General features: G+C 37.2%; 1 long non-coding RNA gene across 3 annotated transcripts; it reads right to left on the reverse strand.

Annotated features, from left to right (window-relative positions):
• Positions 1–6,015: 6,015 nt before the first annotated feature.
• LOC116567486 lies at positions 6,016–35,649 on the reverse strand. Of its 3 annotated transcripts, XR_004276231.1 has the most exons (6): positions 35,613–35,649; positions 26,851–26,980; positions 25,871–25,998; positions 10,673–10,725; positions 8,175–8,221; positions 6,016–6,170 (listed from the first exon to the last, which is right to left on the reverse strand). It is a non-coding gene; the product is annotated as an uncharacterized LOC116567486 (long non-coding RNA). The 3 variants fall into 3 exon arrangements; XR_004276232.1 differs by lacking the exon at positions 8,175–8,221; XR_004276230.1 differs by lacking the exons at positions 6,016–6,170; positions 8,175–8,221; positions 10,673–10,725 and adding an exon at positions 16,967–17,613.
• Positions 35,650–72,089: the final 36,440 nt, after the last annotated feature.

Below are 72,089 nucleotides of genomic sequence, written 5' to 3' on the forward strand. Positions count from 1 at the left end.
GTCATTTGCAAATACAAATAAGTTAGATTATAAATAGCAGTGGAACATAATTAGAGTCTTCAGCACTACTATCTTGGTAACTGAAAGAACTTTTACATATTGCTTGTGGGTATATACTGGTACTACTTTTTTTGGAAAACAGTTTGGCATTTTCTTATAAAGTTAAAAGAGTACTTACATATGATCTAGTAATTCTACCCTTAGTTATTTACCCAAGAGAAATGAAAACATATGCACACAAAGACTTGTGCATGAATATTTATAGGAGTTTTATTCACAATCAGTATAAACATTGGAAACAACTCCTGTGCCCAACAATTGGAGAATGGCTAAACACATTGTGGTACATCCATACAGTGGAATGCTACGTAGCATTGAAAGGAAGGAAGTGCAATAAACACAAAAATATGTATGAATCTCAAAGCATTATGGAGAGCAAAAGAATCTAGGCACACAAAAAGGAACAAACCATGATTCTTTTTATAAGAAACCCAAGAAAGACAAATTGCAATTGTTATATGGAAGGCAGATTGCCTGGGTCAGGATGTGGAGAAAAGGGGTTGACTGGGTAGAGGCATAAATGAATTTGGTGGAGTGATGAAAATGATCTTTATCTTGAGTGTGTGCTAGATATAGGAGGGTACGTATTTGCCGAACTCCTCAAACTATACAATTAAAATGGATGCATTTTATTGTTTTAAAATTATACCTCAATAAAGCCGATTACAAGGACCCGCAATGTAAGCAGACCAAATGGGCCTCTTCCTTAGTTGCTGGAAGCAATTTCTCACTGGCAGAATGGACAAGAATGCTCCTGTGGTTTAAGAGTCTTCTGCTTAATGCTGACTGTTTCTCTTTGATTACTTGGAAAATAGCCAATTTCCCAGTACTCTCTTTTTCATCCGAGAACTACTGGAAAATGACAGTATTCGACAACCCATACCTTTCTACATTTGAAGGATATAGGCCACCACCCTCCACAAGTCTAAGCCCTCTGGATTTGTGAAGTTTCATCATGAAAGAAAGTAAATATCCGAATACAACAAAATGCACATGACAGTGATGTAAAATGAAGGGTGATGTAAATTTAAAGAGCAGCGTCATATTCATGGAAAGAGCTAATGAAATTTGTACTTAATTGAATTGAATGTTAGTCATAAGATGCATGTTTGGATTAATCACAAAATTGAAATTAATCATATTCCCTGGAAAGCAGTTAGTATTTGGTCCAAAGTCCAACCCTCTGCCTCTTTGAAGAAAGATTCGGCAGCAGGAGAAAAATCTGGCAAAAGAAATTTGGGGGTTGTCAACATTTGATACATGATACTTAGGAAAATATTATAGGATCCAGAGGTTAAGTGGATATGAGTGGTGGCAAATTAAATGATAGAAAAGCTGGTTGAGATGATTTCGCTGCATTTTTAGGTATAGCAAAATGGGTAATACTCTTAGAGCTATGTTTGTTTATTTATTTATTTATTTAGATTTTATTTATTTATTTGACAGACAGACGTCCCAAGTAGGCAGAGAGGCAGGCAGAGGGAGAGGAGGAAGCAAGCTCCCTGCTGAGCAGAGAGCCCGATGCGGGGCTCAATCCCAGGACCCTGAGATCCTGACCTGAGCCCAAGGCAGAGGCTTTAACCCACTGAGCCAGCCAGGCTCCCCTAGGCCATGTTATTTTAAAATTTAAAACAGTATTTAGGAATTGCTGACCCACTTCCCTTAGATGATAAAATGAAGAAGGAAGCATGCTAAATAACTTGCTTTTGAATTTTTGAACGAGCTGAAGAGTCTAGAATAGAAACTAGGTTTTCTGATGCTTTGTTCAATGATTTTTCTATACTGCTATGCTGTCTCTTAAACATATTCTTAAAAGAAAGCGATAAAGGTCACTATCTAACCCAGAGGAAGGGCATAAGTGGTTATTTTAAAAGTCAAGTAACGTGGGGATGGTAACACAAATTTCAGGGTATAAGTGTTTCATTGCCTGTGATGAAATTCTATTTTATTATTATAATGTGAAAAATCACTAAAGAAATTTCTCCATTTAAGCCAATATTTAAAAACAGTATGAATCCTCCATGTACGATAGAAAATATTTTGTCACAATATGATACATAGAAATACAGTTTGAAGCATCAAAAATTAATACTTTATACCTGAACTGAAATCCCCTAAAAGCAGGTAATGTGAATTATTTAAGGGTAATTTCGATCTGAAAAAAATTCTCCAACATCATTAGCCTTTGGGAATGCAGAAAGCTTACCTTGTAATTCACTTTATAGATCTATAGGTTTGTTTTCTGTCTTACAGTATAGTATTCTTTTTATCAGTTTGTTTTTACAGTTGCACAATTTAGAGGTGTAAGATCCAAACTAATTGCAAGAGGAATGTTCTTTTAATATTTAAAAATTATTTTTATTCAGTACATGCTAAAAATTAATAAATAAAAAGAAAGTGTTCAACTAATACTCAAATAAGATGAATTTGAAACACAGAATATGGAATAAACCATATATGAATTGAAGTGATTTCCTGTTATTTTAAACCAATATATCAGACAAATTTTGTGTCATTTTCTTTTCCTTTTAAAAATAATAATACTGTAACCAGTGTCTAGAGGAGTCAAACACAAGTGCTCCTCTGCTGTGTTTTATTCTATAAAGGAAAAGAGAAGCTTATGATAAACTGAAAAAGATTTTGATGAAATGCAGTGGGAAAAGATTAAGATTTGAATCCTCCTCAATGCTAGTACTTCTCTGAGGCAGAGAAAAATTCCTTTTTAGATAAGAGGACATTTAGGGAGGAAGCAGGAGAAAAGTTTGTGCAAGAAGAGAATAAATAGTAACAAGGTTTGAAGGGTTTGAAGATGAAACTCACAAGTATAGGTTTACAAGAGGCTGTAAGGCCTCAAACAGCAGGGCACCAAATAAGGAAATGAGACTTGGGGTTTTTAAGAGGAGTGTTCAGTACATAATGTTTAGCTTTTTGGAAAACAACTTCTGCACTTTTGCCTGCTTGAAATTTTTTAGAATCCCAGTTCCCTTTCCAAATGTTAACGAAGCCCTCAATTCTAGTAGCTGTCTCTAAATAGTAATGTTTTTGCTCAACTTTTGTATTTTTCTCTTCAAAAATAAATAAAAATACTTAATTGAGATATAAGTGTACAGTGTTTATTTATTTATTTTTCTAGTCTTATGAATATTCTGGTTCCTTACACGTAGAATTTGATAGGACCCGAGTCACTGAGAGAAGCTTCACGAGACAAATCTGTGTGGGAATCATGGAGCTCGAGCATGACTCACCGGAGGTTTGCCAAAACAAACGGGGCCTGTGTGCTCAGCCCTGATAATCTATAGCAAGATTTTAATAAATTGACCTCAACTGCTGAAAGGCCTAGCCAGTCATGTAAAGTTTAGAGACATTTCCACCTGTGTCTTAAGATTCTTCCGTGGCGTCTGGAAGTAGTTAATGCAGATGTTCAACATCTGGGGAGAAGAGAAACTGGTTACAGTGGCTTTTATGTGTGTTCTTCAGGTGGACTGTGCTCTTTAGAGAAGTTAAAGCCCTTGTGCATTACTTTGATATTTGAACAACCTCTTTTTCTAGCTACTGTTGGAAAATATTGTCAGAACTTTTGGTGATATTTGCAAAATAATTTTCTCTTTTGCACAAAGCTGTGTCAACAAATAGGAATGATAGTTACGAAGCACGTTTTATTTATAAGTTACTTTTCTGGGGGTGATAGAAGAAGTAGAAAATGTCATAATTCAAGATCTTCGGGGAACTCAGGCAAGACCTACGCAAAGCAATCGCTGACTTCAAACGCCATATCCTCCCAGAGGATAATTTCAGTACCACATATAGCCTTTGGCATGACTGGAATTTTTCTTCTCTATATGAGGAAAACAAAATAGAGGCCAAAGAAAATAACAATCCCAATATCTCATTCAGTGACACTAACATGATACCACAGTCAGACCCTGAGGTTTAAAGTTTACCTTAAATGAGTCTCATTCCCTCCTCTTTTGGTGTGGGCAAACCCTACCGGAGGGAACAACATCTAATTGAATTGGATAGGATTTTCAAGGGAGAATTGAAAGCATACTTAGGGAGAGAAACAAGTTTCAGAGAAAAAGTCAATGTCTTAAAAGGTAAATTTAATCACAAGGTTAGAAGCTGGAGGAACAGAGAAGTGTCATACAATGACTTTAGAGAAGGGGTTCAGAACCAAGGTCAAGACCAATGAATGAACCAGTATTGAAGGTCCACTTGATCTATATGGAACAACAGAAAGTGTAATGACTTGAAACATCTCCTGCTAATTAGACATCTCCTGCTAATACTAGTTCTATATCCTGATTTTCAAATAAACCGCAAAGACATTAAAACTGAATGTATACATGAAATCTGAGAAAAAAACTGAAATAATTAAGTGAAATGGATATTAGCCTAGTAACTAATTCATATAGAAATATTTCTGGAATGATTTAAATGAAGTTCTGAGTCTGAAAGACATTACATGAAAAAAAATACTTATGGAATATTCCAATGAACAATAAAATGGAATCACCAAATCTTATGTGTTTATGGGTATGTTTATAGTTTAGGTATTATACAATAATGTGGTATAGGACTGAGCATGAAAGGCTTTATAAGGAGGATCATTCAATGTGTTTTAACAAAGCAGACAATAATAAATCCAAATATATATTTACCGTGCTAAACAAATCCCGATCTCTTATGATTTAAAGTAAATGAATCAAAGTGTTAATTTAGAACTCTGACAGAGAGAGGGTAAAGAACATGTAGTAGAAAGTATTTGTATTTAAAGGTGGGGGGCCCCTGGGTGGCTCAGTGGGTTAAAGCCTCTGCCTTCAGCTCAGGTCATGATCCCAGGGTCCTGGGATCGAGCCCCGCATCGGGCTCTCGGCTCAGCAGGGAACCTGCTTCTCCCTCTCTCTTCGCCTGCCTCTCTGCCTACTTCTGCCTACTTGTGATTTCTCTCTCTGTCAAATAAATGAATTTTTAAAAAAATCTTTCAAGGTGGTTGTTAAATTAAACATGTAATAATTCAAAAGACAGCATTTTACATGAAAATAATTTTAGAATTATACTCCCATATGAAATTTTAAAACCAAGCATTAGAAATTGCAAGACTTTTATCAGAGAAATATCTGATCACTCTGAAGTTGAATAGGCCCCATAGAAATGAAAGGACAAAATAACCAAAGGAGAACAAATTTCCTTAGAACATAGATAACTGGTATGAAAGATCATTTTTCCAAAAGTTGAGAGAAACAGAAACGCAGAGATAAATTTATAAGATGATAAGTGAAAGCACTGTAAAGCAACAGAAGTGCTTTCTCACTCATTTTCATATAAATTCAGGTGAAAAACTGCAAGTGCATTAAGACATCAATTATGAACACAGCATATATGATAAATGCATTAGTTGTCAATAGCTTGCATCATGCAGTTATCAAAATTTGGAAAGCATTCATGAATAAAATACCATTTCCAGTTTCAAGTATTCAATACAAGTATTTGATTTCAGCTTTCAGCTCCTTTTATGTCTATTTCCAGCTAACCCAGACAACACCTACATTTTCTTTCTTAGCATTTTAGTGATAAGTACTGTACAGTGGGTTAAAAATTGATAGGTTCTAGTTCCATGCTCACCCCCCCAATAAGATGTGACTGCGGGGATGTCATATCACCTCATGGAACTTTAGTTTCTTCTTCCCCAATTCAAGGGGGGAGGTAGTAGAAAACTGTTAAACTCTAGAAAATCTATGATTTTTGTGTCACTCACTGACTACTTGGGTAGGTACCACTTTGAATTATTCAGTAGCCTTCTTAGTTAGATTTTAAGTGCTTTAGATGTATTTCCTGTTACCTAGCACAGTGCAGGGTGATAACTAGATATTTTAAAAAACACTTTTTGATGGACTAAGTATTCGCTGGAAAAATACTAGAGGCCAAAAAAAAAAGCTTATTCACTTAGTTGAATATTCTCTAGACTCGTCCTCCATCAGGGGTGTGAAACTGGATGGCCGAAGAGTTTGTTTGAAAAGAAAGACTTTCATTATCAGTTGAAAATCTCCCAATTGTTATGTTGCGTTATCTATACCCTAGAAGACTTGTTCATGCATAATTTTCTTACACATCTGAAAGTAAAATGAGTTAACGTGTGACCTACCTACGGAAATAGAAGAAAGTCATTTTAAGACAGCTTGGAAAAGGTGGAGAACTTTCAAGCCACATTCCTGTGTAGCTGGCATACATATAAACTTACCCTTTTTCTTGCCTTTTTGTCTTTTCTTGTTAATTCTAACGATATATGTGTATACTGGGAGAAAAAGTGTACTCCAAAATTAGCTTCTTTCCTATCTCTGATAAACTGATTCCGTCAATGAGATTTTGTTTGTTTGTAAGGTTCTTCATTGAGGTTGAGCTATGATATTGTTGTTGTGATGCAGACAGTGGAGGCATCGGCTAAATAGCACACCAATGAACTTCAAATGTTGCCGTGATAGTTACAAGGAAAATATGCTAAAAGTACTAAGAAGTTTAGTAGGGTTATCAGAAGCATATGGCATTTTTAAAAAGTTTTCCTGACTGCAGCAGGGGTTCTGTGGATTCATTAAGGGTTGAAAAATGATGAAGGAAAATAGGAGTGAGAAGTAACCTTTTATCTTGTGAGCATTTTCCCTCTCAGCCCATCTGCCTCAACCAAATCACACTTGGATGTGTTGAAACCATCTACAGAGTTCACATTTATTTTTGAAGTTCAGTAAACAAGGTTATATCTCTTGAAAAAAAAAATGCAATAGACTCTATTAACCACTGAAGAGTCAAATAGCAGATTCACCTATTAATACAGATTTTTTTGGTAAGATAAAATATATGAGAAGTATGGGTTGTAAACAGAATTGTTTTGCTGTCAAATTAGAAGTTCTTTAAAGTCTTAAGAGAATATGCAAGACAAAGGAATGAGTACCTTTCATATATTATGAAGTCACAGTATTTTCAAGGGGTAAGGGAGAGTTTTCATTTGGGAAAAGGAAGAGGCGTGTCTTTCTTCTTCTGAGAAGAGGAAATAGCCCATTTTCTCTTCTCAGAAGAAAACATACCTCTCCTTTTCTGCAAGGCATCATGTAAATCTAAGTTCTTTCCAGTTTCGGAGTTCTTTTGCTGCTGTATTCATATTCTTCTCCAGTGTCTCCCCATTGTTTTCCATCTGCTTCTGAGATGTGCATCACCAGTCTTGAGAAAACTAATATGTAACTTTGTGACTCTGAAAGTTTTCTTGGTCATTCGTTTACTGTCCAATGATCTTGGGCGAGTTATCAACCCTTACAAGACTCATGACTGTACTGGCTTCTTTCTCCCAGCCTCTACTAATGTAGAGTGTTCACATCTTTCACATACTCATAGTTTGTGTCCCCATCTTGTATGTATAAGCTTTGTAGAAAGAAACTATATCATGTACTTATTTTGGTTTTCTTACCACTGTACATTGAAAAATAAAAGAATAAATGAATGAGTTCTATTTACCAGTGCCCTTTGAATGCCCAGTTGAATCCACACAACTATTAGAATAAGGAAATCACCCTTTATTCTAGTGAAATCCTCTGTGACCTGGGAGGTTCCCCCCCTACCCAACTCCCCTCTGTACTTCCTCAGGTAGAAAAAGACTGATTATTCTTTCTTCTTTACACATTTACTGTCAGTTACTAGGAGTCTCAGCCTGGAAATTATAGAGTACTGAGTAAAAAGTGTAGGGTCATGAGTTTCTAATATCATGGGAAAATAGGATGGCACCAGGAGAGAAATTCAGTCTTCCTAGGCTTCTATCAAACAGTATTTATTAAGTGCCTAGTACCTTCTCTCTAGCTCTGAACAGGCATGGAAATTAAATTTGGATATGAACCTTGATGTGAAGGAGCTCATACTTTCATAAGGCAAACAAGCATATGGGAAGTAATTTAAAAATTATTTTAAGATAGAATATCAAAATCCTCTCCTAAAAATGGGAATACTGTGAGCTACCCTACCTAACTTATGATATTGCTCTGAAGAGCAAATAAACATGAAATTAATTGAAAATGTAAAGTTATAAACTACACATATGCAAATATTTGGGGCATCATGTCACTTATAAAACTTACTGAATTCTTGTTCCTTCAGATAGATATAGACTTTTGTATATGGTGTTCTAGAAATGAAAGAATAAGGTCTTAAAGACATAAAGTTCAACAAAGACCAAATCAGAGTTTAACAATTTGATGTTTCTACTAAAAACTCTAGAAAATATTTTCAGTGAAAACATATTTTTAGGAGTGCCTCGGTGGGTCAGTGGATTGTGTCTGACTCTTGATTTTGTCTCGGGTCATGATCTCAGAATTGTGAGATCAACCCCCATGTGGGGCCCCCCACTGGGCATAGAGCCTGCTTACGATTCTCTCTCTCTCTCTGCCCTTCCTCCCTCTGCTCTCTCTCTGAAAACAAAATAAAGCAAAAACAAAAATCAATCAAACAAACAAAACATACTTTAAACGATACAGAATCTCAAAAACATTTAACTTTTTTTCTTATTCAATAGAGGGTAGGGGCACGGCCTCAGTCATCGTGACTAAGGAGATGGAGCTAAGTGCTTTGAGATTTGGCCACTTTTCAATTATGCGGTAGTGATCAATCACTCGAGTCCCTTTTGATTCCAGTTACAATTGGATTACAAGGTACAAAACTTATTTTTGAGAGTCTTCCTTTTGTTAAAGCTACCTTTATTTTTATTTTTTTAATAATCATTAGATGTTAAGGACTTGACCTTTTAACACTGGAAAGAATTTGAAATGTAAAATGAAGTACAGGATCACAAATCCTAAACTCAGAAGAGAATTTAGAGGTGCTCTAGTCTAATTTCTAAGATATAAAGCAATGAATCTCCTTGATCATGTCCCGAATAAGTAATGACCTAGGGCTGTCTTGCTTACAAATGTAGTGGCATAGTGATGTCCTAATTAATCTACTGCTCCACAGTTTCCTACACAACAGGCAGGATGATTCTTTTAAAAGTTAAGGTAAATCAAGTCATTCCTCTGCCCCAACTCCTTCCCTTCTTACTCACGTAATCCTAAAGCCTAATCTAGAAGGTCCTACGTAATCTACCTTGCCTCCTCCCAGCAACTGTCCAGTTTTATCTGCTACTACTTTCCCTCTTGATCACTCCAACCCAGCTACTGGCTCCTTCATATTCTTCAAGTCCAAGAAGTGCATGGAGTTCAAGGCCTTTGGACTTGCTGTTTGTTTTGCCTGTAGTACTGCCCTCCCTAATAACACAGGATTCTGTTTCTCACTTTAACAGAGATTCCACTCAAATGTCACCTTTACAAGAAGTTTTATTAAATTCTCCATAAATTAGCACTCACCCTAAACCACTCTCTATCACCTTATGTTTCTTTGCTTTCCTTCATGGCCTTTAGCACAGAGTAGCAGTATTATTTATTGATTTATATTCTTTATATATAATTGTATATATCATACTTACATATTATATATTTACATTACATACTCATTTATAATAGATACATTTATAATTCATACATAAATATATATATTTCATAAGATAAGTCATAATAAATATTTATTATTATATATTTTATGTAAATATATGACACATTTATTTATAATTATGTTATATATTTATTTATATATATTATACACACACATCTACCTAATTATATTTATGATCTGTCTTACTCCACTAGAATGGAAATGCATGAGAACATAGGATTTGCTGGCTCTGTTCACTCATGGCTCTATCCTAGAAAAGTGACTTATATCTGGTTTGATGTTCAGTAATTACTGATTAAATGAAAGGAGAACTCATAACCTCATAAGTGACCCCATTGTCCTTTAAGACAGGTCTAATGATTAGAAAATTCTGTAATACTGAGTCAAAACTTGTTGCCTTCTATGGACCTTTCCTCCCTGCAGAACTGATCCTACCTTCTACGTCACAAAGAACAATTCTAAACTTCTCTTCTCACTCCCAGACAAGTCTTCAAACATACGAAGTAAGCTGTAAATCACTCATGAGTTAATGCTTCCCGTTCCTTTAGTCATTATCCAATGATGTGGATTGTAATCATCTCATTCATCAACTTCACCTTCCCCTGAGTATATTCTAGTTCATTATTTTTCAAACTGTGGGTCACAACCCTAGAGTGATTCATTAAATAAATACATGGTTCAATTTGAGGAGATAGTTCAGAGTACAGTCACTGGAGCCAGAAATTCTGGATCATGCAAATTCAGTCACTTGGGTAACTTTACCTCTTCTTATCTCAGGTTCCTCATCTTTAAAATAAGGATGGTGATGGGGCACCTAGGTGGCTCAATCAGTTAAGCGTCTGCATTTGGCTCAGATCATGATCCCAGGGTCCTGGGATCCAGCCCCTCCTCTGGCTTCCTACTCAGGCGGGAACCTGCCTCTCCCTTTTCCTCTGCCCCTCCCTCTGCTCGTGCTCCCCGACCCTTGCTTGTGCTCTCTGGCTCTCATGGTGTGTCAAATAAATAAATAAAATCTTTAGAAAAAATAAGGATGATGATAATACTAAGTATAACTCGTAAGTTTATGATGAAGATTGAGGATTAGTACACAAACCTTGAGCAATGGGTCCTCCAGAGCCAGCTGCTAGGTGGAAGAAGAGGGTGTCTCTAAAGAAGAGAGAGAGGGAGAAAAGAAGAAAGAATGGGCCTTCTTTCACAAGGAGCAGGTTCAAGGCAATGCCTTCTCCAGGCTCAAGGCAGGAAGGAAAGGGAGAAAAAAGGGGGCAAATAGGCTGGTGTCCTCTCTCCTCAAAAGGGAGAGGTCAGCCCTTCTTATCACTGAGTCTGTGGAAGCGGGAGAAGCCAAGCTATCCAAAACCCAAAGCACTTAGCATTGAAAATGAAACCATTTGAAACATTTAGCCATCAAGCCTGGTTGAAAACACCATGCACATTCTTGAGCATTTAGTTCCATTATTACCCATGTTACAAATGATATGTCTAGGTCACAAGTCCAGACTTATAAACGGAAAAATATCAAGTAAATGCAATAATGTTGTCCCTAATGGGTTTTAAAGCAATGGACTCCAGTTTCCAGAGTTCAGTGCCGTGAAGTTGCATGTTAAATCATTTTTCTTCTTTAAGATGGGTTTTAAAGAAGCCACACTATCTCAGTCCATCATTAAACTCTTCCATAATCTGAAATGTACTGAACAACAAGTGTTGCGCTCTTTATAAATGAAGTTAAAACGCTCAGAGAGCTATGTGATAGGTTCGCATAGGCACTAGTTTTCTTCTTGGAGTTGATCATTGTAGAGTAATTCTGTTCTATTCCCTGGAGATAGAACCCCTTTCATGGCTACCAATCTGGTTTTGGATGAAACTCTGTAAACTGAATTAAGACACAGCTGTTTTGAGACCAGCACTCCTGGGAAAAGAAACAAGGAAAGTCTCCCTTTTGCTAAGAGATTTACACCCACTGATGAGAAGATATGCCACAGTGCTCTCTGAGGGCATAAACCCTATTCACCCCAATGCTGATATTTCACTCTTTCAAGAACGACCCTCACAGAAATTCCAGAACTACTGCCTTTAGTATTATTTTCTTGGAGTCCTGGTTGACCTTGCTCTTACTCACATTTTCATTACAAAATAGTGAAGTATTTTTTTTTTACTGCTCTGCTCTTGGCATAATTGCAGTTAACTCTTCTAGTAGATCATTGCTATTTGAGCTTTTTGGGTTTCTTACCTGTATTATTTTGCAGACTTCCTAACTGGTTAACCCATCTCAAGTCTCTCCTTTATTTTCTGTAAGCTACACAACACCATCACATCAATCATTTGCTAATCACACTCCAGTGGACAAAATCCTTCAATAATTCCCTTTTGCTGACTGGAAATATACCAAATCTTTGCTGTTCTATCATCTGGCGTCAAATAATTATATCTCCCACTATCTTCTACCTTCTTATCCATTTAGATGAATTTCTGAAATATGAATTTCATGTTTCTATTCATGCTGTTTCCTTCACCTAAATGCCTTTGGTTTAAATCCTATAGATACTTAGTGCCTCCTTTTTCCCATAGTCCTATCCTTGTCACTAATTCCTCAGGCTTGGAGTTATTCTCATCTCCTCTGAATCTCCTAGTGTTTTACTTGTACCTCTCTTTATAACACTTTTTACGCTTAACCTCAACTAAGACTATAGAGGTACACAAGCGCCTCTTTTATCAACTGGAAATGCCTTGGGAGGGGAAATCAGGTCTTGCTTCACTCCGTGTCCTTCACTGTGTCTAACACAATTCCTGCCACATGGTAGATTTCTTGTCCACTAAATGAATGAATGTAGCTTTTAGCCATTAGAGTCTAGACTATGAGCTGCCTAAGTGCAGGAGAAACATGTCTGGATTGATCATCTTTGTAACCAGCTGCCTAACAGTGTGCCTGGAACAGAATAATGTATAATAAATGTTTACCTACATACACACACACCAACCCCAAAACCACAACCCTACTCAGGGGCTTTTTATGGAATTACTAAAAATAGTATGTTCAACAGACAGAAGTTCAGATCTCATCCCTTATGTCATTTAAATAGAAGGAACAACATCTACAAAAGAAGAAGCCTCTACAAACAACTTTCTTCATTTTCTTCATACAGAAAACTTGTGAACTTTCCTTTGAAGGCTCCAGGAAATGTCAGGGGCATTTTTTTATTTAGCCCTTTTCAAAATAGCTTGGATGCATACACTTTTTATAAGCTTCTCAACTTACTCATAAACATTTTTAGTGGATATACAAGGACTGCTAGCACAAAGGGAGAGGGGTAAACAAATGGGGGGAGAAATGTAGAGTTTAGAAAGTTAAGTGTTTCATGCGAGTTGTTGAGGATGCTTAACTTCACTCAAAACAATCGAAGGCTTTTGCCACTCGGCTACCAAGTTGTTTTCCTCTGACCTTCTGTTCCTTGTTATTTGCTACTGAATTTTGCTAGGCTGTATTATTTATGCTCAGAAAAAATCAATTCTTTCCTTTTATTGAAAAATTATGTCCAACAAATTGTAACTATAACCTAATCTACAAGGTTTAATGTAGGCGGCTTTGATTTACTGGCCCATTCATAATCTGCGGACGATTAGCCTCCCTGGAAACAATCCACTCCTTGTCTAAGTGATATCAAGGTGTTTGTTTTTAATCTATCCAAAATCATCCTATGGACAAATGCATTATTGAAGAATTATATTTTAATTTATCTTCATGCAGTGCTTTTGAAGGGCATTTGCATTAACACAATATGATTACGCTTCTTTCCACCAGTATCTTTTCAAATCAGAAATTACCTGCACATACAGTCTCAGATGGTGGTCAAAAATTGTACAAAGAGGTAAGAATAGGACTTCTTAATATCACACAGCCCTGCTGCTCATCTGTGAGGCTTTTTCTGTTCTAATGCTTTTGTCATGTATATGAAAGTCATTATGTAGTTTAGAAAACAGAAGATGAAGTGAAAGAGGAAGATCAGGGACCTCGGATGCATTAATATTCCACCAGCATCAAAGATATTTCCCTCGAGGGGCTCCTACAGGCCACGCTGTTATTACAGTGCCTATCCATTATCTTGTGCTGTTCTTGGTATTAAGACAATAATGGAGAGAATAGGATTATGTGCAGATGATAGGAAATGTGAAGGCAATTCAGCAAGATAGGAAATGAATGGAGACATGATTCTTTCATCGAAGCCAGGGATGGTTTAGCATAGGGTAAGAGAGAAGATAAATGAAGCAAAATGGAATCTTTACAGGTTAGCAGAGGTAAAATGAGAGTTTTCATCCAATCCTGTGAGTTTAACCTTCTTGATGGAAAAATGCCATGGCATCTTTCTTTACAATCCAAGTGTATGTGCCTGAAGAGATGATCTGTTTTTGTTCTCAAAATACACTTGTTGTTGGAAAAGCTGTCCGGTACTTACATGGTCAGAAGGTGGCCTGAAGGAGTGGCAGAACCTTTGAATTCACTCCCATCACTGAGAACTTCGGGCTGTTTTATAAAATTCCCCAGTGGAAATGACAAGCCCAGCAACTCTTTCAGCCCATCCCTTACCAGACAATGCCCAGTAATCAAGACAGTAATAAAGTGAACAGCAAACAGGAGTGCTACATTATGAAAATGCTTACTCTAGTTGCTTAGAGCCCCATGTTTTGGACAAGAACCCTCCCCGTTCTACGCACACACAGAGCGCACAGAGGCAATCACCCAGACAGACTTTGAAAACAGGAAAGAAAGGCCCTGGCTTTTTGAAAAGATCACCTATATCGGATGCCCAAGGCTAATGTGACTCAAAGGTTGGCATTTTATGATGATGGCAGGGAAGCAAGAGCAGCAGATTGTGTCATTTGCAGGGCACTGGCATAAATAAGTGTTTCTGTTTCTATATATAAAAAAAGGACATTTAATTAAATGAAGGCACACTCATCTACGGACAATATGACCAGGCCAGAGAGACTGCTTTCTGTGTTCACATACGCTGCTTGCTCTCCAAACACTGCATTTGATCCAGACTTAAATTGGATAGAAATTTAACCAAACTGAGATCAACAATATAATAACATCCTCTAACTCAAAGAGTTACCAAGGGGAATTGAAGAGAAAACATTAGAGGAAATCAGCATGTAGATACACTGTATCTATAAGCTTATCTAAGAATGAGAAAGCTGTGGATATCCAGGCTGCATATGAAATATAGATTAATATATCTTGTGTGGAATTGCACCGCAGCCAACACAACTTAGTTCAATATTCATTCTTCCTAAACAGGGCTGAAGACTAGTTAGAAAAATCATCACACACACACACACACGTGTGTATATATATGTATCCTCAAAAAAAATAAGTGAAGAAAAAACAAGCAATAAGAGCAGAAGGGGGGAAATACATACATATATATATATATATATATATATATATATATATGTAAATACACACACACATATATACATATATATATTTTTCTAATGTATATTTCATATACATATATGTGTGTGTGTGTGTGTGTGTGTGTGTGTGTGTGTGTGTGTTTTCACCGAAAACATGAACCTGCTATTTGAATAGGAAAAGAACGCATATAAAAAGAAAAACGTAATCAAGACCTTGGACAGCTTTTGAACCTTTTCTCCCCCCTCCCCCAGCCCTTTCTGGGCTCTTTGGTGCTGCGTCCTGGTTCTCTGGTTTTAAAAATGGCTCCATACTGCTCTCTGCTGTTGGTTTATAATTTTCTCCTTGGAAAGCTCAGAGCAATTTCCGCTGCTCTGGCTGTATGTCAGGTCCTGGTTGGAACTCATACCTAACAGAACTGTCTCCTAATTTAAAACAAGGCACATGAATATTTTGTAGATTTGGACTGTGAAATCTAGCTTCCTGGCTACATTTTTTCCTCCAAATTATCTGTACTCTCTGACCTTAAGAAAATCTCATTCTAGCCACAAGAATCATTTGAATTTAAAAGATTGTCCTCCTAAGGAAATTATGTGTTATTGAGAAATCCCACTACAGATTTGTATCTCTAAGAAAGTGAGGTGGAAAGGAGAGGACATTTTGGAGATGGATGTGAAGACTAATTAATATCACTCCTTAATATCCACATCACATTGAATTCAATTTCAAACAAGGAAATTAATAAAATAACACATGTGTGATAGAGCACAGCACAAGGTGCGTACTCAATAAATGTAAATGAGATTTGAATCAAATCCAAGAAATTGAAATAGAGAATTGTAATTTGGGGGAAAAATTAACCTCAGGAAAAACACATTTTACATAGTACATAAAGTATTCAAAGTGTTTTTTCCTCTCCTTTGAAAACATAAGAGTGGGGGAAAGAGTGATTTGCTTAATATAAAATACCAGAATGTTATGATTTTACCAAAAATTATATTATTTCATAGAGACTAATCAACTCAAGCATAAAAATATTTACTGGGGCTTATTCAGTGATAATATATTTTTCCCTTTGGAAATAAGGATGATTATGAGAGACAGTTAACAGCTGTAATTGGACGTTTTAATGTGTTGCAACATGACCACATGACTTAATCCAAGAGCATATGGTCAATTGTGTGACCCTGCTTGACAGACAGGAAGTTGTTATATTCCATGTCATTGTTTTGAACTGCATCTAAAGCATACAACCCTATTACCCTGCTCAAGAGAAACATGAAGAAAATGAAAAGGCTGATGGGAAGTAAGATGTAAAATTGGCAAGTCTCACTTACCAGGGCCTTTGTCCCTGAAATTTATTGTTACTGTAGAGGGATTCTGTTGTGTAGATGCCCCACAGAATCAGGATGGATTCGCACCCCAAATTCGGTTTGAATGTCGAGACGGATAACACCACACAGATATCAAAAGATATGAAAAACATCATTACTCTCATAATGAGGCTCTTTGGAGAAAGCAGGGTGATTCATAAGCAAGTCTAAGCAAGTCCCTGGCTTTATAGGGCAGGAAAAAGAGACAGAACTGGGGTTTTTATGATGTTTAGGACGCATGGCCAGGCTGGGGGGTTCCAGGCGTGGTTTGAACTTTTCACAGTGCCAAAGGAATGACACTTGGCCTCTAACCCATTTGCCCAGAGGTGGGGCAGAAAGGCAAAGAAGGGAGAAGTGAGCCTCAAAAAAAGCTTTCAGCAGTCAAACGTTTAAAAAAAAAAAATCAACAACAACAACAACAAAAAACGGAATCAAACACTTTATTACAAAGGCCTCCAATTTACATTAGCAGCAGTTCTGATTTAGTTATTTAGATGATGGTGAAAGGTCTCTAAACATCCTCAACGATACCTCTGTGAACTCAACCTAGTAATCTCTAAATGTAGATCATCTCTCAAAGGTAATAAAAAGCAGCCGATTCTACATAGAGACACTGCGGGCTTCAGATTCTAGTTTTTGAAATGAAGAAACAAAGAGACAAAAAGAAAGAGATTTTGTTTTATAAACACCTTTATCCAAGCGATTCTATTCAGTAAGCACAGATTGAAGTGTCCGGCTGTTTCAGGTGATGGTGACACCGGCCCTGCCCTCAAGGAGTTTTCAGTCTACAGGCGACCAGTGCCTCCGTAGAGAAATAATTTCAGATGGGCAGTGTTAGGAGGACAGTTTTAGAAGGAGAGAAGGAAGAGAAAAAAGTTACGGACTCTGTCCTGAGGGCTCAAGAAATAAGAGAAATGTTGAGAAAGCATTATTTTTAATAATGAATGCAAAATTACCAGGCAAAAAAGAAAACAAAGGGGATTTGAGGCAAAGAAAAACACCATGGGAAAGCAATGGAGGTATAAACCTCATTGACATTTTCAGGTCACCACAGGTAGTTCAGTCTCCTGGATACATAGATTATTAAGAGATGTAGTGAGCACAGATGAGACTGAAGAGGCCAGAGCGAAGGCCAGAGCCTGGAGGGCTGGCCTGTCATGGCAAAATGCTTGGACTTCATTCAGCAGGGCAACAGCTTTCAACTTCTTTGTTTTTTGTGGGTATTGTTTCAACTTCTCTGATCACACATTCCTAGCAGTACAAAAAATTCGATTATTAGCCCCCAGTGTAGACACATGAATTTCCCGTATTATTTGCAGGTATTGCCATTTGCAGATATTAAGGTACAGTAAACATCTAGTACAAATTCATCATTAATTAAATTTCTAAATTGACTCAACTCAAGCATGTGGCTGTCACTAAGGCATAAACAAAACCGACTTCCATTAAGTCAAAAATCATCGCTTAGAAACAGAAAATAAGAAATGGAACTAAAAGTTAAAAACAGAAAACCCAGCAAACCATTAAAATGACAATTCCAGAAGCTTGAAAATTCTTCTGGAAGCAACCTGCATGTTTTTGAAAGTTTATTAAGCCGTGATATGAATTTTTTTTGTTTGTTTCCCTTAGAATTATTGTGATGGTTAATTTTCTGTGTCCACTTGACAGGGCCATGAGGTGTCCAGATTAAACATTACTTCTGCATGGGTCTGGGAGGATGTTTCATGGTCACTCAGTACATTGTCCTCCCCATTGTGAATGGGCTTCGTGCAGTTTATGGAGGGCCTGATTAGAACAACAACCCGAGGGAGGGCAGATTCCTTCCCTTCCTGCCTGCCTGCTGACGCTAGAACATCAGTCTTCCTCTACCGTCAGGCTGGGATTTACTCCCTCAGCTGTCCTGGTTCTTAGGCCTTTGGACTCAGACTGGATATATACCAACAGCTTTGTTAGGTTTCTAGATCATGGAACTCCTCAGCCTCTATAATCATGTGAGCCAGCTCCTCATAACAAGTAACCTTTGGGCGCCTAGATGGCTCAGCTGGTTAAGGGGCTGCCTTCAGCTCAGGTCATGATCCCAGAGTCTTGGGATCGAGCCCCGTATTGAGCTCCCTGCTCTCCCTCTGTCACTCGCCTGCTTGTGCTCTCTCTCTCTCAAATAAACAAAATCTTTTTAAAAATAACCTTTTATATGTTATCAATTTTGTTTCTCTGAAGAACTCTGACTAATACAAGCCTATATAAGCAAACGAACATTCCTGGGCACAGGGAGAACAACTGCCTTCTGCCTAGAGGTAAATACAGGTCTTTCGAGGCTTGGAGTTTATACAACTTGGGTAAATCTTCTTAATGAAAAAGGATACAAAAAACCCTCACTTTTGCAACTTTGTAATACATGACCATGTAACACATTGCTGGGACCATACCCCCAATCTTTGTAAATGGTCCATGTACCTGAAGGCGATGGCAATTTAGGATTTAGTGAATGTGAATAATTCCTTCTCTGCTGCTGCCTGTATCCTGGAGTGGTGGCCACCTTCCTGCTGGGTTACTCCATTGAAATTCTCAGGAAGCTGAGTTCCTTGAAGATCTAGGTCAACTTTATGTTGAAAATTTTTCTGTTACCAAAGACTGAAATAAAATGCTTAAAAAATAACTAACTAACAACAACAAAAATCCCTGGGCTGTTTACTTTGGGGGCTATTTTACTAGCATTCCCAAAGGATTAAAAATGAAAAACACTGGTGTTGAAAAAGGTATAAGGATACTGGATATGAATCCCATAAAATTACTGCAGCATTGCATAATACTGTTGGGATCTAAAGTTGTACTAGAAAACTGCTTAGGAGCCATTTCTCCTCCAACACTTCCCAAGTTTAAAAAAAAAAAAATGGTATACACAAAGCATTATTAAATTTTCAAATAAATATTTGCTACCAGCTCTAGGCACTGGCTCCATGCAATACATTCAGCAGCATTTGAGTCTAAGTCCCACAGCAGGAGACTTTGGCAATTGGCTTTCTCTATCTAAAGTAATTCTAGAGCAGAGGAATTTCCAGTTTAGAACGATTATAAATTGCCACTTAAGAACAAAGTATGTAGCATTTGAGCACACATATATAAGATACTTTTTTTTTTTAAGATTTTATTTATTTATTTGACAGACAGAGATCACAAATAGGCAGAGAGAGAGGGAGAAGCAGGCTCCCTGCTGAGCAGAGAGCCTGATGTGGGGCTCCATCCCAGGACCCTGGGATCATGACCTGAGCTGAAGGCAGAGGCTTTAACCCACTGAGCCACCCAGAGGCCCCATAGAAGATACTTGTAATCTCCTTTTTGTTCCACATTTCTAGATGACCGATGCCCTAAGGAAAACTTTGCAGGACTGTGCATTGTGTTTGAATAAATGGTAAATGCCATGTATGTGGTATCACCCTTTTTTCTACAAAAAATCATTATAATTGTTATTTTACCAAATGTCCATGTCATTGATTGTCCTTCTCCGCCCCCCACGCCCTGCTATGTAGTATCAGTTACCAAGAGGCATAGCCAAGAACAAGCACAAACTTACTATGTGAAAGATCATTTGAATAGTGAGCCCAGTCATGGCATCCAGTGAGTTATTGTAAAATTGTTCACACCTTCTGGATTAAAACCCAGACACAAAAGGTAGGGATTATTGTTATACCTAAGTGTGAATTACCCTGGAGCAAATTGGAAACAAGGTTTATTCTATACTGCAATTACTAATGTGTACTTTTAAGCACTAACAAGAGTCTGGGGCTTTTCTGGACAACTATCTTCCTCTGGGACTCACTGAAGCAAATGGGAAGGTATTTCATTGTCCATTTTTTACCCACAGGCTGAGAGTGTCCACGACAAAACATAAACTAGTGTGAGTGCATGTTGATGCACATTGAGTAAATACCCTGCTTATTTATTAATGAGAATGATGTCACCAGTCAATAGAAAACCGGTTTTTCATAAAACCGGTTTTCTATTGATCAAAGAGGTTACAACCTTTTGGTGCTATTTTGACTTAACAAAGTATTCCAATGACTTTATCTCAATGTAGAAAAATATCAACCCTCGTGAATCCTAGTACCCCCCCCCCAGCAAAAATCCCTAAAGACCCCCCACATTCCACATTATAGTATTGTCATTGGATTCTTTCCTGTTTTTTTGTTCCTTTCATTATCCTATTTTTTTCTATGTTGTTTTCCTCCTTTTCAACAATTATTCCTCAACTCTTAACTTTCCTTGTCTTCAGACTGCAGATTTTGTCATTCCAAGACTCAGTTCAAATTTCATTACTTCCGTCTTATTTTGTGCACATGTTCTAATTGATTTCAATCCCCACCCCCATACTGTAGTAAGATCTAACCACCTAAGGAAGCATTTTTATCTTCCACCAAGTCAGCTTTTCTTTGAAAGTGTCAGTGATTGACAGCAAGGACTGCTGAGGGTGGTGCTGAGTCAGCAGAACCACCACCAGATGAATAAGCTAGAGGAATGTCAAACGTAGAAGAAAAAGGGAAGCTGAAATAATGGACTAAACTAAATAACAAAAGAACAGTAGCTGATTAAAGCTGTGTTTCCTAAATTTAGATAGCCATAACCATAAGCTTCAATGAAATAGAAACTGTATTTTAAAAGCCCCTAGGCTTTTAAATAGGGGTGCCTGAGTGGCTTAGTCTATTAAGTGTCCGACTCTTGATTTCGGCTAGATCATGATCTTGGGGTCCTGGGTGGATCCCCGTGTTGAGCTCCCTGGTCAGTGCGGAGTCTGCTTGCTCCCTCTCCTTCTACCCCTTCCCATGCTCTCTTTCTTTCTCTCTCTTTCTCTATCTCAAATAAATAAATTTTCCAAAAAAAAAAAAACCCTTAGGCTGCATATCACTTGGGCTCTTGATATTCTACCTAGAGCTTACCATTTGCTGAAAAAGTTTGGCATTTTTATATATAAAAAACTGTCTTAGAAATAATTTAAAAAAGCAATAAACATTTTTTTGAACAAAAGATTTGAATTAGTTCACACAAAAAAAATACAAGAATGATTGATACATTAAGAAAAGTACTACTTTCTTAACCAATAAAGAAATGCAAATCTAAGACATAGCTGTTGCTTATCAGACAAAAAAAAAAAAAAAGAATTCTCACTGTTAGTCATATATTGCAAATTTAACTAGACATGACTTTTTTAAAACATTTGGATACTGTAGCAGCAATTTCTCTTGCTGCTTAGCTTATGAAAATAATTGGAAAAATAGGCAATGTATATGTATATACACATGTTCAACTAGCATTGTTTAGAAAAGCAAAAAGCTAAATGTCCAAAAGTTTGGTATTAGTTGAATACATTTTAGACTATCTATACAGTTGAATGTCATGTAGCCATTAAAAAAATGATTATGCAAACTATATAAATGGAATGCACATAGAAAGATGGCCTAATGTTCTGTTAAACAGAACATTTTCAAAAAATGTATATATTATGATTCCTTTAAAATATAAACATGTCTGTGTAATAAATATTTCACAGAAAAGAATTGTGAATGATTTATCCAAATATATCAGTGATTATCTCTGAAGAGTGAGATTATTCATGATATATCCTTTCTCCTATTTGATCATTTGTTTCATCTAAGTTTCTACAACAAATATCAATCTATAATAAAAACATTTTTATTGAACATGTTAAAATAAGATTGAATTGTGAAGTTATATGGATATTCAGAGTTTAGGAATGAGTAACTAGGATTAATAATTCAAAAAAGACATACCTATAAAAGGTGGTCTAAGTTAGAATTTTTATGTTCTGTCCCAACTTTTCAAAAGAAGAAAATTTTCCTGTAAGCAGGAGTTGTAAACAAGGGTCTAAAACTAATTTTTGTCAATCGCCAAAAGAAAAGGTGAAGCATAAATAATCCATATCCTAATTTCTAATGAGATTCACATGCTTCATACATACACACTTAACTAACTTTTGTAGAATGCTTGCTCTTTGTTGTACACACTTCTTTTGTGAACATAGTATTTAAAACCTTGCCAAATAAGTAGTAGCATTATCATCCCTAATTTCTGAATGAGAAAAAAATGGCTCTACCAAGGTATTATGCAGGAATATCATGGAGGATGTTGTCCACTACTGTATCTACAACTATCAAAATCATCTCTAAAGAGGTTTAAAACCACAGATTTCTAAACCCTATCCCAGACCTACGGAATTTGAATCTCCTAGGCTATTTGAATGATTATGTTGGAAATCACTAGATGGTATCATTCAGGGTGTCCTTTTGAAGACTTAAAGTAGAAATTTCTTTCTACTTTGGATTTTCCTCTCCTGAGATATTGATATCTTTAATCAAGTATAGTCATTAAACTCAGCAAGAGAGGCTAGAGCCCTGGGCCCCATGTTGTAGTGAGCCATTCGTATCTCAACACAAAAGTTTAATTTCTGGAGAATACTTGGTGTCTCTCTCACTCCTGATCTAAATTCAACATTGGCACAGTGAGCTCTGATACTTAAATATAGGCAATAGATTCTTGAATAGCAAAATAGCATTTCCCCGTAGTACCAAGAATCCATTTTCTTTTTTCTCTTCATGTTCCAGTTCATGGTTCTTGGGAAATGCATGAAGTAGCAGGGTAGTCACAACTATTGCATGTTGTGCAATATGCAAGAACAGTTTCACAGTGTTAATCTATCTAGGTATAGCATCTTAAAATTTTTCAGTTTGGTTATTGGGAGGTGTTTTTGTCAAATTAGAAGGACATGATTTTCTTAAAATGCTGGATTGATTTTAACTTTTAATTATTTGGACATGTACGGGCTTCTATGTGTAGTCTTGCCCTGGGATCCACGAATGTTAGAGTTGGGACTGCTTTTAGCAAATGTATATCTGATTGTGCCTTCAGTTTTTGGCAACTCAAATTGAATTTTTTGTAATCCCCCATCTTGGTCAGAATAGGCTGTAAGACCTAGCTTTCTGTGACTTTCTTTTTTATCTTTCCGGGCTATCCTAACTTTATTTTTCCATTGCTTTTTAAAAAAGTTTTATGTTGATTTATCATTTATTATATTGATCTAATAATCTATAATCTTATTGAATTTTATGTGTTTTTGTAGGCAACTATAAAGTTTTTTAGAAATGAAATAAATTAGAAAGTAAAAGGAAAGGAGGAAGAAGGGATAGAAAAAGAAAAATATTTGTCCAACTTAAGTTATCTGGAAAGTAATAGAGCACAAATTTAAACCCTGTCCTGTCTTCAATTTCAGTTCATATTCCATTGCTTCACATTATCAATGTGGTTTTATAAGTTAATATCATTGCCAAAAGATATGCTCCAATACAATATGGAAGTTATTTTTCCAGATAAGTTGAAATGCCAATTTAAAAAATGTTAACCATTTTATGAAAAAAAAATCTTTCAAAACCTATTAAGCTTCAGGATCAGCATTATAAACATAAATTATTGTTGTGTATTATATACAGGTGATCTCAGTTATTTACATATTTGATTTTTATAAAACTGCCAAATTCATAGCTTCTTTATTCATGGTTTGATTAATGCAACAAAATATTTATTGAGCACTTATGGTACTTAAAATACAGCAAGGAACAGTAAAAGGCAACCATCTCATTTAGCTTATTTCCTAGGGAGATACAGACATTAAGAAAAGGCACTTAAAAAATGTGGATTGATGGAGATGATAGATAGATAATAGATAGATAGAAAGAGGGAAAGTAAGTTAGTTACCCCGTAGTTAGTATAGAAAAAAGAAAATTGGATGAAAGTAAGGTGGGCTGAGAGTCCTGAGGTACCTGAGCGGGAATTAGAATTTCTGAAGGTGGTCAGGTCAGCCTCACTGAGAGGGTTAAGAGCTGAATCAAGCCTTGATAAATGTGATGTAATTATCCAAGTGAATATCTGGGAGAAGAGCATTCGATGTAGAAGTAATGGCCGATCCCAAAGGCAGGAATAGGCTGGAGCCCAGGGGGCAGAAGAATAAGCAATATCCCTAAGTCATCCTTTCTACATCAAATTCGATGTTTCATTCACCAGTTGATCAATGATGATATTTATCTACAGCAAGGTGCTGTTTTCTGGCTTGTACTTATCATCAACATAACCATCGGGGAGAGTGTTTGCAATGTGACTATGCACACAGCATGTCCTTTGCCATGTGGCACTCTTCCAGAAGCCTGTGGATAACTGGACTCTATAAGCTTCTCTACTCAGTCCAGCTTTAATACCAGCAGAGGCCACTTTATTTGTCTAACCTCCCTGAAGTCTTCATTTGTCCTCAGTTTCTCTGTAGCAGTGGGGAGCAGAGTCAACAACATTTGCATATGTGTGAGGAGTCTTACAGTAAACTCTGAACAGTTTTTATAAGTCTGCTCACTCATGTGTCCAGGTAAGACAGACTCTGGGGGCAGAGGTTTAAATATGGGGCCTATCCTCCAACTTTTCTGATACAGCCTGTTTGGATTTTCCATATCCAATGAGAGAACTACCAGAAGACCAGTATCATAGATTCAGAAATGCTTGGAAATTTTTACCTGTCTGATTACCTAAAGCAGATTATCATAATTACATTATATACTATGGCTCTCTGGGAATAGAACACTGCCTTACAACATGAGTCTATTTTGCAACTCTGAGTGGTCAATATTCAAATTAATTTTCAAAATTACATTTGTGAGACTGGAAGATTAAAATTTTTATTCTTTTTTTTTTTAAAGAAATTTGTTTATTTATTTGTTTATAAGTAATCTCTACACCCAACATGGGGCTTGAAATCACAACCCCAAGACCAAGAGTCACAAGCTCTTCCAACTGAGCCAGCCAGGCACCGCTGAAATTTTTATTCTTTTTTTTTTTTTTTAAAGATTTTATTTATTTATTTGACAGAGAGAGATCACAAGTAAGCAGAGAGGTAGGCACAGAGAGAGAGGAGGAAGCATGCTCCGCACTGAGCAGAGAACCCGATGTGGGGCTCTATCCCAGGACCCTAAGATCATGACCTGAGTCGAAAGCAGAGGCTTTAACCCACTGAGCCACCCAGGCGCCCCTGAAATTTTTATTCTTATGAGAATATTCTGTTGTTACTCTGCTAGCAAAATTTCTGCCACCTTCAGTCTTTTTTTCTCCCCTTTATCCCTTTCTTCCTTGCTGTTTAGGATATGGAAAAAATTGTAGACTGGACGTCAGTAGATCTATTTGTGGTTTATTTTGTCATAAATTTGCTTTTTAGTCTCAAACCACTTATTTCTGAAGGGCATCAGGATATGCCACCCCAAAATATACCACTTTGTCACACAGATTATTTTAAGCTGAAAATATTTGAGATTCAACCACTGCAAGCAAGGAAGCAAAAAAGAAAAAGAAGAAGGATAGAGGGAAGGGAGGGACGGAGGGAAAGAAGAGGAAGGGGAAGGGAAGGGAAGGGAGAGAAAAGAGAGAACGGGAGAAAGAAAGAAAGAAACCTTGTAGCTCTCCTCACCTGAAAAAAGCAGCAATCTCTAGGAAGTAATACCGCCACAAATTCCTCTTCAGGGCAGATGATCTCTCAGAAGGGAGAACGTGTCAAGCACCCACCACCATTCTTTTCTCCAGAAGGCTTTCATGGCCCTGCAGGAGATGGAAAGACTGCTCATACCGCTATACATAAGCATGATCACAAACGATCTTATCTCCTGTGTGTTGTCCTGAAAATCCATGTATCCTGCCAAAAACGTCTTCTGGTTTACCCTATGTGCCTTTCTTCTTCCTCCTCTTCACCTTTTAAGATGGTATAGAAGCCTCAAATTCTAACCATTCCTGAGTTACTCATCACTGCATTGTCCTACATGTGAATAAATGTCCTACATGTATAAGTAAAGTCCTTTTTCTTTTTGTTACTCTGTATTTTGTCATTTTATTTTGCAGCACTCTAGAACTGAACCTAGGAAAGTAGAGGAAGAGTTTATCCTCCCCTGCAGTTCTTTGAACCTTAGTTTCCTCATACCTATAATGAGGTAGTTGAGAACTACCGCACAAAATTATTTTGAGTACTACATGAGAATTATAGGAAAGTGGGCTGAGAATGATTAATTCCACATAGAAGGGTAGCAACACATGAGTTTTAGTAAAATGAAATGTGATGCTGGACTTTTTAAGCTCCCTGGAAAACAATTTAATTTAATCATAAAACGGTATTATTAATTGCCATTAGATCTTATTCCTGGGAAATGCTTGGTTTCAGGCATTTTTTTAAGAGACCAAAGGCGTTAATAATAATAATAATAATACATAGCCCCAAGCTGGGCATCCATGACCAAGTACCATTAATAAAACAAAATACAGGAGAAATTTAATGACTTCAAGTTTGTTTTCACTGTAGCATGGCTACTTGGGAAATATTGCAGCCTCTCTTTAGGATGCAAAACCTTTGTGATTACAAAGAGAACAGCTGAATTTAAAGAAAAAATGTTGTATGTTCACCTGGTGATAAAAAATTCTATTGTTTAGAAATTGTCTCTCTTCCATCCTTTCTCAGCTTTATATTTCTCTGGAAATATAAATCATAGTAATACAATCTCTTGTGGAGAATCTTTGAATTTTAACATCAATGCTGAAAATTAGAAAAAACAGTCATTAATTAATAGGCTCACTTTCCCTCCCACTTTGAATTCTCCTTTGATTTATTTTAAAATAATTCTCCTTTGGTTTACACTGTGAAGAAGGCTTTTGTTATTTTTGTTGTTGTTGTTGGGTTTTTTGGGGGGTGGTGGGGGTAGTTTGCTTTATTTGTCTAGGAAAGCCTGCAAAAGCTCACTGGTATTTCACATCTCAAAGGTAGGCATGTGCAAATCTCTACTCATGATAAAAAGAGGAAATATCCACAAAGGTACTGGGCTCCATCTGGTGTAAACTCCTGACACGTGAGAAAGTGAATAATCTATTGTTGAATTTACAGGACCTTTTGTTTTGATCTTTCTTTCTGTATTTCTTTCAAATACAGCTTCTATAGTGAGGATGGTGGAAGAAAGGAAGGGGGTAGTTAGACAAAGGCATAGCGAAGGGGAATAAGGGTTAAGGAACATATCAAAGCTAGAAAGATACTCTTGCAGTACACCTTACAGGAAATCTTCCTTGTGAGTCACACCGAACTGATAAAACTGCAAGTTGTCTGGGCTGAGGGAGGGCAGAAGAGGCAGAAAGAAACATGGCTCTTTCACCTTGGGAATGACAGAACCTGAGGCTCCCAGGCGAAAAACTAATGAGTGAATCAAACAAAATGCATGATTACATCCTCTAATGCTTTCATTTGAGGGCAGTTCTTATTAAATCACAGATGAAATTATTGCCCATCCCCAAGCAAAGAGTAGGAAAGAGGAGTGCTTGTCCCCCAAGTAATGCAAAACCAATGCAGTATCTCTTTTTAGTGGGCACTGACTCCCGCTCTAAGTGGTGACATTAGTTAAACGTCCCTAGGGTAGAGTGAATAGTCATTCATTTAAAAAGCAAAAATTTAAAAAAGCAACCCACATAAAACACGTTAGGCTTGGATGTAGCACATGCTCATTTGGGTCACAGTGATTTATTTCTTTCAGTTCCAGAGCCCTCTCATACCTCCATTGTATGGGGATGTGTTTATAATTGTTATATACACATATGTGCATAGACATTCAAATACAAATATGAAAAACTCTTTTGAAAGGATAAAGAAACAAATGATTATTTGTAGCCTGTGAGCTCTAAAGCAGTGTTTCACAGAATATTATCCAGGGACAAGCTACATGAGAATTACCTGGAGATGTCTATTAAAATGCAAATTTTTAAGTGGCAGCAGACCCAGTGAATCAGAATTTCTGCCAGGGGTCCTAGTTTGTGCCTAGGTGGGGCCTGAGGGGCATTTTTAGCAAGCAAACCAGCTTATTCTTATGTACATTAAAGTTTGTGAATCATTATTTTAAATGTGTCTTGGGATCTAACTGTAGCTCTGCCTGATGTGTGCAAATCAGTACACATTTTTTGAGCACTGTATTAACCCTTACAGGTGAAAAAAATTAGGTATTCTGACACAGAATTCAGGCAGCTACAAATGTATACCTCTCAGAAAAGAATTCTTATACCTCAGTGTAGACATTGTTGCTATTGAGTCTGTATATAATCCAGCCATTCCACTGTCAGTTATCACTGTGCAGAGGAAAGGAAGTCACCTGGTATGGATTCCTTATAATGTACTGGCCTGAAAATACCTGGGCAAAGAAATCGCATAAAATAATTTCCCAGAGTCAAAATACTGATCTCGACCGCTAAATGCATTGCTATCTCCTTATTTGTTATGTATCTTCTTCACGCAAAGCCTGTTCAGGAAGATTTTGTGATTTTTATCTTCCAAGGCCCAAATTAATAGTACTTTCTTTTAGTAAATCCATACCCAATCTTATTCTGGCACTGGGAATGTGGAAGGGGTAAAATAAAAACTCTGACCTCAGCTTGCCTTGGCGGAAGAGAAACCTGAAATTGCATGAACTATCACTAGGGATTATCTGCAGGTTTTCTAAATGTTCCATTTTATGGGTGATAATGAGACATACAGTTATTAATCCATGTTTATATGAATGACTTTCAAATATATTAAACAGAATTTAGACACTAAAGTAGGCTTATCTGAAAAACACTCTTCTAGCAGAAAAGAAACTATGTGGTTATTTGGTTGTATGTTACATATATGTGTAATCAAAATACATGTGCAATCTCACTGAAAGTCTCGGGCAAAAGGTCTAATTATATGCCATTATTAGTCTCAGTAACTTTACTCAATTTTGTTCAAGCAAAAAACAGAATAGACAAGCACCTAAAACTTCTGTAAATTATAATGGAGAAAACTGATAATTCTGGAGGTCCAGCCATAGTAAATGATGGGAGTGAATAATATTGGGAAATAGGAGAGGCAACAAGGGAAGGAGCCATCGCTAGCTGAACAATGTTAAGTGATTGCATTATGCAGTATTTGAATTTATGCTCTATCTCTTAATTATTCCTGTCATTCCATCCATTGTTCTCCTACCTTGCAGGAGAACAGAAATTAATAGCCAGCCTCCTTAAAGAAGGAGATCCTGTCCTCGTGTTCTTTAGTGCCATCTGCATCATCAGTAAAGCAGATGTCTGATAAGGCAGCTATTCTGAGCACAGGGAACAAGAAGGAAGAGCCCCCTCCTCAGCAAAGGCTTTCTCCTGAACGTTCTGGAAACAACTCCCTTTTGCCCTTTCAACTGCCACAATTCCATGAATTCTGGTTTCCACGCTAAAGCTGGCTTTGAGAATCAGATGAATAAGAAGAATCCCTGGTTTAAATTCATTGCGGGGTCTGAACCAAAAATGAAGAGGAAATTTCCATTTTGCTTGCCATCCATTCAATACTGCAGAGAAAGAAGAATGTGAAAGCTTTTCTGCAGATCAACCTATCTCCAGGAATATCTAGAGATAAGAATATTTTAAAATTACACAGAACTCAGTTTTCTTTTAACCAGTGCCTGCTGAACATAGACACCAGCCTGTGCGAGGGGAGTGATAGGATCACATGAGTATTCTGAAGGGAGATGCCATATTTCAACCTTCTCTGTATTACTTTCAAATGCATCATAGTGGTGGGGGGAACCCTAAGTCTTAGAGATTTATGTTAAAGTACATTCCACTGGTATCAGATCTGAAGAGAATCCTCTGTAGAAATGGTTTTCTGTAAGGCTAGACTAATAAAAAATGAGACAATTGGATGCCATCTTATGGAATAATCTAGTAAGTGCCTATCTTGTTCCCAGTACACCCATTCATTTCAAAGGAAACCTGAGAGGAGTAGACTCAAAGTCTACATATACATGAAAAGAAAGAGTGTGACCAGCCAGAGTACGTTGTATTTCAAGGAAGCTTGAGTTCATCTTGAATATCGTTCGTTATTCCCTTTGGAATCTGGAGTTCAAGAGCACTGAGTTAATTTAAGAACCAGCTACTCTGATATGTAGCAATTGGGAAAATTGTGCGAGCATGCACACACACACACACACACACACATGCACACTTGCACACATAACATATACACTCAAATATGTCAAACGCCAAATTAAATTAGATATGGTTACTGTGATCCTTGATTTATTCTTATTTGAGTCATCAATTTATTTCATACCAATATTTCTATCCTTAGTTATTTATTGCTACTATTTGCCTCTCTTCAATACTCATTGCTCTTTTCTTTCCATTGAATTGTTCCCTGTATAAACATTGACCTTGCTTTAGCTTGCATGACAGTTTTACCCAGAAGCTTGGGTGACTTCACCATAATTTTCCCTCTGATCTGGAACGTTTCAGAAAATTTGAGTACAGAGCAAAATGTCCTATATATGCAGTTGGTTATAACTCCTTAGGTAAGATTATAGACATAGAATTCACACCCAGGTTTCAGTATATGTACCTCTAAACTTTTGGCATTGGTAATGAGACCTTTTGCACAGATTATTTAGTTCTAATACCTCCATCAACATTTCCAACTCAGAGGAGTTTCCAGAAATTAGGCTGATTTTGACATCTTTCTGTTCCACCAGTCGAAAATTGTCAGGCTAGGGGCGTCTGGGTGGCTCAGTTTTTAAGCCTCTGCCTTCAGCTCTGGTTATGATCCCAGAGTCCTGGAATCGAGCCCTGCATCGGGCTTCCTGCTTGGCGTGAAGCTTGCTTTTCCCTCTCTCACTCCCCCTACTTGTGTTCCCTCTCTCACTATCTCTCTGTCAAATAAATAAAATCTTAAAAAAAAAAAAAAAAAGAAAAAAAGAAAAATTGTCGGGCTAACCAGATAGGAGAGTGAAATAGAGTCCACAATTCTTCTGTAATTCCTGAATCTTGCAAAATTCTTAAAAACTAAGATCTTAAATTAAGTTTGATTCACATCTTATCACTGAAGCCTGATCTTAATTGAGAAGAGGATTTTCATAGTTTTTGTCTATACCACTTAGCATAAATATTCATATGCTTCTCCCCAGAGATATTAATGCATTTAATAATAGATGCTATCTCAGAATCTACTGGGATATTACATAACATAGTGCACGGTATGATGTAATATAACATAACATGGAAAAAAAAAACCCATTAAATCCTAGACGCATCTGGTCCCACACATTTCAAAGAAGGGGCTGTGAATCTGTACCTACTTTAAACAGAAATTCCACATAAAGAAATTAGACAACTTCCTCTAAACTGCAATACTTCCCCCCAGTGAGTGTGTTATAAAAATAACACACAAAGACAAAGCAATCATGAAAGAGCCACTGATTCATCCACCCCTCAGAACTCATCTCTCTCATGTAGTGTATGTCAGATTTCTCCTCATTTAAGCTGAGAGTTGGTTGGCCGTGATGTGCTGTGGGGTTGGAGAGTTCTGTCTTTGAGCTGTGGAGACTACTTGATGATCACACTTAACAGAGGTGCTACAGATGTTTTGGCAAGAGGGATGGTGAGGTGGCCACCAAGATGACAAAACTGTAAATGTACACCCCCATCAGAAGGGAGGGACAGAAGCAAGTCCTTGGGGAGGGGTGTTGACAGGGCTCTTTTTCCAGAGCTGTCTGTTGCATTTCTATACACCATTATCATGCTAAGAATTACCAGTTGGAGCTGACCCACCCTTTACACACAGAACTTCACAGGAAAATCTGCAAAACAAAAACTAAAAACTTGTGAATCATCTGATATTCCTTTCTCCCCTTCAGTACTCAGTTAATCTTTTTCAATACATTCCCTCTTCCTGCTCTATTCCTGCCGTTTTCTTCTTCAGCATTCCTCTGATAGCAAACCTCTATATAAAAGGTTACTTCTGTAAAACAAAATGGAATCATTTCCCTAGACCCCCTCACCAGCATCTACATTGCCGACAGATGTTTCAGCAAGTCACGTAGCTCCTCAGCACTCAAGCTCCCTGTCCTTCTCAAGCCCCTTGCTTTGCTGTCACTCCCGAAAGCAGTCTGCAGGCCCCCCACTCTAAATGGCTTGCCTTTCCGTGTGTACCCCATGCTCTCTCACACTGGGTATGTTTGAGTGTCCCAGGCTTTCTCCATCCTGAGAAAGATGACTTCACTTGGTGACTTCACTTGGTGAGTTCACTACTCATCCTTGAGATGACTTCACTTGGTGACTCCCTACTCATCCTTCGAGACTCAGCTCCCAGAACTCCCCATCCTTTGTAGAAGATACCGGCACAGGGACTGAGCCACTCTTTTCTGCCCTACAACATCCTAGACACAAGATCATTTATCCCAGACTGTTGTACTTAGCATGTCTATCTTCCATTAGCTCTGTACAACCTGAGGATAAGACAGGAATCTTATTTCAGTGATCTTTGTATTCTCAGTGTCAGGTACAGAGCTTGGTTCGGAATGCCAGATCATTAAGTACTTTTCGAAAAAAATATCATTCATGAATATCACGCTCAAGGAAAAAACCAATAAGCTTTTCTACCAAAAATCATCCAAGAACTACTAACTGTACCTACGAAAGGCACCAACTTACCTAAAAGACTGAGAATCAGGCCTTCGTGTTTGGGTGTTAAGCCCTGAGTTACCAGTCTCTCTGTAATTGCTAGATGCAGCATGTGCCAACACCATAGTTTAACAGAAGGTCTTTTGCAGGGAGCCTGCTTGATACATGAACTAAGGAAATAGCTAATTACACTACACTCTCCTTCCTACACCCCAGCGTCCACTTCCAAATCACAGAGAGCTGAGTTTGTTCTTGGAAATGCCAGTCCCTCTGGACTCATGAAGAGAGCCTCATTTCAGAACATACATCATCGTAAGCTGATAGTACCTTCATAATACTTCATCACTCCTGACCCACCTTCTGTGCTTTCATGGCTTTGGAGTATTCAGATTCCATTCCATTTGATTTTAACAGGAAATACTCGTTTCTATGCATGTATATCGTGTGCATTACATTAGAATGGCTAGGACTGCCTATGTAATTGGGCGAAGGCTTTTCCTCGGGGAAATCCAGTAAAATTATCTTCCATTACATTTCTAAAATACTACTCATTAAAAGCAGAAATAAACTTTTATACTCATGGCTAACAATGCAGAAAAGAGTCTCCACCCTGCAGCTTATCTCAATTTCAGAAAGGAGGAGGTATTTTCCAGATGAGTTGCTGTTTGATTTGATTTTCACCCGCAATTACTATCAAGATCTTTTCCCCCAGCCTGTTTTGTGCTGGTTTAAAGCGTTGTCCTTATCCCCCATTTTCTGAATCAATGTGTTTTCTAAAAACACTGCCCAATTACTGCTCCTCTGAAGTTCAGAAATCTCTGCAATTTCCTTTTCTGATGAACTTTCACTATTTATAGTCATGGATGCCAAAAGAGAGAAAGACAGGAAGAAAGAAACCCCACTTCTCCCCAGACTTCTATGTCCTTCTTTCCTGCTGCTGAATTCATTGTTTTGATTCCTTCATGCGCTGGCAAACTTTCAAGCATGCCATATGAGAATTTTAAAAATGAAGCTCTCATTTAGGAGTCACACAGTGGTGATATACACACAGAGCTTCAATTTAAACCATTATTGCATACCATCTTTTTCTTTTTATAATAATCCATTAAATGCTTTCAAGTATGGAGAAGGAATAGCAACCTGTAGATCCAAATGGAACCCAGATGACCTATAAAATACATACTGCCTCCCTGCCTGAGTTGTTAGAGCTCTCATCTCTAATGGATGGCATTGTTATTTCACCATCCAGACAACCACACACATCAATTATACATTCTCCAATGTCATGAATCACTTTTTGAAGGCAACCTGTCTTTTGGTTGTTACATATGTCATTTTTTTTAACCTCTGAGCAGAACTTGTGTGTGTGTGTCTGGGTGTGTGTGCATAAAAGATGATGTCCTTGTTTTAAATATACTGATTGATAATTGAGAAATACTTTGGAGGAACATTTAATGTTTATTCTCCCAAGCATAGACTGCACTAATATTTGTTCAGTAATTTTCTGTGACAACAATAGCAGCACTCAAGAGTACAATGTATGATAAGATATTTTCTTCCAGAAAAATGCCATTTGCATTGCTTTGTGTATGTGAGTTAAGGCTTGGTTTCCCATTTATACATGTATACACATTTACACACTCTCCAATACACACACACACACACACACACATACTTCCCTATCTACCTTCTTAAATACATTGACACTTACTTTATTACTCAAGATATGCAGTGTCTTATAAATAGCACACAATTAAAGACATAACAGTTATGAAGGAGTCACTCCTTCATTTTAAAATCATTTCTCCAAATGGTTTATCTTCCAAATGGATGGAATATTGTAGTAAAACATTTAACCTTCATTTGTGGTATGATCACCTAAAGGTTCCAAATCATCTCATTATTCTAAGTCAGTAAGTCATTACAATACCCACAAAAATGAAACTTATAGAAAGCATAGGGTATCTGAAACCCCTGGGAAGTCTAACACATAATACAAGCAGCTGCTTATCAATGCTATTCCTTAAAAAGATTTAGAAAGGAAACTGTGCAGTATTTTTTGTTAATAATTCATACTACTCTAAAAAAATAGAAAATTCATATTACTCTCAACTAAGATTTGTTGGGTTATTGTGAGTGTGTTGTTTTGTGGTGTTTAGACTGGTTTTTCATATTTGCTTTATCTAAGAGCAAGTGAATTTAAGACATTTTCTTATTTTTCTCAGTCTCAGGGAATCAAGGATATTTGTTTACCATCTTTCAACACATACTACTATACAACTGCCGATAATACTATAATTATCTAACTCTTGCCATGCTACAGGCAATGTGCTAAGTCCTTTACAACCATTAGCTCATTCAGTCATTCCCAAAATCCTAGGTATAGCACTCCATTTGATAGATGAAAAGCCAGGCTTAGAAGGCTCAGAACCTTTACAACTTATAAAGACTGAGTCAGAGCCTTTTTAACTTTTCCCAGAGGGCTATATCAAATAATAGTTTTAATGTAGAACGTCTAACAATCAGTTAAAGTAAATGACTGAGAGTTTACATATACATATATCTTTTTTCTTTTTTTTTAAGAGAGGGAGAGAAAGTGTAAGAGAGAGGTGGGGGAGGGGCAGAGGAAGGACAGAAAGAATCTTAAGCAGGCTCCACACCCCCCATGGAGCTCCATGTCATGACCCTAAGACCCTGACCTGAGCCAAAATCAAGAGTCAGACACTTACCCTAATGAGTCACCCAGGCACCCCTACATTGCATTTTGTCACGTAGGAAAAATGGTTGCTTTAGATTACAGAAAGCTGAGAAATTCTAGAACATTAGGCATTGTCAGTGAAACAGTCATAATGCTTTTTGGCCTTTTCATTTCTCTCAATTCTTGTGTCTAAGAACTTTATATATATATATATATATATATACCATATATACATATGGTATATATATATTAAGGTCTCCATTACATATATATAAATATATATTTATATATGCATATTATATATAATATATATCTTATATTTTATATATTTTCTTCACAAAGCCCAGTGTTTCTCTGAGGTTCCGGTGCCACATGTCCAAGCACTTGTTATACCTCTCTGCGTGGATGCCTTACCAATACTTTATGCCCCAAATGGCTAGTTTCTCTAGACTTTCTTGTTCCCATGAATGGAAACATCATTCATTCAATATACCTATCTCCATTTTATTCTTTTCTTCCTTCTCCTTATGCATTACAATCTGTAGTTACCACATGGTTGTCAAACATCCCCTTGGTTGGAAATGCCTCATAGCTGCCTGGCCCTCCTTCTCATCCCTACAACCACAATCCTTGTACACTAACTTTTCATTTAGGACTCTGTATTAACTCCCCTTTAGCCTTCCAGCTTTCTTCATATTCTAATTATCTCCCAATTACAATATATCATACATCCTGTAGCCAAAATGATCCTTCTGAGATCCACTCTCTTCACATCACTTCTGAGAAATCCTTTGTGTTTTTCTACTGTCTACCAAAATACATGCTAAGTTCTTCATCCAGGTTTCAGGGTTTTATGTCTACCACATTGCTCTTTTAGTCTTCTTATAAGGACACCAGGAGGGGAGCCTGACCCTTATGACGTCATCTAAACTAAATTATCTACCCAAAGCCCCACCTGTCAAGTATCATCACATTGGGGCTTAGGGCTTCAATATATGAATTTAAGGGGGACACATTCAGTTCATAATATGTGCCCCATTTACATACTTTATCATGCTTAGAATATTCTCCCCCTTTCTCCCTATCAAGATTGCCCATTCTTCAAAGCTCATGAAGCCTCTTCCTCTGTAAAGATTTTTCAGATATTTCCTAAGCAGTTTTAATATCTTCTTCCTTTGAACTGCCTTTGAACACTGTGTTTTTCTTAACAGACTCGCCTGCACTTGTAGTATAACCAGTCATGGACTTATTTAAGTCACCCTCTGGATTTTCAGTACTTTATGGAAAGGAAATGTATTTTAATCATGTTTGTATCCCCTGAAGCACTTAGCACAATGTCTGGTATCAAAAGAGAACTCAAGAATGTTTATGAAATTGGATCATAAAAATTGTTAAACCTGGACAGGGACTTGGAAAAAAGCATAACATTATTTCTGGGAAAGAAGAATTATTAGCAAAGTACAATGACATACCATCATTTAAGTATTAAAATTCAAGTAAAATGAACACTATTCATTTTTAAGAAGATGGCAGGGGGCAGGGATAAGGAACCAAATTTTTGCATTACTAGCAGTGTTGGAAGTCATTAGAACCTGGAGAATTTCTTGTTCTTAATAATATGGCAACAAGGAGAGAAACAAATTTGAAGCTACATTGGAAAGTGCTAAGAAGGAGCCATGGCATGGGACTTCTTTAGATTGGAGCACTTTTTCTCTTTTCTCTCTTTTTTAAAAAATCTGATTCATCTCATTCCCTTAAATTATGTAGATATTACTTTCTCTTACCCTCCTCTCTAGGTCTGTCCTCTAAGGGATCTGTCCTCTAAGAACTAATAAACACTGTGTGCTGTTTTGAGTGTTTCTTTGCAAAATTTTGATTTCTTGAGAGTAGAAATTATTTTATAAATCTTTACATATTCAACTCAACCCAGTGCTTAGCACAGATTAGATGCTTAGCAAATATTTGTGGGTTGAGTTAATTGATTAAATAAACGGTTTCCACAGTCTTCTCTCTTGTGATCCTGGGTCAGTATATATCATTGAATCTCACTCTCCACATCTGCAAAGTGAAGATCCAGATTGGGAGGAGGCTAAGATTGTGACAAGGCTTGGTCAAGATAATGCATATAAAATCTATCGTACTATTATGATATATACATTATGGACTATTACTAGTGTGTATAAATCACCAATTTTTAAATTGTGACACTTTGATTTAGCTCTTACCCCAAATGCTTTGGAAACTGTTCTCCCTACAAATCACTCAGCATTCCACATTATTATCAGGAAGTAAATACGATGCTGAGTCATTTGTCTACCCCATTATCACAGTTAGTTAAAAACTGACATGTGAACTTACACTTCTGTGATAAAGACTTAACTGTCAAGAGAAATATACTCATCGTAACCAGGAAGGCATCAGACAGCAGGAAATACAGGACTTTGATCCTGAGAGAAAGTAAAGAAAGTGAGCTCCATAACTACACCAGTTGACTGCCCAGAAGCAGTCTGTAGGCCACAGTACAGAGTGGGTGGACCCACACACAACCTGGCAGTCTTGGTGAATTGAGAATACAGAATTCATGAATGCTTAGATTGGGTCATTTAGATTGACAGGTCAGAATATTAGCAAGGAGGGAGCTGTCCATTGAGGTTTATTCTGGAGAACCACATGGAAATCCCCTCAACCTTTTGCTGAATAAGGATCTGTGCTTTAGGTGGAAACATATACAAGGCTGAGAAAAGAACCACCAGAAGCTAGTACACCAAGATACATCTAGAGTTCACAGAAAGCTGGAAATAATTTGTAGTCCTACCAGCCAGAAGAGAGCTACTGGTGAACATGAGGGCACTGTGTAGAGTCCTCAGTGTGATATGGGTTTGAATGTATTGTTTAAAGTATCAAAATGATCCAGATAATCCAAGTACTAGGTATTTCACTGAAAAGAAATAAAAATATACATCTACACAAAGATGCACTCTTGAATGGTCACAGCACATTATTCTTAATAATCAAACAATCTGCTGTCCATCAACTGGTGAATGGATGAAATAATTGTGGTATGTCCACACAGAGAAAGAAAGAAAACAAAGGAACTATGGGTACACAATAAAACATGGATGAATCTCAAAAGCATTATGCTAAAAATAAGAAGCTAGACCAAATACTATATACTATATGGTTCCATTTGCATGAAATTCTAGAAAAGGCCAAAGTACAATAAAAGAAAACTCAGTTTTTGGTAATGACAAAAGATGAGGAAAGAGGTATTTCAGCACAAGGGAGTTTTTGGAATGGTGTAAAGGTTCTATCTCATGTGTGGTAGTGGTCATGTGAATATGTACATTTTTTTCAAAATTCATCAAATTGTGCACCTAAATTGATGACATGTATTGTATACAAATAATATCCTAATAAGTTTAATTTTAAAAAACTGACCATATGTCTTTTAAAAAAGCATTCTTTAGGCTATTATTTATGCTTTTAGTCCTCCACAGAATTCATTTTCAAGTTTTAAGTTATGCTTCAGTGTCCAGGGTGCACTGTGTAGCCATCTTTAGTTTCAAGGGAGACTGGGAAAGTGAATAGGAATGGTGGTAGAAAGGGGCAAGGCCAGAGACAATGGGGAATGGCTACTGAGTTGTCCAATCAAGAGTGACTGCCACCATCTCACACTAAATTTTGAGTAGAAAACAGAATAATTCTTAATATAATGGGCCGCTCAAGTTTGCTCAGAGCAATGTAAATTAGTGTAAGTCAAAGCATGATACATTCTAGTTAACCGTATTTTCTGGTTAGCTAGAAAAGTATTTAGAGTTTTATCAAAAATCTTTCTTAGACACCTAGAAGTCATTCCTTCTTTACTCAGTACAACATAATGAGTGTATTTAAATTTTGTTTTTATTAATACTGAACCTTCCAATGCTAAGATTCAGTACTTTGAGCATAAGTCTATAGACGCAGGTAGAGAAGGATGTAGTGAAATATTTCTTAGTTGAGTTCCATAGAATGCTGATCCTGCATAATCATGTCCCTCTCTTTTCTCTAAATAAGTGTTCCATAATCATGTTTGAATAATATTGCCTATTATAGCCACCTCTACAATGTCATAAAGCATATTACTAAAATTCTGAAGTATCGTACCAAAAAGAACCACCACACACACAAAAAATCATTGATCCTGTTTAAATACCTGAGTAGAGAAGTTGTTGTTTTTGTAATTTATTTATGTCAACTTCCTAAACTAGAATTCCAGCGGGGCATGCTGCTGCTGTTGTGGAAAGGCCCACACACAAAGGGGCTGACAGAATTGGATTTGAATCCTGACTTGGTGACTTAACAATGACCATATATAAGTTTTAATCTCTTTGATTTTCAGTATTTTCCCCTATAGAGTCAGCATTATAACATAAAAGTGTTCTTTTAAGAATGAGAGATCACAGGGTACCTGGGTGGCTCAGTCAGTTAAGTGTCTGCCTTTGACTCAGGTCATGATCCTGGGATCCTTGGATAGAATCCCACATCAGGTTCCCTGCTCAGTGGGAAGTCTGCTTCTCCCTCTCCGTCTTATCCAACCCCCTGCCCATGTTCTCATTCAGTCTCTCTCAAATAAATACATAAATAAATAATCTTAAAAAAAAAATCAGAGATCATGTCTACAAAGGATCTAACACAATGTCTAAGGAAGGTAAGTGCTCTCGGTTTATCACCACCACCACCATGATCATGATCATTATGCAGCTTTCTTTCTAGGACCTCTAGAGCTTGGATTTACTTATTTATTTAATTTTCCCCTAAATAATAGATATCACTTTTTAAATGAACTTCTGCTCTAAAAGGGGGTTGGGGAAGTCTAGTTAACTGAAGTTCCAGTTTCAGTTGTTTTCTAATTAATCAAAGTCATTATACTTTGGACAGTATCATCACATTACTCTATCAATAGGGTATCGGACTCTAATCCAGCTATCTAATGTATCTTAGGCTGAAATCAAATTCATAACTTTCATTTAATTGTCTTTTATTCTTATGTGGTTAAGAAGATTCTTAGATATTATCCCCACATCTATCATAAGGACCTGTGGAGATTTCAGGATGGTTGAGCTAATGCGAGGGCTGTAATAATGTATTATGGCTCATCTGGTGCATTATACTTTCGAACATTCTACTCTGTCCACAAGTGTGGGTCTTCTTTCACATTTTTCCAGTGGTAATAAGAACAATAATAATTGATGGCAGCAAAAGTAATAAAAGTAGTCTTAATATTTTATACTATAAAACACTGGTTGTTGAAGGTTGTCAAGGCATTTTCTAAATAAATGTTTTCATAAAGCAATAACCAAGCTCTCTGAACCATTATGTAATGGCAGGGAGAAGGTCATATAACTTTCCCATAAAAACTCCTTTTTTTTGCATCAGGTAAAATGTTCCACAATAATTGTATTGGCTGTCCATCACAGCACCTCAGGGAAGCACGCTGTTAACAGGGTCATTTCTCCTTCACAGTTGAGGATACTGAAGCATAGACACATTAGTGGTAACTTGTCCAAATGAACACCATGAACTAGTGAACCAAATCACTGTGTGACAACGACACCATTCAAAGGCAGGTGCCACACAGCAAATGGCATCGTGAAGGTTAATTTCAGATTAAACTGGGGCAGCATGCACATTGGGTCATCTTGGGAAGATGTGCTAAAATACACAGAGACAAGGTTAGTCATGGTTCATAAACCTTACCTGAGAGTGTTCTCTGATGTGTTTAGGCATTCAACTTTATTTTCACAAAATAGTTGTGGCAGGAAGACTGTCTTTTATTATCAAAGTAGAAATAGAACCCAATGATTTTTCTTCTTCCTAATAAATATCAACAGCTTCATCCACTTCAGACTGCCAGACTCAAGTCTACTCTGTTCATAAGGAAAGATTTTCAAAAATTTTTGACGGAAATCATATGAAGTAATGAAGCCTGCTGGTTACATGTTCAAGAGCTATTTCTAGGAGCAGAGGTTCACAGCAGCTGGCCTCCCTCAGTTAAAGGAGTTAATTGCAGAGGGCATGTGAAGCCTCTCATAGCAGAACCATCTAGAAAGTATCAAGATGGAAGAAAGCTCTTTTAAGTCATTGGCTCATAATCTTTTTCAAACACACACTCCTTCCCCCACCTTACAAATTCTGATGCACTAAACTCCCTAAATATTGCATAATATTTTAGAATGACCACAGACTTTATGACACCCTACACAGACTTCCTAAAGTGCCATGCATCCCAGGCACATGAATCTCCCCTCCCACTGCATGTCTCCCTCATCTTCTCTCTCATCCTCTCTTTAATATCATTTCTAGTTATGGGGTATCTGGGTGGCCTCTGCCTTCGGCTCAGGTCATGATCTCAGGGTCCTGGGATTGAGCCCCGCATCTGGCTCTCTGCTCAGCAGGAAGCCTGCTTCCTCCCTCTCTCTCTGCCTGCCTCTCTGCCTACTTGTGATCTCTGTCTGTTAAATAAATACATAAAATCTTAAAACCAACCAACCAACAAACAAAAACATCATTTCTAGTTTCAAAAAGGAAAACTACAATCCAGTAAGGATAAATTCTTTCACAATTATTCCACATCAAAGAGATTCTTACCTCTTAGTGTTCCATGTCTCCAGAGTTCTTGCAAGATCTAAGACATTGAGTACAGAAAAATATTAGACAAAGATGTTTTTTTTCCAGGCTCTATATTAATTCTAAATACACTTACAGTTCAGCATCCTAAAGATGTTGGTATTCATCTTCGCAAGCTAATATCAGTTCATGATATTTCATTGAGGTAATGGGAATATATACACTGACTTATCAAAGGAAGGTAAGGATAAGTGCCACAGAAATAAATTTCATTGTAGGATGAATACTAATTTTGTAAAGCATAACTCTATACTTACAGCTTATAATAAATGTTTTGAGGCCCACCCATATGATGTGAATAATATAAATAATTTTAAATTTTGAATTACTTCTGTCTTAGTTGTTTTTAGGTTAAATTCTATGTTTTTAACTGACAATACCAAGTATTGGTGAGGATGTGAAGCAACCAGAACTCTCATGCATTGCGGGTGGGGACATTTAGGAATATAGTTTGGCAGTAAACTTATACATGTACATCGATTCCACTCAGGTATTTAACCCAAAAGAAAGAAAACATATGTCCCCCTAAAGAATTGTGTTAAGAATGTTTGTTGTAACTTTATTCATAATAGCCAAAAAAATGGAATCAATTTAAGAATTCATTAACTTTTGGAGAAAGAGTAAACCAATTTTGGTGTCTATACACAATACAGTACTTTCCCAGAATATAAAGGAATGGATCAGTTATACTGCCAATAGCTGGGATGAATCTTAAATGGATTAACTTGAATGAAAGAAACTATGAGCATGCATAATCTATGTTTCTATTGATATAAAGTTTAAAAACATACAAAAGGAAACTTTGGTGATAGAAAGTAAAATATTGGGGCATCTGGGTGGCTCAGTGGGTTAAAGGCTCTGCCTTTGGCTCAGGTCATGGTCTCAGGGTCCTGGAATGCAACCCCGCATCGGGCTCTCTGCTCAGAGGGGAGCCTGCTTCCTCCTCTCTCTCTGCCTGCCTTTCTGCCTACGTAATCTCTGTCTATCAAATAAATAAATAAAATCTTAAAAAAAAAAAAGAAAGTAAAATTATTGGTTGCCTATGGAAAGGAGTGATTTTATTTGGAAAGAGATACAAAGAACTTCCCACAGTAATCACCACGTTCTAGATTTTGTTAGGGATATGAGTTGGATGGATATATGTATATATCTGCCTACATTCATTGAACTATAGTAGTCTGCCCTTATCTGCAGTTTTGCTTTCCACAGCTTGAGTTTCCATCAGTCAACTGCAGTCTCTTCTAATGAATCATCAGAGGTCCATAGCAGCCTAACACTCTGTCCCATTGCTTGCACCATTCACCTCACTTCATCTCATCATGTAGGCATTTTATCATCTCACATCATCACTAGAAGAAGGGTGAATAGAGTACAAGACACTTTGAAAGAGAGATCATATTTACATAAGATTTATTACAGTATTTGTTATAATTGTTCTATTTTATTATTAGTTATTATTGATTGCTTACTGTGCCTAATGTATAATTTTTTTTTTTTTTTGCCTAATGTATAAATTAAACTTTCCATAGGTATATGTGTATAGAAGAAAACATAGTATAAATAAGGCTTGGTACTATCCATGGCTTCAGGCACCACTAGCAGTCCTGGCACGTATCTCCTGAAGATAAGGGAGACTAGGGCATATACTGGTTGTTTTTTTGTTTGTTTTTTTTGTTTGTTTGTTTATTTTGTTTTGTTTTATAGCAGTCACCATGCCTGGCACAGAGCCCAAAGGGGGCTTGAACTCATGATCCTGAGATCAATCCCAGAGCTGATCTCAGGAGTGGAACACTTAACTGACTGGGCCACTCAGGCACCCCAAGTGTCTATACCTTTTAAGAACTGTGTATCTTACCACGTGGGTGTAAATTACACCCACCTTCTCCCAGAAATATAGCTTTAGTCTGCTTCTGCATTCTCTTGTCACTTTTTGAATTTCCCTGATAGTCTTTATGCCTTTCATGAGCTTTGGGGCCTTTCCCTGGGTTTCCACAAGATGAGCCTCATCTGAACTCACCACACAGCTGTTTACTGCTAAGAGGTCTTTCTCATCTAGCTACATTTCCCTTATTACTTAAATGATTTCCTTCTAGAATTCTCATTACTATTCACCATCATAAGTAAATAACAATTTTTTTTTTTTTAACTTAGGCTTCAGGTCCTGAAATCTGTGGCAAGTCTGTCTCCAAAAGAGTTCATTTTAATATGGTAATCAGCAGGTTACCAGTCACCCTACAAATTTTATATAGAGAAAGGTCCCCATTGTATTATTAAGTAACATGTGAGGCTGATGAACTTAACCGATGACTAATGATATTATGAAGGTGACTCTGAGACAGGTGGATGTCATTTATCTGTGACTCTTTCACACAAAAGAATTTAACATTTGGTAGTCTGAGACACCGTCTCCTCATGGCAGAAAGGGAGACAACAGCTAGGAGCTGGCTCTTCACTGTTTCGATACAGAGGACATCACCTGCAGTCAGTTGTGGCAATTTCTAGGTTACTTCAGGGAGGGTTGTCAGTGTGAGGACCGTGCTTCAGAAATTGATGCTGATCTCCTGCCACTGTGGCTGGCACTATGTGGTTTGTGAGCAGAGAGATAATTTTTCTGGGATTTCAAGCTTGTCGAAATAATAATAAAGCAAATAAGGAAAAAAAATAGCCAGGTGCTTTACCAGTGCTACATGTTTGGTGTTTTATTCTGTATTGTCTGGCCATTACTATACAGTCCCAGGGCATAAAGTCATGCCATGGCTTCTAACATGAGCTTTGATCTCCACAGAATGATTTCACTGAGTCTAGAGATGTGAGGTAGCAAATTCCATCCCACACTTCATAAATTTGGGGCTACTATTACTTTAGTGTGGCTTCTTTATATTCTACTTTATTATGACTATATCTATATAAATGCAAACACTGTTTCTGTGGATATAATTTCATAAAGCAAAACTATCTTCTATCTTTAGCAGTGAAATTCAAGTGGCAACTATGACAAGCAAAGAAAAATGAATGCAGTTAACTTCAACCATCCCTGCTCATCTGAAAGCTTATGTCAGTTTCTAAATAAGCTTTTCATTTTTCTATTCAGTCTGCTGATCTTTGTTGATTTACAGCATGAATGAGCATGGCACATTGCAACTTGTATAGTGTATTTTTCCTAAATAATAAAACATTTATTGCAGACACATCAAGCTAGCTAGTGGCTCTAAATTATTGTGGCGATGAAGTGCCATGTTAACAACTCATTTACATCCTTCTGGTAACTCTCCATTACCAAGGTAAGTAATTTAATTCCATCTAGGAACAATGACTTTGCAAAGTGTATTCACTGCAATTTGGAAAAAATATATTTAAATTGGATTAAAATTATGATGAGATCATTCTAAGTAAATAGAAACAAAATAAAGTATTTAGTCAGGATAGACTGAATTATCTCATACAATTTTTGGTGAAGATGTGCTGAAATACCTTCAGAAAGCTTTATAATATATTTTCAGATATGCCAAATATGTGCTACTTGCGAATGTCCATGTGTTATAAATTCAGTTCTCTCATTCATCTTTGATTTCAATTCTCTCTTTGGGTAAATTACAAAAAGTTGAGCTAGTTGTACTCCTCATCATCAGGGCTACACCACTTCATAAACTTACTGCCTATGCAGAACACTTGCAGATACCAGCACAAGCCATTGTACTGATGTGAGGCTCCTCTCTGCTTTTATCCGCTTCCTCCTTCCTCCTAGATCCTGATCCCCATTTTTCTTCCTGTACCCCACTAAGTATCCATTTTATCATATTCAGTTGCATCTTTGTGCATGTATCCTTTTAAAATAGTGTTTCCTATGTATATATTTTAAGCTAATATAAATAATATTGCTTTCTCCTATGTTAATCCTTTTTTTTTTTTTTAAGATTTTATGTGTTTATTTATTTGACAGACAGAGATCACAAGTAGAGAGAGAGGAGGAAGCAGGCTCCCTGCTGAGCTGAGAGCCTGACGTGAGGCTTGATCCCAGGGATAATGACCTGAGCCAAAGGCAGAGGCTTTAACCCACTCAGCCACCCAGGTGCCCCTCCTATGTTAATCCTTTAATACAATTTTATATGCATCCCTTTATCTATGATACCATTAGTTTGTAGCTTCTCACTGCAGCCACGTGCTCTAAAGTGTACATCTTTCCCATTTACTTAATTGTCCCCAACTAGAGCACTTCTTCCAGTTCTCTGCTATGCAATATGATGGAGACTCTCGTATGTCCTCTTATGAATCTGTGAAAGAATTTTTCTAGGACATATTACCAAAGTGGGCTTCCTGAGTCTCACTCAGAGAGTATGCACACATACTTGGCAAGGATGAACCCACGGCACTAGGAAGAATCCATGCTCTTTCCATACACAGCAAGGATCTAGAGGTGAGCACATTCTTAGGAAGGAGGAGGACATACTCATTAAGGGTGGGTTCAGAGTGGGTGGGAATAAACAGAAACTCCATAGTCAAGATACCCACATACATAGAGTATACACTCAGGAGGTACATACACTCAGCACAGATGACCCCTAAGTTTGAGGAAGTGCTTAATTTCATAATTGCTGCAGACTGTTTTTTAAAATAACCTTCAATTGGCCAGCAGTGCCCGTGTCCCCATCCCCTCGTATTCCCTACAGATCTTGTTTTGTTTGTAATTTTTGCTTATCTCATGGGTGCAAATTATTATTTCATTTTTGTGGTATTTACCCTATTACTAATGAGTTTTAGGATGCTTATGATCAGTTTGAGCTTATTTTCCCATGAATCATAAATATAGAACCTTTGCATGTTCTGAATTTATTTTTTTATCATTTTTGTTGTGATTCTAAGAATTCCTGTCACATACATATTATTATACATTATGTATCAGTATATTATATATATCATATAATTGAATAGTATGTACCATGTACTATAGGCTACAGCATCCTCCATTATTTAACAGTAGCAAATTACATATAGCAAAATCCCTTCAAGGTTTGGTTTTTTTTTTTTTTTTTTTTTTTGGGTACCATGAATTATGTTTTGAGGAATTTTACTGAAGACTGTCACCACCCATGCTTCCTCCTTTTCTTCCAATAGCTTTATAGTTTACCTTTTACATTTCCATATGTTACATCAGAACTGCACTCTTGTATGCAGGGCAAATTAGTGATCCAGGTTTATTTATTTTTTGATAAGTAGTAAGCAGTTTCCAAACACACTTTTCTAACTACTGCATGCATCCATTTGTAGTGTTGTATTTATATAAATACAATTTATATAAATAGATCTCTCTCTGAGTTACTTTCCTTTGAAATTTCTCATTTCTTTGTGAACACTGTATTATTTTCACTAAATGGCTTTGAGGTTCATCTAAATATGTGGAAGGGAAACTATCCCTTAACACTCTTCTTTTATGGATCTTTATTCTCCATATGAAATTTTAAAAGGAGTTTGCCAAGTTCCTAAGATTCATATACAATTTTTCCTGGGGTTGCCTTGAGTTTACAGATCAATTGAAGGGAAATTTATCTCTTATGATGATAAGTTGCCCCATCCATAAATACAGAACCCATTCACATTTAGGTAGATCACTTTTTAAGTCCTTTAATAAATGCATTAATTATTATTGTTAATTTATACATTTTTGTTGTTTTTATAAATTGCATCTTATTTTTCTATTATATTTTCTATTTAACTCTTGTTGTTTTAGAGCAGAGATTGGTAAACTTTTCCTGTAGAATACCAGATAGTAAATAATTTTGGCTTTATGGGCCAGATAGTCCCTATTGTAACATTCAGCTCTGCCATAGTAGCAAGAACAAAACCCTAGATAACGTAGAAACAAATGGGCGTGGTTATGTTCCAATAAAGGATTATTTACAGAACAGGTGATAGCCAGATTTGTCCAGCAGGCAATAGTTTGTTGTACCCATGCTATAGAGGAATAGTATTAATTTGTTTATATAGCAAATTTGCTGAACTCTCTAGTTAGAATAATTAGCATATTGATTGCATGTGGAGGGTTTTTTAAAAATATTGATAAATATATTATCTGTAAATAAAGGCAGTTTATCTCTTTCCAATTATTAAACTTTGTTTTTTTTTTCTAATTAGGAAATTGGCTAGGATCTTTATCATTGTATTAAATAATAACAATGATGGTAGGCATCCTTGTCTTGATCTTAGCCTTTATGGGAATACCTTTCAAGTTTCACACAAGTTTGGGTTTTATTCATCTTTATCAGTCGATGGAAGTTAAGGACATTCTCTTCTGTTTCTGGTTTAATAATGTTTTATCAGTTTAATCAGAAATGGATGTATTATCTAAAATTTACCACCATTTCATTCTTAAAATAAACTTCATTAGAATATGATGTATTTTTCTCTTTAAATCAGTTTTTTTGGTATGAAGATTATATACCGTTAAGTAAGTCCATTTTAAGTGTGTAGTGCAATGAGTTCTGGCAAACGTATATAACCTTGAAACTATCATCCCAGTTAAGACATGGGTCATTTCCATCACCAATAAAAATTTATATTTGTATTTATATATACATTTGCATTCATTTTATCCCAATACTTAAAATCAAGAAGTAAATAATCTGCCTTGTGCTATCATAGATTAGTTTTGCCTTTTTAGAGTTTCATATAAATTAGGTCATACACTACATTCACTTTTGTATATGCCTTCTTTTGATGAATATGTTTTTAGTTTAATTTGAGAATATAAGTAATTCATTCGTTTTTATTTTTGAATACTATTTAATGTTAAGGATCCAGCAAAATTTGTACATATATGTTTCATTTAAAATGTATTTTTCATCTTTAGAAATTCTATTAGGTCTTTTTAATATCTTCTATTTCTCTCTTTGTTATGTTTTCATTACATTTTTTGTTATATGGAACATATGAAGATAGCTGCTTTAGCATCTTTTCCTGCTAATTGTATTATTTCTGTCGTCAGTTGGGTGTTTCTCTTTGTGGGTCATAGTTTTCTTGCCTTTTTGCATTCCTGATAGCATTTTAAATGCTAAACATGGTTAATTTTATTTGGATTTTTTAAAACAAATGTTAGAAAGTGTTCTGGATGCATTTAGTTTGGTGTGAATTAGTTTAATCTTTGCAGTCCTTTTTTTCAAGTTAGTCTGGATCAGTCCAACAGAGCTGTAGAGCTAATTTCACTCCATTATTTAAAAACAAAAACTGCATAATTCTCCATGTTTCCTGAGACAACTTCACTGTGCCTATGGGAGCACAAACATTCTCAGCACTGTGTGAACTCTGATGGTTTGCTTTCCAGAGTTTCTTTCCCCAGCGTCGTGGAGTTCATCCCACACAGTCATGAGTACTCAGTCCAAGACTTGAAGGGACTTCTCTGCAGATCTCATAAATTCTCTGCGAAACTGAATATTTTTCTCATATTGTTTGTTCAGTGTTTTCATTGTTTAGGATGCCATATAAATTCAGTCCTTGTGCCTCCATCATTAAGAGAAGTAGAAATCCTAGAGATATATAGACACATACCGTTTCCAGTTGCCTCAGTCTCCTCTAACTTTGATCTTTCTTCTGGGTTTTCTGCTTGGGTTTCCTCTCCCTGTATCATAGTTTCGAAAGTGCCCCCAGGAAGAAAGAAGAGAAGATAGTAAGGTTTGGAAGGATTTTTCTGTATCTGGAGGTCAAGTGTCAACCATAAAAGTCATTGATTGGCCCCCTACTTTCATTCTGACAGGGGCTCATGGGGCCCAAGAAGGAATGAGCCCTGTCCCCCTCAGTCAGAATCTACTTCTGCCAGGCCTATGAGGTCGCTTCCTTGTGGTTCTTCCTTGTAACGACTGGACTTTGAAGCCTTTCCCCAGTTGGGACATTCATTTTTCCAGTGTCCTTTTTCCTTACAGTAGGCACTTTGCTCTCATGTCAAGGGATTTCTGGGCTTCCCCCCTTTCGATGGTTGGGGTTTTCCTGCCTTTGCATCATCCTTTTCCCTCAGTGTGGCAGTGAGGAGGCTGACCTTTTTCTTCATCTTCCTTCCTCGGCTGTGACCTCCCTATTCACGTAGACCTTATTAGCAACCTCTGTTAGAAGGGTGATGTTCATCCCTACAAATCCCTCCAGTTTCTTGAGTTTCTTCCTGATGTCTGGGTGGCTTGAGCCACAAAGGAGGTATTTACCATTTGTTGGCTATTCTGTGCCTCAGGGTCAAACGGAGTATTCACCCGATAGGCTTTGCACAGTCTTTGGTAGTAGTCCCCGGGGGATTCCTCTGGCTGTTGAGTGACTGTGGACACTTTGGTCATGTTCATGGGTTTCTTCACTTCTGCTTGGATTCTCTGGAGGAGGGCCCCTTGGTATTGGTGAATGTGAGCCTGTCCTTCCTCTGTGGTGAAGTCCCATGTGGGACACTCCTCGGGTGCTGCAGTGCTAGCCCAGGCAACAGGATTGATAACTCCCACTGGCATGTGTTCTTCTAGATACTGGCTTGCTTCTCTTCTTCTTCTTCTTCTTTCCTCTGTGTTGAACAGGGTGTGGAGTAGTGGCTGGCAGTCCTCCCAGGTTGGCTGGTGGGTTCGGAAAAGGGACTCCATGAGGTCTGCCATAACTTGTGGCTTTTCAGAGTAAGATGGGGTGTTGTGCTTCCAGTTGAGGAGGTCAGTGGTGGAGAAAGGCTGATAACACATCATAGAGCGGCCGGGTTGGACCATTCCATCTTCATCGCACCTTTCAGGTTCCCGTGTTTCCTGCACTGGCATCTGGAAGGTACTTAATGCCTGCCCTAGGGTGCAGTCTGGCTGTGGGTCCCAGGGAAAGTGGATCTCTTGGGCCTGGGGGGTCAGTGCATTCTCTGGATCCAAGGGCTTTGGAGAGACTGATGGCGGTGGAGTGTCTGAAACTGGAGGGCCAGGTGCAGACAGTCTTGAGGATACATATGGTGAGGGGCAGGATTGGATTGTCCTCAGGATCTCCGGCCAGGATCTTTGGAGGCTGGGACTTCTGTCAGTTCCCTTTGGGCCCCTTAGATGAGACGACTAAGACTCTAGTTTGTCCCTGCCTGTTGCAAATGAACCGCACCCATGGGGGAAGAGTCTGAGCAATTTCCAGCCAGGAATTGATGTATGGGAATTGGCCGGGGTGTCATGGATCCCCTGGGGCGACTTGCCATACACAATGGATAGTTGGGACATCTAATGTTCCTTCTGATGGCCATCTGACCTCAAAAGTCGGCCACTCTAACTCACATAGGGTTCTCGACTTCCTGGGGTGCATCTTAACTCTGTAATCTCCTGAGAAACCTTTTTTGACATTCTTGATCATGGTCTCCAGGGCTGTAGGTTTGCTCTGTCCTGATCCCAGGTGGTGTTTCCCGTGTTCGGTGGCATAGAGACAGACAAAGGGTGGGTGTCCCTCCTGAGGAGAGACCAGTCAGATGCCCGCCTGTCCAGTCTCCCATAGGACACGTGGTTACCTCTTAGCCATAGCAAGTCTGTATAAACCTTGGACTGGCGCCCCAAAGGAGCTCGCCTTAGACCTTATGAGGTCACCATGGAAACAGGTTAGGGCCCACTTGGACTCCATAGGCTTCTGGGGACCCTAAGGGTACCTCCCGTGGAGCCACAGAATCAGTCCACCTGATGAGCCAAGTCAAATTGCATATTCACTCACGCATTCACACCAAAGTTATTACAGTTCCTCCCCCTCGGGAGGCCCTGACCTGTGGAATTCCTTTTGGAAATTCCTTCCTGTCCCCCGCCCTTGGGGGTTCCTGACCTGAGAGACTTACCCCCCCCCCCCAGGAGGTCCTACCTGTGAGACCTCTGAGAGGTCTCTGGGAAGTGATCAGTTTCCCCTTCCACCCTCACGGGTGGGCCTGACTGGGTCCTGGGGCCCCAGGCCTTATCGGAATCCAATCTTGGGACCAGGTCCTCACCTGCCAAATCTCCTTTGAGCCTGGTGGGAACAGCAGAGCGGGGCAGTCCGTTGGAACAGGGTGGGAGACTGCCAAAGATTAGGCTGGGTGCACCTTTTCCGTTAGGATCCCTCATTCCATCACTGCCCGCCATTGTCCCAAACCGGTGGCAACAATGGGTCAGCATGATTGGGTTTCCTTGTCAGGGGACCAAACATTACAGACCCTGGCTAGATCTTGGTGGAAGAACCAAGCAACACTCAGAGACTTTGGAGGTTTATATAACACCAGCGGGCTCAGAGGAGACCGTTCTCCAAGGGTCTGAGCCCTGAGCACAAGAAGGGAGGGTAATTTATACCCTTCTACTTCCAAATACTTGGTACTTTTGGTGCAATTGGGGAAACGGAAGGGCTTTGAGACAGGGACAGGAATTCCCGTGATTTGATTGGCCATCTTAGAGTACAGTTTCTCCCATATCAGAAGGCTTCTAGATAAATATATCATTTTCTTTAGTAGGCTTTGATGTGGTCAGATTTTCTCCTTGTGATGATTTTGGCATTTTCTAATTTTCCAAATATTACTCTACTTCATCTAAATTTTCAAATGTACTTATTTGTTATATTGTTTTAAAAATCTGTGTTGTATCCGTATTTTTCTCTTCTTTCACTCTATATTTTAAAAATTTGTATCTCCTCGGTAAACTCGGTAAACTCATGAGTACCAGTCTGTTTCTTGGGGAATCCAACCCAACACAGCTGGTTATCCCCATATTTAAAAAAAAAAAACAACAAACAGACTCTCAATCTACCAATATTAACAAAAATAAATTTAAATAATTAGAAACAAGGTAAAAATTTTTTTTAAAGAAAGCAGAAAATAATGTTATGACCTCAGGATGAGGACAAGTCGAATTAAAAGGAAATGGTCAAATTTCTCTATGTTAAAATTCAAGTTTTTTATATGTTAAAATTTTCTGGTGCATTTTGAGTAACCATTTAAAAAGTGAAAAGCCGAGCCAACAACTGGAACAAGTTCTTTGAGATTCGTATATCCAATAAAATGTTAGTATCTGGAATATATAAAGAACTCCTATAACTAGATCAGAGAAAAAAACAAAGCAGTGCCAGAGAAAATTGGGTAAAAATCTATAAAAGGCAATTCAGGAAAAGGGAATTTGGTTGGACAAAATATATTAGTGAAAATATGCTCAAATCCTGCTAATTAGGTAAATTAAACACTACAGTGTTATATTGCCACTTTATATCCATCAGATTAACAAAAATGTATAAGTTTGACAGTATCAAATGTCAATGAAGAAGAAGAAACTGTCAGCAAAAGTGTAAATTTATGAAGTCATTATGGAGAACAACTGGGCATTAATATGTTCTTAGGAATATGTCAGATAAGTTTAGTCATGTTTACAAAGACACATGTATAAGTATGTTCACAAAAACTGTTGTTTATAATGATAAAGAGTTACCAAAAAAGGAAATTACCCATAAATAAGAGAGCAGATAAATAAGTTGTGATATAATCATACGAAGAGGTACTATTTAGTAATGAGTGAGATAAGTAAAGCAACATGTTCCTGAATGGTTGATTCATAAGAATAATGCAATAATGTTTTATATCCTTAAGATAGACAGTGGGTACACAGGTGTTCATTATGTTATTCTTCAGACATTTTGTGTGGCTGAAAAGTTTCATAGTAATTTTTTAAAGAAAAAAATATGAATTATCTTAAGTTAATAAGGAGATACCCCTACTGACATCAAGGAAAAGAAGATCAGAAAGCATTTTATTAAAAAGAAGTTATTTGAAATGGAATCAGGAAGATGTTAGGATTTCAACCCTGGAATTAAGGAGAAAGGCAAGATGCCAGAAGAAAATTACAATGAAATAAATTATGAATATATAAAACAAAGGATACATATAGAAATTAAAATGCAATCCACTTCTTTTTTATTAAGATCATAATCAGCCAAATTCACCATATTTTACAGAAGAAAATGTTGAGATACAGAGATGTTAAGTAATATACCCAAATTTATTCAGAATATACTAGTTGGGATTTGAACACAGTTGCTCAGACTTGCAGACTCCCATATCCAAACTACTATGCTATCTGGAGTGATAAAGCACATTTTTGCCCTTGACTATTTAGCAAAATCTCCTGATTTTGTGAACATTCCTATATAATCATAATTTTTAAATATTCAGAGCTAGTATACACAGAAAAAGAAGTCTTTTTCTAATTCTCAGAAAATGGTCTTGTACATTCTGCTGACAGTGTAGCCAAGTAGAGGGGGTCTTAATATCATCTAAATAATCATGATCAGAGCTACTTTCATCCCTCAGACACTGGCACTTGCTGTTCCTGTTCTCTGGTATACCTCTCTTCTAGATCGGTGCTGTCCAGTAGAAATATATGAGTCAAAAATATGAGCCACATACATAACTTAAAATTATATAGCAGCCACATTATAAAAAATAAGAATAAAGGTGGAACTAATTATACTAATGTATTTTGTATAACTCATTATATCCAGAATATCACTTCAGTATTTAGTCAGTGTAAATATTAGTAAGATTCTTAACACTTTTTTCACGTTATGTGTTTGAAATCCAGGGCATATTTTATGCTTCTAGGACATCTCATCTGGGACTAGTTACACTGAAAGAACTCAGGCACCGCATATGGCTACTGACTATCATATTGGGTAGCATGGCGTGGACGAAGCCACTTTGTCCACACAATGCTTGTTATGGGTAAAATAAATTTCAGAGAAAACCAGGGCCATCCTGAAGGGGTCAGAAAAAAAATGACTTTTTTTTCTTGAAGAGACAAATAATAAATGTTTTAGGCCGCTGGGAAATATGCCTTCTGTCTCAGCTACCTAACCCTGCTATCACAGCAGGAAAGCAGCCACAGATAACACGCCAGCAAGGTCATCCCCTGACTAGCTCCTTAACATACATAACATAAGTCTTAGTTCTGGTGCTTCTCCTATAGTGAAGACTTCTTTGAGCACATCACCTAGACTAGGCCCCACCAGGCAATCCCTTACCTAGTTTTGCTGATCCGTAACACATATCACCAACTTCAATTAATAACTGTTTACTTCCTTAGTATCTATCACCCATACAACATTCATGAAGACAGGGAAAGCACATTATCTCTAGCATTTTGAAAAATTAAAAATTGTCTATTAATTGAATGAGTGTATATACGAATAAAAGAATTTTCCAGGCAGCTTGCTAAGTATTTTATAGAACTTATGTTATTTAAATTTTATAGAAATGCCATATTTCAGGAAAACATCTTACCCCCATTTTATTGATGAGAAAGAGGCCAAGTTATCAGCCTGTTTGCAAATCATATCAGTAGTCAACTAAAAACTATAATAAAGTGACTTCAAAATTTATGCTTTTAACTGATAAATTGTGTATTACAGGTATCTAAAGGTAGGTATAGGGGATAGAATTTTAGAGATTAATTCAAATAGTATTCAATAAATGGACTTCACAAGCCTTGGCGTACTCTTGCCTATAATAACTAAAGGAAAGTAATGACTTAGTGATTACTTCTATGTTTCTAACTAGAACAACCTAATATACTATGCACTATTAGATTTTCTAACACTTTTACATTTATTATTTTATTTGATACTGCTAAGTGTCCTGTGATGTAAATAAAGCAAAAATATTACTTATGAGGTAAGAAAAAACACAAATGCTAAGTGAATTGTCCAAATGTAAACAGTAAATTAGAAGCAACACGGGGACTATAACATAGATCACCTATTTCCCAGCATCTGCCTGTCCCACTAGCTACTTCTGTCATCCACAATTTTAAAAAGAAAAGAAACTGAGGAAGAAAAGAATTACCTTCCATCTGTATGGTGAAGGATGATAAGTATATGTATTGTGGTGCTCATTTCTCAATATATACAAATATCAAATCATTATGCAGTGTGTGCTTAAGACTAGCATAATGTTATATGTCAATTATACTTGAAAAAAGGAAGGAACATTTTTGCTTGTGGTCTAATACACCTGATTGTGTTTTCAGGGTGAATGGCTGTAAATTTGAGTAAATGATATCCTTAAATTATCTCTCTCCCTTTTTTTGTACTGCTTCAAAGAACCAGATGAAGCAGTAGAATCAAATGTAGGACAACACACTACTTTTATGCTGGGTCTGGGGCAAGTGAATCTGTACACAATCCCTTTACAGTTAGAATCTCCGTTCCCCACAGCCATGTGGTTCTCCTGGATATAAGTTCCATCAGTTTTCAAAGCCAGACATTTTGAAAGGTCATGTCTCCAGCTCAGCTCCAAAGGGTTGGAGTGCCTGATGTGGAGCACAAGCCCCTCATTCCTCAGGGAGGTGGCTTGACTCTTAAGGTATCTTCCAGTTGTGGATCACTGTACCAAGAGTGGGGTTTTTGGTGAGACTAGGTCTCTGGCCCTCTTACCCATCTAGATGTGGCCCTTTCCTCTATTGTTGTGAAGGAGCCATTTAGATAGTTTTCAGGTCTTTTTCAGAGAGAATTGTTCTATATGTAGCGGTAGATCTGCTGTGTCTGTAGGAAGAAGTGAGTTCAGGATTTTTCTATGCTGCTGTCTTGAAAAGCCTCTAAAACAGTTCCTTCTTCCTGAAATGTATTTGGTAAAATGAACCAGGCAGAAGTCCTGATTCTTGTCTCTGTATTGAGCCTCTAGGACAGATTCTGAATAAGAGATAAGACACAGAACTACTGAAATCTATCTCACCAGCTGAATTAAAATAAAAAGGAACAGTTGTACTTTAGTCCAGTGCAACTAAATATATTTTTTAGGGTAATGGCTGAAAAATAGGACAATGACTTAAAATGCTTTTTGGGTTTGAGACTCCATCCCTTTGAGAAAGTTATATGCATGCATGTACGTGCACACACACCCGCACACATACACACACGCGCACGGGCACACACGCGCACACACATACACACACAGAGCACACAGAACACACAAACCAAATTTTGCTCCAAGGAAGCTCAAAACTATGTTATTGGACTTGTTCCACCCTGAAGAGGAGGAATATTGATGTGGGTCAAGATAAAGGTCAAGACACTAATAGTTGGTTCACCCTTAGATGAACTAAAAGCTTTGCATGACAAAGGATGTATTTGAGAGCTGTTGTGAGTTTATATTAGCGAGTGTCTTTTTTTTTAATTAACACATAATGTATTATTAGTTTCAGGGGTACAGGTCTGTAAATTATCAGTCTTCCATAATTCACAGCACTCGCCATAACACATACCCTCCCCCAATGTCCATCACCCAGCCACCCCATCCCTCCCCACTACCCCAGCAGCCCTCAGTTTGTTTCCTGAGATTAAGAGTCTCTTATGGTTTGTCTTTCTCCCCGGTCCCTTCTTGTTTCATTTCTCCTTCCCTTCTCCCCATGACCCCTGCCCTGTCTCTCAAATTCCTCTTATCAGAGAGATCATATGATAATTGTCTTTCTCTGATTGGCTTATTTCACTTAACATAATATCCTTTAGTTCCATACACATCATTGTAAATGGCAAGATTTCATTTTTTTTTTGATGGCTCCATAGTATTCCATTGTATACATATACCACATCTTCTTTATCCATTCATCTGTTGATGGACATCTAGGTTCTTTCCATAGTTTGGCTATTGTGGACATTTCTACTATAAACATTCAGGTGTACATGCCCATTCAGATCCCTAGATTTGTATCTTTAGGGTAAATACCCAGTAGTGTGATTGTTGGGTTGTAGGGTAGCTCTATTTTCAACTTTTTGAGGAACCTCCATACTGTAATGAGTGTCTTTCAAGTCTGCTTCTTGGTCACCTCCTTGACCACATTCTTTCCTGTACTATCTGCAAACACCTAGTGGTTGGTCCTATAAAGGAACAAGCAACTGCTCCTAATTTTGAGGAACTCCTTGCTGTATGAAAGACAGTGGTGCAGAATGGGGTCCAAATGAAAGCTATATCACCTACCTTCTGGAATTGCCTCTAATCTGAGCTAAAAGTCTGGGTCTCACCTCTCAGGATACCACTTTTTTTTTTTTTTTTTTTTTTTTTTTTTTTTTGGAGTCCAGCGACTTATTAGTAAGAGAAATGTTGCCTCTCATTGTTTTTACCTGTTCATAAAGTAACAGGCTAGTTAATAGTCTGATTAAGCATATGTTGAGGGAATTATCTAACACAGGATCATTAACAATAGATTTTTTTAAAAATAAGAATAGGATATTCCCTAGAAGGAAGCAAATAGTCATCATAACAAAATGAGAACTTTGTTAAATTTCTTGGATTCATTTCAGAACAATTATTTGGAAATAATAATTACATTACTAAATGGATACAGTAACATTTTCAGTGTTTAGGTTCGATAAAGATCTCAGTCTGAGTCCTGATCCCAGGAGTGTTGCTATAATTGTTTATGTCCCTCCCAAGTTCATTAGTCAAAACCTACTCCCTAAGGTGATGGTGTTTGGAGGTGGTGATGGAAGCAGAGCACCCATGAATGGGATTAGTGCCCCCATAAAAGAGACACTGGAGAGCTCCCTCAACTCTTCTGCCATGTCAGTCTGTAGTAGAAGGACTGTCATCTATGAACTACAAAGTGGGTCCTTACCAGACACAGAATCTTCCAGCACCTTGATCTTGGACTTCTCAGGCTCTAGAACTGTGAGAAATAAATGTTTATTGTTTATAAGGAACTCAGTCTATGATATTTCTGTTGTAGCAGTTGTGTGGACTAAAACAGGTATCTTAACAGTGTTTGGATGTCATGTCATGATCCAACTCAACTCCATAGTTTTTGAAGTTCTGTTCAGATTGCTTGTGCAATTAGGTCAAGTTTGCCTAGAAGTTGGCATATATTCTCACTCATCTCTAAACAGTAAGTCTTATATTTCCCTTACTATCTCCCACATAAATACCCTGGGTAGTTCAAACGAAGTCTTAAAATTTTGTTTTTTCAATTTTTACTGTAATTATAATATTATTTTAAGTAAAGTTGTTCTTTGGGCTCCACTCTATTGGAGTCATTGGATGAGTCACTTAACTTCATTATGACTCAGTTTTTTTCATCAGCCAATGGAAATAGTATAATACCTACCGCACAGGACTGTTATGGGGGTTAATTGAGATAATGCACTGAGGTCAACACCTAACACATACTAAAGGCTTAATAACCACTGACCGCTATTATTTCTGTTCTTCAATATCTTGTTTTATTATCACAGATTGCCAGGTAGAAAAGTTCAAAAGGCACAAATCACAGAGGTGCTGCTTTTGAAAATGATAAAGACCCAGTGCCAGGAGGAAGTAGATTTCAGGATACAATTGGAGAAGATCAAGAGGGTACTTTCCATACTGAGGAACTGTTCCATCCCTGAGAGATGGCAAGAAGTAAGATGGGAATAGGAGAGCAGGTGACTATAGGGGCATTGGGAGAGTGTGGCAGGTGAGAAGGGGTAAGGGTAAAGGAAGGGTGGCAGACACAGGAACTGAATGTTTCTGGTGACTTTGTGGACATAAGCTTTGAATTTCACTAGTTAAGGTAGAAGGATATTAAGAAAATGTCTCAGAAATAAGAGATTTTGAGCATAATGGATCAGGGAATGGCTCAGTTTAGAAAAAGGTAAGAAAGATTACGATAAATGAATCTGAAATGACCTGAATACCAGCTTGCAATAAAATGAAAACTCCCCCACAGACCAGTGAGAAAGCTAGCAAATGTGGGATAAGAAAAAAAAAAAAAAAAAAAATTAAAGGGATTGACAAATAAATAGGTAGACAATGACTTAAAAGAGTCATAACATACCTGTCATAAATGTCACAGTTCTAGACAATCAGCATTGCTACCTAAAGTTAATAGCTCTTAAGAAATTCAAAACTAAATATCACTTCATAAAGTAAAAGAGAACACAGGAGGAAGCAGCTACTTTCCCCCAGCCTTAATGAGAAAATGCAAACACGAATTAAGAACCCATTGACGGTTACAGTAGGCTTCATTACAAAGTATCAGTTCTGGGTTCTGCCACTTGAACAGGACAAAACAAAATTTAAAATTATTCTCTTTACTGCCACTGGGTGAGTTATGAACCAAAGAAATTAACAAAGGCAAATGAAAGCAACTGACAATTTAGGCTTGCTTACCTATTGCCTTAAGGTGGTAGGTAATGTAATGATATCAATTAAGGAAGAGTTCTTTATATCTCATTCATGACTCCTGCCCATAAAATGATTAGACTTTTCCTCAATGCTATCTTTCCAATGATTACCTGAAGTCATCTTGCCATTAGAGTCTTTAGTTTAAATTCTGCCTGCCACTACTCGTTCCAGAAAGAAAGAAAACAAAATAAAACAAAAGACAGGATAATTTTGTCCTTCAATTGTTGCAGCCTAATCAATGGTCCTAGAATCAGAAGGATTTTCCTTCTTTTTCATCAATTTTCACTTTACTCTTTCTTACCCTAAAGTCACATTTGCCTTTTTTAGCTGCGCCCTCAGCCTCTGCTCCTTCCTGAGTGGGTGGAGCATCACATCTCTCACAGCATCTTGACTAGTTACCCTAGAAGTGCAACCAAAAGAAGACCAACCAAAACAAAAGTGCCTGCTATAACTCACTGAAATAAATGTAATATTCTAGGACCTAGATCATATTGACTGGCAGGTCTTGTATTGATGATTTTCTTCAGAGAGGGTGTTGGACAAGGTATGGGGTATTGGGGTTGTAAGCTAAGAGGAAATATAGTTGAACTCTCTAAAATTACAGTGTATGACCTGGGTGAACACATATTTGTTCAACAGAATTTTTGAAAGCTTAGAATAATAAACTTTGTTGCAATAAAAAAGGAATTACTGTGGTCCCACTCCACAAAACTGATATGAGTGCCTACTACCTGTTACATATTGTTTTAGGTGCTGGAAACATAAATTATTTTTTTTATTTTTAAAAGTTTGTGTAAAACTTAGAAATATTATGGTCTAAAAGAAGACATATTCAAATATACACAAATGGATAATTTCCATTCAACCTGATAAATGCCATGATAGGAAAACGCACAAGGCATTGTGGATACACTGAACTGAGAGAAGGGTCAAGGAAGACTCATCCAGTAGGTCATGCATGAACTGAATCTTGAAGAATGAGTAGGAATTAGCCAGTAGGAAATGGAATGGAGAGTGAGAAAAGCATTTCCATGCAGAAATGTCATGAGCAAAGGCAAAGAGGCATGAAACAGCTTGGTGTGAACAGCCGGGAACTACAAGCAGTTTGCTGTTGCTGGAGCATAAAATGTGAAGAGGAGAGGAGGCCTGAGCAGTTGGTAGGAATGGTTTGAGTTTTATCTTGCAATAGAAGAGATCGTTAAAGGAAGTGACATGAAGTTTTGCTTTTCACCAAGACCTCTTTGGGACTTGTGTAAAGAAAGGATATGAAGTGTGACTGACTGGACTATATTATCATTCTCATCTGGTCATTCACTTATAATAAAATTAGATGTTCATACCCTTTGCTATGTGAGTTGCAAGGCTTCTTTCTAGAGTCTATAATTTTCCCACCCCACTGATGTTGGGTTTGGGTTTGACTGATGAAATATGGGCAAGAATTACAATGTTTCAGTTCCCAACAAGGCTTTATGAGGCACTGCAACTTTTCTCCAGCTCTGCTCAGATTCCTTCCCCTGCCATGAGAAGATCAGGTACCAATAGCTCTTTAAGTCTGAGTTCCAGATTGATGAACCTGTCTCAAATCCTGAACCAATCGTAACTCAGCTGAACTCAGCCAAACTGCAGCAGATCTACAAAGTAATGAGCATGACATACATATTTTTTATTTAAATCATTGATATTCTAAAGTTACTTGTTACACAACATCACCACATGTGAAATCAGATTCATACAGGGAGTTAAAAGAAAAATACAGGAAGATCAGTCCAAAGTTTGTGTCTATAGACAAATAGAAAGTTGATCAAGGCTTGAACACAGCATTGATAGTAGAGATGAGGAAAAAGAAGGTAGAGGTGGAGACAAGAAATATTTTAGAAAAAAAGTCCAAGTTTGATAATTGATAATGGGGTAGTGTTGAGGAAGAATAAGAATTTAAGGATGGCTTTTAAATTTCTGGAGTGGATAATTAGGTAAATGATAGAGCCATTCATGCAAATGTAGAATGGAAAACAAATTTGTTTATTCATTCTAGAATTTATTGGGAAATAATTCCTTGCCAGTTTTAGTCTAGACCTGAATATATGGTCAAGAGGTCAAAAAGTTTGCTATTCTTGTGGACTTTACATTCTCTTTGGAGAGATGAGTACATAGGTAAATACGTATGAATGATTTTAAGTGCTATGAAGCAAATAAACAGATGTAATTTTTAAAGTAGCAAATAAATAGAGAGGTCTCATTCATACAGGGCAGTCAGTGAAGGAAACTTTTGAAGAGGTAGCTGGACAGAGGCCCAATGGGTGAGAATGAGCTGCCTAAGGCAGTTGCAGTGTCCTCTCAAGAAAAGGAATCGTGATGACAAGAATTCCTCAAGGCAGGTCAGAGCTTGGCATTCATTGCTGAAAAGAAACAGCGTTAAGGGAGTGGGGAAAAAATATGTTTTGGTCATGGAAACCCTTAATTTGAGATGTCCATAGGATATCCAGGTGGAAATATTGAGTTAACAGCAGGAGGCATGAGTCTGAAGTCCTTGAGGAAAGGCACAGTTCTGGCTAGGGGTACAAACTTTGGCTCACCACCCTGTAAGTGGCAGTTTTAAGCATGAGTGACTGAGATTGTCCAGGATAATTTAAATGGTGAAAAGGGATGTTGTCCTAAAAACAAATCCTAAAGGTCACAAATATTTTTAGGTTTTTTTAGAGGGGAGCACATCCAAAACAGACACTGGGAAGAAAATCTAAGAACAAAGAGAGGGTGAAACAACAGAAGTCGAGTATATTTATCATAATTTTTGTTGTTGACAGTGTTTTCCTGTGTAACAACTGCAAAATCTTACAAAAAACCAATTTATTTTTATGCTTATGGGTATGCAGCCTGGCTGTACTTTGGTTTATCTAAGCAGTGCCAAGTTGCACCAGGCTGGACTGCAAACCTCTTGGTAGTTTCAGATCTACCCACATATCTTCATTCTGGGGTCCAGACTGAAGGGTTGGCTGCTGCCTCTGGGATGTTTTTATAATGGCAGATCACAGGAATTCAAGGCTCTGAGTAAAGACACACATTGCCTCTTAAGACTGTGCCTTAATACTGATAGAATCTCACCCTGCCAACATTTCATCAGCCAAAGTAAGTCATGTGATCCTTCCCAACTTCAATGTCACAGAAAGTATGTTTTACCCACGGTAGACAGAGGTTCTACAAAGCCTCATGATAAGGGGCTCAGATACATACTTCTAATTCAAAGAAGAAAGGAAGAATTAAGAGCAATAATCTAATCTACCACATCAAGGAAACAGTTTCAAGGAGGGAAATACCAACAGGGCCAGTTATTACAAAGATATCTAATAATATAATAACATAAGACTGAGCAGAATCCATCTTATTGGCCTAAAAAGTTATTTCTGGTAATGCTAGTGGGACATTTTCTTAGAAAGTAGCAGGGATAGAAGCTAAGGAATGAAGAGCAGCTTAAGAAATTGAGAGAATAGTAATAAAATACTTGCTTAAGTTTGGATACTAAAAGAAGAAAAAGCAAAATTAAATAAGAATATTTTGTTTTGTACATTACAAAGTTTCTATCCCTAGCCAGAGAAGAGGGAGCCTGCTTCTCTCTCGCTGCCTCTGCCTGCCTCTCTGCCTGCTTGTGTGTACTCTCTCTCTCTGTCTCTGGCAAATAAATAAAAAATCTTAAAAAAAAAAAAAAAGAATATTTTGTTGTTATGTATGTATGCTTGTTTTTGGAGTGTGAGAAATGGGGTATACATTTTCATCATCATTATCACCAATAACTGTTATTGAGGGCTTACTATGTAGCATACTCAGTTTTAAGAGCTTTGTATGCATTGTTTTATTTAATTCTAGAATATAGATGTTATCTTATCCGCTTCATAGATGAGGTAACTACAACACAGAGATTAAGTGCGTTGCCTAAACCAGGAACCTGGTAAACAGCTATCAAGGCTTGCTACTCATAGTGTGCTCATAGACCAATACCTCAGTGTCATTTGGCAGTTTGTGAGAAATTCAGAATTCAAGCCTCTGAAACCTACTAAAGCAGAATTTGTGTTCACAGCAGGATATCTTGGTAATTTTATGCATTAAAATTTGAAAAACACTAATAGAATATTTGGTGCTTTTGTTTATCTAAAACCTGTACCTCATTTTCTGGTAAAGCAACTGTTTTTTCTAGAAACTTCAGACTTTTCTTGAATTCTTCCTCCTCTTTTTAACACTTTTGCATTTAAGAAATTAACAAGTATGGCAGCTCCTCATTATTTGTGGATTCCATCTTTATACTTTTGCCTGCTCATTAAAATTTATTTGTAACCCCCACATCAATGCTAGCTTCACTTTCATAGCCATTTGTGAACATGCACAGAGTTGGGAAAAGTTTGAGTTGTCAACACACATGTTCCCAGCCGAAGTGGAACAAAACAATATTCTGCCTTGGTTCAGTTTCCATAATGTAAACAACTGTCCTTTTTCTGGTCTATTTAGTGCTATGTTGTTCACATTTTGTGTTTTTTGTTGGTGATTTTGATGTTTAGAATGGCTTCTGGAGCGTTCAAGTGCTGCATGTTGTTCCTAAGTGGAGGACAGTTGTAATGTGCCTTACAGGGAACATACATGTTAGATAGGCTTCATTTAGGCATGCATTCTAGTGCTCTTGGCCATGAGATCAATGTTAATGAGTCAACAATATAGTACATCTAAATTCATCTATCATCTATTTGGATCCAGGCAGCTCCAAAAGTACTAGAGTAACATGTATCATGTGTGATGAAACTATGGAAAAGTGGATAAAATTTGTGGATTCATGATATGACAACTAATTAAAAAAAAAAAAAGCGGACACTATTATTGTGAGGCTGGAAGCCAAAGGAATTTAGGACCACATTACCAAGAGTCAGAGAATGTTAAACCCTTTTTTATTTTTTATTTTGTTTTAATGGGGATAGGGAGTGTCTTTAATTATGTCAATGTTAATTTTCTTATGATATATTTTGTTTCTGCCATTTCTGGAAAGCAAATATGAGGAAATGAGTTGATCGCAGGTCCAAGAATCTTTTCGTCCAAACTTACTTTGCAGTCAAGAATCAGGCAGGAAGGATGGAAGCCAAGGGACACAAAATTAACAAAATAAAAGAGTTGAACCGAATTTTGACTTGTGAGTCAGAACACAAACTTGTGGTCTTCAGGTTATACCAGACAGGGTGCTTGGTATTATGCCTACTACCAATTCAGGCTCCTTATATCCTTGAGTAAAAACATCCTGACCTGGGGATACAGGTGGGGTCACTCTGAACCAATAGGGCCAACACTCAGACCTAGCCGGAAATGATATGGGGAGACAGGGGTAAGGTCATGAGGCTCTCCTGGGGGCAGTCAGTCAGCCCTAAGATTACTGCATTATTTCCAGATGGTTCTGATCCAAAAACCAAGGCCCACAGTCAGAGATTAGGAGACTGGTCAAGAAGTTGTGGTCAGGGACCCAGAGTCAAGCTACATCCAGGAGTCTGGAAGGTGAGTTTAGACTGAGCAACTCTTGAGGGCTCCATTTGTCTCTCTACCTCAGTGTTCTTTAGGATGCAGATGGCTTAGGAATCTATACCTTGGTTTGCTTTCTTAATTGGGAAGTTTCCTGATGATTCACATAGCTACTGCTTGGGATTTCCCTACAGAAGGATGAGGCCCAGACAATCACTGCTTCCTTCCCAGTGTCAATTTTTCTAGGATCCATGTCTTTGTTTTGCCCATTGTTGGCTGGTGCCAGCCTGTTCACCACAGCTTTTAAAGCACCAGCATGACATTAAAAGTTCATGATGGTGACAAGATAAGTCTTCTGCAACTAAGACTTGAACTGTTCAGTGGTTGAAGGTGGTTAAGGCATTGTTCCTAGAGTTCGAAACAGAGAGAGGGTTTCACAAACTTTTCCAACAAATGCAAACTGTGTGCTGGACAAATCCTTGCAGGCTTAGATACATCATCCCACTTTACTATTATGATGACCCTGAGGGATGGGCCTTTTTATCCTCATTATACTCAAAAGGAAACTGAGGCCCAGTGGTGGGCACTTAATCAATATTTTGATTGACTTTCTTATTCTCCTGGAGTGTGGTAGTGTTGTTCTCAACAACAAAGCTAAGGCAAGAGAGTGAGGGAGGAGATCATTTTCATTTACTAACAAATAATGTCATAAAAACATAAACCCAAAGGTTTGAGGGATTCAAGGAATCATCTAACAGATCAGGCAAATATGGTATTATTTCTGCAATTGCAGAGATAACATGAAAGAGGTCTGCTTAATGTTCAAAGCCAATGATTGAAAGAGGTAAGATTCAGGATTCTTAATCTTAGCATAGAATCCTTTTGTAATTTAGGCAAATATTTACATTTGATCTAGAAATGAATCCTATTAGGACATATATATCTTATAGAGTGGATTCTGTGTGTTTCCTAGACCACCCTACCCTTAAATATTTTTAATTGATTGTTTATCTTCTCCTCCTTGGGATCTGTTTGCTATAAAGTAGAATGTTAGTCATGGTGCATTACTTATTTTTCTCTCCTTCTTTCACTTGTTTATACATTTAATCAACAAGTAATTATAGTTTTCCTACTGTGGCCCATACAGTATGTTAGTTACTTAGGCTACAGAGATAATAAGTCTGGATAAAATTGGATGAAAGATTAACTTTCACGTTGTTCAGGGTCTAGAAGACAAAACACAATATTTTAATTATACTTGAAACCTTCTTTCATTTAAGAAGGTGGGAATTTGTGTGAGGAATAGTGAAATAGAAATATCAAGATATTTGGAATTAAAAAAAAAAAAAAAAAAAGATATTTGGAATTAAGCAAACCCAAATTCCAACACAATTTCTCAATAGTTATGTCAACTTGGAAAAATCAATTCTGAGATTCAGTTGAATCCTATCAAAGTATAATTTCGAGAAAGTTAAAAACGTAACTCTCCTAGAAATAAAAGCAAGCAAGTTAAAGATTTATGTCATTAGTGAGAGAAAGCACAGGATAGTAAAACCAGTCAAAAGGAGATTTTGAGGAAACAGTGTTATGAACTTTGTCAGGAAAAGCATGCTGAGATAAATTTTCTAAATTAGAGATGAAGCAATTTAATATTTACAGGGCAACAAGACTTTAATCCTTGGGGTCATTTATCTTCTCTTCTGGACAGAAATTATTTACATTTCTACTGGACAATAATCTACAGGTTAAAACATATTTTCACAAAAATTGTTCCCTAATCAATAGTGCATTGTAAAACTGTAAATAGTACAGTCTTTGGAGAATTAAATAATTCTTGATTAATCTTATTGGAAAATGCTTCATATAGCTTTGAAAGTAGGCATAGTTATTCTTTGCCTTATTTCTGAGGAGATTCAGGACGTGTCACTGCAAAATAAGCCATTTTGGCACAAGTGTTATTTCCAGCTGAAGGCAACTGAGAAATAGCAGACAGAGAGAGAGGCGCTCTGCCCTCCCTATATCTTCCTGAAAGTGGGGCATAAATTGTTCGTGAGACCTTCCTTGTGCCAGTAAAAACAAGTGACTCTCATAAATGAAGATGGGGAGTTGATGCTGAAGTGAGCCTCTGTAATCAGATTTTACTAAAATAACCCTTATATCAGCTCCACTATATATTTCCTGGTCACCGTCCCACCATTTACCATTCCTAAAGCCCCAACTCCTTTACCTTTTATCTAGTTACTTCTCCACAATTTATTGCCCTATGTTAAATTGGTATATGAACCCCAAGTCTAACCACTCTGGGTTTTCACTTCTTTTCTGTGAAGCTCCCATGCACATAAAGATATTATTATCAATAACAACAAAATGCCTTTTTCTTGTTAATCTGTCTTTTGTCAGTTCAATTCTGAGGCCTCCAGGTACTGAACCTAAGGGGGTAGAGGGTAAGTTTTTTTTTCCTCTACAGTTCCAAGTTTGGATGATTTTTCTTATGTTCCTCTATAAAATCTGGTTACAGTAAAATCCAAAAAATAATTTTCAAATTAAGGGAAACTCAGTACCTCGTGCACAACAGATGCTCAACACATGATATCTATGCGTCTGATACTGGGCTTTCTCCACCATCCCCTACCTAACTCCTTTGCGTGATTATGAAGTTTCCGAAAGGAAAGTATTGTGAAAACAGCAGCAATGGTAACAAGTCTAGATAATCTAGAGTCTTCCACTTCTCAATGTTTGACAAGAAGCGACATGGAACACCAGCATAACTCCCTGAACAGTAAAAGACCGGGTGGATAAAAATAGAAAATAGTAGAGAAAACTAACCAAGCATTATTGATGTCGTGTTGCCCGTTAAGGTCATTCTGTTATTGGGTCAAAATCCTGCATTTCCAGTTACTCCCCAGGTACTACAAAGGGAACCCTGTTGGAAAGCTCCCTAAGTACACACCACTTCTCCAACTGGTTTTAATATGTAACATGGCACAATTTAAATATTTCTCCCACACAGATACTTTTTCCTCTTTATTACAAATAAATTACTCAGCTCAAAAAATTATCTGAACAGGAAGGCGCAAGTAAGAGTGCATTATTGTTTGCTGGTTGAAGAGATAAGCAGTTAAACATCTAGAGGTGAAGTGGAGGACAATTAACATCCCAGCCCACTCAATTATCATACAATGCCCACTTCTCAGGGAATTAGAGCTATTACAATCTGCTACTATGAATAAATGAGTATTTTAGCTCTCAGAGGGTAATGCAATAGTCTTGAAAATAATCTTTTTATGAGATTGTGGCTTTATCAGTTATAGTTTAGAGTCAGGATAAACACTGATTATGTATCGCATTATAATGACTGCTGGAGGGTGCTTGCGTTTGGGTTTTCAATGTTATTAATTTTGCAGTTCTACTCTTCTTGTCTAATATGCTTCATGGAATCAGTCTTGGCAAAGTGACTCCAGCTCACTTTTAATACCATCTTTCTTAGTGAATTTTAGCAACAAAGAAAATTAAGTTGTAAAAACTGCCCAAAAGGAAATATTTTCTAAAGGACTTATGGCACGAAGTTTTCCAATGTAAATGGAGTCTAGGACAGCATGGTCTTTCTGACACTGAACCGTGCCGAAAACACTTAGAACAGCTTAGGCACAGCTTCAGAGTGAAAGAAAAACAAAAGAGAATACTGTGTCTGTGTGTGTGCTCTCAGTCTCATGCAATGTAGAAGAGCATTTTGTTTGTTTGCAGTGTTTAACGAAAATCTTCTTCCTGGGACATTTTGACCCAGTTCTTTGAATCTTCATCAACTGAGTTGCTGATTTCCTCTGCAGCTGCCAAGGTTCCAAGGGTTTTTTGTGGGTTTTTTTTTTTTTCTTTCTTTATTTGACCAGCAGACAAAAGCAAAACTAAATACATGATAGTGTTAGAGAAGACTAACTACAAAAGAAAGCCTTCGAGGGCCCCGAAGAGTGGACCATATGTGAAATCAAATGGGCCAGCCATTGCATCAGCTGTGAACATATTGCACCAACTGGGAATGAAAATAAAACATTCAACTACCAACTGTTATAATCTGTAAATAGTCAAACTAATTCCTGTGGGCTCCAAAAATACACGCGAAGGGTGCTCATCAAGACCCTATTCTCCTGTTCACAGGTAAGGTGGCTTACTTGTTTCTTGAAAAACAAGGAAAGCTAGAAAGACTGATACAGATAAACCCCAAAACAAAAAAAAACAACAACAAAAAACCCAATCCATGTGGTTTAAAAGACTCCAGGGATATAGGAAACTGTGTCCAAAGATTACAAATTGAGGATAATGAAACAGTAGTGAATTTCGATGCAACTTGTCAACACACAAATACCCCAAGCCTAAAATTCCCTATAGTCAGAAACTGGCAATAAACCCGAGGAAATATATAGACTGTACCAAAGCTCTGGAGAATTTAGTTTGCATCTGGCAAGTATTCACCTACCTTCTAGTTGCCTTCAGTTTAATAATGCATGCTAGGAACAGATGGACATAGTGTTCCTAGGTGGACTAGATTCTCTCTAGTATCAGTAGCAGTGAAAAACTGGACTTTGAATATTTAACAGAAAAAAAAAGAAGTCCCAAGAAAAAGTAGATGCTATACATGCAGTCTAGAGCATTGCTTTAACACATTTGCTGAGTCCCGAAGCATGTGTTTCATCCAACAAAATTTAAGACTAATCAAATGTTTGAAAAGTCCATATCATACATTTGGTTTTACTTACAGCAAACACTATATTTAGATCAATTAAAATAACATGCATGTGGTAGGGATTAGTACTAATTACACTTGCTCAGAAAGCAAGAAAATCCTTTGTACTAGTTAAATATGATCTACTTACTCAGCTCCCTGCACAAAACACAAAGACATGGCTCTGCCACTTTGTTGCCGTATGACCTTGAGCAAGTCCTCAAATGGCTCAGAGTCTCGTTTTCCTCATCTGTAAATAAGGATGATAACATGCACCCTGCATGTTCAGAGGGTTTCTGTGGGAAAGACAACAGATGCCATTTAAGCTGTGAAGCACAGTCCCACATGCAGTCATTATGCCTGGCATCACCCTGGCAATATGGACATAGCTCTCTTCCTTAAGGACTTTTTAGACTAGTGGAAAAAAAGGATGCATACATTTATTGTAACACACTGTGGTATGTGAGTAACTTACTCATATACAAATGAAGGAGTATATGAAGAGTTAGATTTATAATGTTTAATAGGAGTATGGTTGAAGTATGAAAGGAAATCTTGGAGACAGTGACACCTGAGTCATATCTTAAAGAAACTAGAAAGAAAAAAGAAACTAAAAAGTATTGTATACACATTATATACTGTGACTTACTAAAATTTTGTGATTGCTAAGAAGAACAGTATATGACTACGTATAAATAATAATATAATATGATAATGTAAACAGTACAGTAGTATGAATATACAAATATAATTTGCTTATAATATAATATAAATTACAAAAATATTAAAGAAATACACATTCCAGGACACCTGGGTAGCTCAGTGGGTTAAGCCTCTGCTTTCAGCTTAGGTCATGATCTCAGGGTCCTGAGATCCAGCCCTGCATCAGGCTCTCGGCTTAGTAGGGAGCCTTCTTCCTCCTCTTTCTCTGCCTGGCTCTCTGCCTACTTGTGATCTCTCTCTGTTAAATAAATAAATAAAATCTTAAAAAAAATAAAGAAATACACATTCTAATTAAAATGCAAATTTGTCAGAACAAATGAAAATGTAAAACCCAATTGAACAGTGTCTAAAGAAGATTTACTTAAAATATAAAGACACAAATAGGTGAAAAGGAAAGGGTATAAAAGAGATATACCATGCAAATAGTAATCATAAAATAGCTAGAATAGCTATGTTAGTATTAGATAAAATAGACCTAAACATGAAGAATAGTATCAGAGATGATAAATCATTTCAAAATGATAAAAAATGAATTTATCAGGAAGACATACATTCATAAATTTAATACATAAATCAAAACTTGAAAGATATAAAGAGAAAAATGGACAATACCAATATTATAATTCAAGAGTCTCACCTTCCCCTTGGCCATTAAGTGAACAATTAAACAAAAATTTTAAGAACGTATAAATGATCTGGAAAACATTAACCAGCCTGATTTAATTGATATTTATGGGATACTATAACCTACAACCAGAAAATGGAAATTATTTACAATTAGATATGGTATGTGTACTCATTTG

Source organism: Mustela erminea, chromosome 10 (genome assembly GCF_009829155.1).
Source record: "Mustela erminea isolate mMusErm1 chromosome 10, mMusErm1.Pri, whole genome shotgun sequence".
Taxonomy (NCBI): Eukaryota; Metazoa; Chordata; class Mammalia; order Carnivora; family Mustelidae; genus Mustela; species Mustela erminea.